Below are 72,089 nucleotides of genomic sequence, written 5' to 3' on the forward strand. Positions count from 1 at the left end.
ACCAACTTTGTTCAACTTACAATATGATCAATAATATCTCTCAGCTAGACAATGTTTTGATTCTCTCTTGAACTTGGAAATTGATGTACAATTAGTAAGTGCAAAAGTAATGAGTAAGAAGAATTCAATTCGATAACTAGTCAGCAAGTGGTTCGTCTGTTGTCCTTGAGCATCTATAAGTAGTAGAAGGACACCAACGGTCGAATCTTTTGCATGGACACGTGGCAAGCGCCCATAGGATGGTCACCTAAAGGACAATAGTACAGCAGACTCTGTGCTCATGGAACTTGGCCATACTGAACGGTAGTGCACCAGATATCCTTCTAGAACTGTCATGTACAGAACAAGTAGTGGGAAGAATATTCGCGTATGTGGCATTCATTAATTTGATGCAAATAGCTGGCGTATTGGACTACAAGAAAGAGTGGAGCAAGAGTAGCGTACAGTTAGTTGATCGTGGGTAGACGTATGCTAATTTCAAGCGGCTGCTGAAGTGAGGCATTAAATGTGCTCCATTAGACTGCCAATTTTAAGAGAGTCAGACGTCAACGTCTAACAGCGAGTTCCATTAGACCACCAAGTCTAATGGAGTTAGACTGCAAAGTCTAATGGAGTTAGACTGCAAAGTCTAACTTTGCATCCCATTAGACAACCACATCTAATGGAGTTAAATGCTAGCGTCTAACTACGTATCTTTTAGACTTGCACGTCTAACTACGTATCTATTAGACTGGCACGTCTAACTAGCAAAACGTCTAATTAGTCTGTTTAGACCACATCTAAGTTAGTCAAATCTGATGCACTTGCATAGAAACAATTAGACGACTTAGCTTCTTTCATATTTAAATTTTAATCATCGTTAAGTGTTACTCATATATCATCAAAATAATGTTAATCAAACTAATTTGACCCAACACATTGTTTTTCATAAGAACTTTTATAATAGTTTAAGAGTTGCGTTTAGTGGAATTTAAACATTGGTCTTTATTATGTACCATGTACAATTTAACCACTAGACCACTTAATATTATTGATTTATATTTATTATTTTATATATGATATATAATTTATATGACTATTAATTAAAAAATAAAAACCCAATAAATTCACATAAAAAATACCATTCTCTAACATTAAAAAAATATAAAATTACATGAATTAATAAAACAAATTAAAATATTGCAAGTTTATCTGCATAGGTATATAAAAATGTTTGGTTGAATTTAAAACATAATATTTATATAGCTTATAGTTCTACACTTATAAGGTATAAGATGCAAATTCAAGACTTACCTATGTCATTTTTAATCTTGGTTTTTTTAATAAACTATTTCAAGTTTATGTACGAGTGATCCCGTAACTTAACTCAAATATTCATTTACTCATATATATATATATATATCAAAATTAACCATATCTCTCGACCCCGATAAACGATGAAAACTTTGTTTAAACATTATTTATATATATATATATATATATATATATATATATATATATATATATATATATATATATATATATATATTTTGGTATATTGGGTTAAATGATTGTTACTTGAGTGGTTTCTAGTTAGTGAAAAAGATGAATTGAAAGAGGGTAACAAATGTTTTTCTATTAAAATTAGGAGGATATATATATATATATATATATATATATATATATATATATATATATATATATATATATATATTGTACATGTAAAAATATAAATAATGTTAATGACTATAGGATGTCATGTATTGTAAAATTCTTTTTTTTAGGGGGGGAAACGACTTAGCGTCATTTCATTAAAAATTCCCAAAAACAGAAAAAAAAAACCACGAGTTTAAGAGATCATTCTAGATAGGCCTAAAATGATTTTGAAGTCGTAACATTCTGAATAAAAGCTAAAAAGCTAAAAACGTAAATGAATTATCTGTTTACAATGCTTTCAATTCTAGTGAGTTTAAAAAACGGTAAATTCCAGTTCCTATAGATATTCCAGTTATGCTCCGTGCTTGGAATTCCTCTCCATGTTCCCGCGAGGGCGCTGCAATCCGATACAATATCTTTTCATAACTCGTCAATGCTCCTGTGGGTTCTATCATATACCCTTGCATTCCGTTCTTGCCAAATTTTATACACCACTACTCCAAAGCCGCACTTGAACACGCTTGTTGCAAATCTATTTCCCTTGGCTTTGAGTAGTGTTGCTTCTTTGATTTCATTACATTCGCTCGGGAAACTGATCAGCTCCAGGCTTTTATAGAATCTGTCCCAAAGCTCCGAAGCAATACAGCAGCTCCTGAATAGGTGATCTATGGTTTCTTCATTTCCTATGCATAGAAGACAGCTCGCGTCCGGGATGCTCATATACTTACTGATATGATCACGAGTGCTGAGTCTTTCCCAGAAGGCGAGCCATAGGATGAATTGGTGTCGAGGGATAATCTCCGTTGACCATACAAGAGAAGCCCATTCTACTTTCTGCGCTTTTTCCCGAATTACCTCCCATATTTTTTCTTCAATACCAGCTTCCCATTGTCCTCAGCTTTCCATTCATGAATATCCGGTCTGTCGTGTAGTTGTATGCTACTTATATGATCAAGTATCCTCTTTCCTTTTGGAATTCTTCTCAAGAGCAAGTTCCAATTCCCGTCTTTGATGTCTCTGATTTTCGCTTTTGCACAGTCCCTTCTGATACGAGTATTTTGAAACTCCTCCTTGTCGATGATAGGCTGGTTTTCAAACCAAGGGTCGTGCCAGAATAGAGTGCATTTTCCGTCCCCTAGTCGGATGTCATAAAGATCTGCAATATCGCTTCTTAGTTTAAGAATCTTTTTTAGAGACCAGCTCATACCTTCGTGAATTTTGTAGGTCCAGATGCTGGTTTCGTGTTTCATAAACCTCGTATGCACTCATTTGATCCATAGTGACTCCTGATTGCGCTACAAAGCCCATAGATGCTTGAAGGTTAGAGCCTTGTTCCACTCGATACAGTTCTTCAAGTCGATGCCTCCCTCATCCTTCGGTTTGCAAAGAGCGGTCCATTTGACTTTCTTTCCTCCTCTTCCACTACTACCCCAGATAAAGTTTCTCATTAGCGTGTCGAGTTTCTTCATTACCTTCTTCAGAATGTAAAATTCTTTGTAAATAATATGAATTCAAGAATAAAGAAGTATTGTACTAATTAAAGTTATGATATATATATATATATATATATATATATATATATATATATATATATATATATATATATATATATATATATATATATATATATATATATATATATATATATATATATATATATATATATATATATATATATATATATATATATATATTTTGAGTGTCAATCCAAATTATATGAATGTTTAGTGTTAAAGTAAATAAATTGATTGAATCAATTAAACTGTTTCAAAAGAATTTCAGTATTCTTAGCCCATAACTAGTATATAGTGCCGAAAGAAGTTTTCTCAAATTAGAATGAACCATCTACGTATAGGATCGAAATAGTAAAAATTCATACATATTATGGAAGGATGTGAAATATTAGTTTTAGTAACTATTTAGTGAAAAAAAACGAATTATAACTCATATACAATTATTTTGTCTCATTTGCGGTTAAAAGTGGGACAGACGAATTCGATAAATGCACAAACACAACTAGAATGTATGAGCATCAAACAACTCATCAATGTTTGAGAATATTATTTAAATTACAAAAAATTAAAATAAAAAATATGATTTGATTAAATAGATGTTGAATCGGAAAAAAAATACAAAAACCCAAATCTGATTAATAAAAATAAATACTTCCTATACTAATAAAAAGAAATATCAAAAATTAAGAAAAAAATAATGTTTAAACTTCTTTAAAATTTTGTTTAGAGAGAAGAAATAATATTTTAAATTAACCCTCAATTAACATTCTTTAATTTATCAAAATTAAGTATATGAATTGATGATTTCAAATTTAGATCAAGATACAATTCTAATTTTTCTAAGAAACTAATTTCCAAATGAAATCAATATTATTATATTCACTAATATCAAGGTTTAAAGTAACACTTAATTATAATTTATTCTTAATACCAACTCTTTATTAATACAAACCTTATTTTTATCTTAATTAATTAATTAATTAATTAAATAACAAAAGACTTAAACTAACCGGAAAATATTAATTATGTAATCTTAGGTTTGACTAAAACTCCATATTAAAATGAAATATAACACCTATTTATTTATTTTTTAAAGAGGATAATGAAATGAGAAGACTAATGGGGTTTTGGTGGTTTATGAGGATGCTGTAAGTTTTTCATTTTATTGCTGAATAGGATACTTTAACTTATATGTACAGCATCATGTTAAGATCTAATAATGAAATGAAATGACAATTGGAGTGGGACCAGCGGAGGAATGTGCTATTTTTGTCATATGGGATTGGGAACAAATTAAGGTGGGTCTTTGAACATGTTCACTACTAGTTTCTAGCTATGGCTGTTTCTTCATTATGTTTTTTATTATTACTGTATGTTTCTTCTTAACATACATGTAACATGGGGAAAGTTCCTCATTATATTAGTGTTGTTATTATTATTATGTTCTTTGTACTTTGGATAAGATAGTACACTTTTAACTTCAACCATGCACCACAATCATCCATGTCTAGTTTTGATAAACAAAAGAAGAGATAACTCATCATCCATGTCTAGTTTGATGGGCAAAAGAAAGATATTTAGCATTCTCATCGAGGTACCTCTTTTTATTATCGAGGATCTATATGTAAATTCAATCCTTTATTTTTGATATTGTGCTATCGTCTTCTAGTAAATGTTCCAAAGAATGTTACAAGTCAAGTTAATACAACTAATAGGTTTTTCACATTGCAGCCTTTTTTTTCTAGCCTTACATGTCATAATCAAATCCTAAAATATTAACCAAAGTCTAATGGTATGGTGTTGGAAAATCTGGGCTTGAATGTGTTTTGGTGGGTCACTTGCTTATATTCTTTTTATTTTTAGAAGTATGAATATTATGTACAAAATATATAAGGGAGAAAAGAATAAGTATTTTAATGCCCAAAAATGAGAATAGGTGAATTTTTTAGAAATCAATTTTATCATTTAAATTTTTGTAGTGAATTTTATATTATAAAATTACGACTGTACAATAATAATAATAATAATAATAATAATAATAATAATATAAATTGAAAACTTTTAAAAAATTAGTAAAAAATAATCATTAGATAGTGAATTTTATATTAAAAAATTATTACTGTACAATAATAATAAAATAATATCAATTAAAAAATTTTAAAAATTCATTGAAAATAATTATTTGATTCGATTATATTTGAGGTGTATTTCATATATTTGGCATTTTTTTATATGATTCATCTGTATGATATTTACATGTTTGAGATTTTAATAATATTTTAAGAAGTATAATTACAAAAAGTATATCAACATATTTAAAACAAGACGTAAGGTAATTTAGTAGTGAGGTTTATACAACAAGAATAAAACACAAATATATATGGCCAAATTATTTGGGCGGCCTCTCATTACTTTAATCGCTCAATTTTAGCCCTCAAATTAACATTTTAAACAAATCGCCCCTTCAATTTTTAAAAAAGTCACCCATCCCCTACGTCAACTTTTTAGTTAAATATAACGACTTAAACTTAAAATATTATTTTTTATATATATTATCTTTAATCTTATTTTTTATATTTATATATATAATTATTAAATCACTTATATATAAAATTATATATATATTATTAATTTTTATATTTATATAATTATTAAATATTTTATATAATATATAGATAATATATATATATTATTTATTTTTATCTATAACTATATAAAATAATTTTTTAAATAATTTATATAATATATATATATAATTTATATATATTATCTTTAATCATTAATTTATATATAATATATATTTTAAAAAATAATTTGAGAGTTAAAAATATATATTTACTCAATTATTTTTAACTCTCAAATTATTTTTTAACTATCAAATATATATAATTAATGGTTAAATATAATATATATAAATTATTTTTAAACTTTGTTTTATATATATATATATATATAAATAAATTTAATAATTATATAAACATAAAAATTAATTATAAAAAAATATATATATATATAATATATATATAAACGATTTAATAATTATATATTATATAAATTAATATAAAAAATAATATTAAAAATAATATTTTAAGTTTAAACCGTTATGTTTAACCAAAAAGTTGACGGAAGGATCATTGGCAGGGACGTACATACATGTGAGCTGAAGTGGGCTTAAGTCCACTCCCAAATAAAAAATTACAATATATTATATATCTATCCTATAATTTCCAACCAAACAAAATCTTTTAATTTTAATTCTAATACCTTGAATCTTCTATAACTTCATAAGTTGTTTCCATAGTTTACATTATTTCCAACCAAACATATTTCACTAATTCATTCTCAATTCACTCATTATTTCCATCCATATTATTTTATTTCAATTACTCTCATTTTATTAATTATTTACATTTCATATTAAATTTCAAAGACCTAAAATCTTCTACTATTTTATTTTTATTTTTTAATCCTCTTCCCTAATTTAACATTTACTTACTATCATTATCAACTTAATTATTTATATGATATTTAAAATTAATTATATACATGTTTGATTAATATACAACCAGCCACTTATCGTTAGTATTATTGAGTTATTTTTAAATTTTTCATCGCACTCTAATTGTTGGATGTAAATATTTACTTTTATTTTTCTTTAGTTTTGTAATCTTTACATTCTAATTATTCGATAAAATACTTATTTAATTTGAATAGTTGAGTTTATCTTAAAATTAATATAAACATAGTTTGAGAGTTAAACATTCAATTATTTATCAAAATAACATGATAAATTATGTATAGATAAATAAAATGAAACATCAATCTATTACAAATAAATGAAAAACATTAATATCTTCAATTTTTAAAAGAGAGATTGTCAAATTAGTGAAAATCCTCTGTCCATGGTCTCTAAAATTCAAAATCAATATAGCGAAACTTTTCTAATTATGTTTTCTAACAACGAAGATCATTAAACGACAAAATTGTTTCCACGTTATAAATTTGATATGATGCGGAAATAGAAGGTTTTCACACTTGTTGAGTTGTGTCAAATAATTGGTCGAGAATACGATCAAAAGGTGAAGACGAAACTTCGTAATAAAATGGAGGATAATTTTACTGTCGACTACTTACAATATATGTTAAACGAGATTTAACTAAGGATATTATATATATATATATATATATATATATATATATATATATATATATATATATATATATATATATATATATATATATATATATATATATATTAGATGAGTTTATGTTTTAAAATATCCTTAACCTCAACTTATTTAAATATTATACTATAACATCTCTCATATATAGATAATTTATTGTTTAAATTCAAGCCCACCCCAAGTCGAATTCCTAGATCCGTCCCTGACCATCAGTGAACTTTCTAAAAGTTGAAGAGGTGATTTGTTTCAAAAATTAGTTTGAGGGCTAATAAAAGTGAGCGATCGGAGTAATTAGAGGGCCGCTCAAATAATTTGCCCTATATATAATGATACTTAATTTTTAAAGTGTCCAAATTGTAGAGTTGTGGTTAATTTGAATATATATGTGAAAGTAAATTGATATTTGGGTCGGATTTTGGGTTGACCCGCCCATAAACTTAAAACGGTTAAAAATAAAATTAAAAATGTTATAAATATGTTTCAAACTTGCAACCTAACAAAACAAATACAACCCTTAAACCAACTAAGCTAATAAGACTTTATATTCTAAATTCAACATAAAATTTGATGAACGCGGGACGTTTTAACAATATAAGTTTAACTTTTAGACAATAATATATATATATAATGATGCTTAATTTTTAAAGTGTCTGAATTGTCATGTCGAGAGTTGTGGTTAATTTGAATATATATGTGAGAGTAAGTGGATATTTGAGTCGGATTGTGGATTGTCCCGCTCATAAACTTAAAACGGTTAAAATTAAAATTAAAAATGATATAATATTTTGAAATTGTAACTTAACATAAACAAGTACAACCCTTTGACCAATTAGACTAATAAGACTTTATATTCTAAATTCAATATCAAATTTAATAAACGCGGGACATTTTAACGATATAAGTTCAATTTTTTTAACTAACTAATATATATATATATAATGATACTTAATTTTCAAAGTGTCCAAATTGTTGAGTCGAGAGCCGTGATTAATTTGAATATATATGTGAAATTAATTAAAATTATTATTTAATCGTAATTTTTTTCTCAATTTTATATTATTATTGGTGTAAATGCACAGACTACGTCTTAATTTTATTTTAATATTTATATAATATATTTCATTAGTTAATTAATAGTTTAAAAGAAAAGAGAAAATATTAATTAATAATTTTCATTAGGAAGAATAACTCAACTTTTCTTGAAAATACTTTTCATGTTACAATTTACTTTCCAATTGAACACTTAACTTTTTTTTTTCATATTTACACTCAATAGACGGAATTTTTATACTCCGTTGATAAATATTTTGTTGTGATTCCACAAACTATAATTAATTTTGATATCTATCTTTTTTTTTTTTTTTTTTTAGTTTCTTCCACTCTCTAATAAAAACTCAAACCCTAAACCTCATCACCTCTCGTTTTCTCAAAATTTACATTCTCGTTTCTTGATGATGTGAATTGATTTTTCTTATTCTCGCAATATTCATTACCATTTTTACTCTAACTTCACATTTCTGTTTTCAGACATTTGTTGTTCTTTCTTTTATTTTGATGATCGATGATGATATTTTTAAATTAAAATTTATTTTTTATAGATAATAAATTAGAGAATACTTTCAAATGAGATTTCGTTTCATTGTTATTGTTGTCGTAACCCTAATCAAAGACCTCACCTCGTAGTCCAGTAGTCAATATGGACGGTGAAGAAAAAATGTTTATCTCTAATTTTTACAATTTTTTATTACATAATCATTAAGTTGAACTTCACATTCACATCATCGTGAAGTTTGAATAGAAATGGTAGCAGATGTGGCAAGGATAGGAAGAATCGGTTCACATCATCGATGATTAAGTAACGAAAAAATGGGTGAATTGAAGTGAGAAAAATTAGGGACAAAGAAGTTTTGGGAAGAAATATAGATGATAAAATAAATGGTTTTGTTAAAAAAAATGTGGATATTGACCCGCCAAATATAATTATAGTTTGTGGTATCCAAGTGGCAAAACATGAAATATATTAATTTCGTCCATTGGTTGTAAGTTAGATGGTAAATATGAAAAATATTTATAAAAAAAAGTTGTAAATATGGTATTCTTCTCCAATAAAAATTTAAGACAAATTCCACATCCTTAACTTATTTTTCTCTTACTTTTTACACGTGGCTTCTAATAGAGATTTGGGTTCATGATTTTTCAAACATCAATCAAATTGGGTTCATGATTTACAAACATACATCTAAGTTGTATTAGAAACCTTTGATTTAATCCAAAATATTGTATTAGTTTCGTTTAGTTGGTTCACAAACTGGCTCAACAGTTAACTGTTGAACAATGTTATATCAATTGTGTCTTGTCTTGGTTTTTAAAGACATCTACCAATCAATCTTCTGTATTAATGTTCTGATAAATACTTTGAATTATCAATCTTTCTTAAATCCCATAATGCAATTTCATCAACATACAACAATAACTTAGTGAAAATTCCATCTTGAGGTAGTTGGTGATAATAATAAACTGTCTTTTACCAATAGAGAAAAACTGTCATGAAAATACACTCCTTGTTGTAAGAACCTCACCATTAATGTGTTTGTTTTAAAGGCTCATTTACAAACAATGGCTTTTTGTAGAGTGCATCAATTTCAGTTTGCATAATAAACTTGAAATATTTGCCAAGAAAGACATGGGAACAACAAGTTATTTACAATGTTTGTAACTATTCTGACCATGATTATAACCGAGACAAACAAATTTGAGTGCTCTTGTTTCAAACTTTTCCTTATGGTGTTTTATGCAAAACAGAGGCAACCAAACACTATCAGATGATCATGGAGTTTTCCTATTTAAAAGTAACAGTAGGCAAAAAAAAATCTCATCACAAAAGCTAGATATGAGTTCTTCTATACATACAAAAATAATAACAGCTATCAACAAAAGAACTAAATAAAAATATAAATTATCCAGAGAAACACTAAAGGGTATGTTGATTGTCAAGTATATAGCAATTAGATCATTGTCTTATCATGGAAAAACACCAAATATGTTTTTTCTTATCGTAACGCACATGCAGAAAGAAATGTAAGAGCATGACTCAAGAATCCCTAGCAAGACTAGAAAGATCGACATCACCTGATTTTTAAGGAGTCTCTTCTTCTTCTTTCCCTATAGGTGGTGGTCTTTCAAGTATAGCAATTAGATCATTGTCTTATCATGGAAAAACACCAAATATGTTTTTTATTCTTATCGTAATGCACACGCAGAAAGAAATGTAAGAGCATGACTCAAACATCCCTAGCAAGACTAGAAAGATCGACATCACCTGATTTATAAGGAGTCTCTTCTTCTTCTTTCCCTATAGGTGGTGGTCTCTGCACAACAGGAGGATATGGCGACGATGATGAAGGCTTGTTGTTGTCTCCTTCTTTGTACATGGGAATAGAATCAAATGCATTGAAGAATTCGTTCTTCAGTTCTTCTGCTGCTTCAATGAAACCGCCAATTCCCCAAAAAAGTCCTCGCTGGATGGCTTCGATATCACTGCGTACGCCAGGGAAATCAAACGGTTTCATCTCAGATGAGTGGAAAGGGAAGCCCCTTCCTCCTTCTCCTTTTCTCATCTGTTCAGACACATCTTCTTCAGTGTACTCTTTGTTAGACTGTATCACTTCAGCTGGCCTGAATCAAAAGACATAAGAATTGAACTAGCAATTAATCCCACCAATCTTAAGGCAGGTTATGCAACAGTTATATAAGTTTGATAAAAAAATCTTGAACTCTTGACCTACGCCTATCAGTAATTAGGTCTGAGCAAGAAACTGATCCAGACTCGGAACAAAGGAAACACACAACAGAAGGAAATCCTTTGATCATATACATGGATTCATATCGATAGAACAATGTAACAATTTCCGAATAAGGATTAAGAACTAATTTCACGGACAACCTAGTAATGGAAGTCATGCGATTGGAAAAGAAATAACAATCTATTATACCTTCCAACGCAATCCCTGAGAATATCCTCAGTCTTCTCACACTTCCTAATGTATTTACCAGGCTCAACCTCTTCCGTTTTGCACTGAGATTTCACGATTTTTCTGGTACCGCATAAATCGCGGGACCTGGGAGTTCCAGCCACGAAATCATCAGCGGCAGAGGAGGTCTCATCTTTGTCTTCGTCCTTCCACACCCAACCCATGACAGAATCTCTTCTCCCTCTCTACTAATTCTTCGAATCGGATTCGCGAACAATCTAGTTTTCGGTTCCTTTTTCTGCAAGAAATGGTGAGAAGAAGATGACGCTGGTGTTTTAAAAGCTAATAATCTGAAAATTTTGAAGAAACGACCCTAAAAATGGGAAATTTGAGCAAAAGACCCTGCTAACAGGCCTAAATGCGTATGGTGCGCGTGCATAATTTAAATAGCGCTTCTGACCCTATTTTTTTTAATGACTATTATACCCATGCGTCACGTATCCTCTAGTTGAATGACGCATCCGAAACCCTATAAAATTATTTTTTTTTTTTCATTTTTGATCAATTTTCTCTCTCATCTAGGTCTTCTCTGCCCGTGAACCCTAATGGCGGAGAAGACTTTCACTTGGAGATGGCGTATTCATCGTCGATGAACAAATTGAAGAGGCACCGTGGACCATTCCACTATATTCAATGGCGTAGAGCGGCGAAGAACTACTTCAACGGCAAACTGCGGCTCCAACGGCGAACGACGACGGCCAAAAGATAAAATTTTCACTATATTTGTTGTATTCGTTTATATTTTGTGTTGATTTCGTTTACATATGATTGTTTGTGTTGATTTGTGAAGATTTTGTTTATAGAACGTCATCGATTCGTCCTGATTCGTTGAATGTAGGTTGGTTGTATAGCAACCTGCCTGCGCAGCAACGAACGGACCATAGAAAGAAAGCCGCAGTCAGCTATTTTTCACACATCTACAAAATCAATCCCTAAGTAATCTAAGTACCCTTCTTAAACGTTTCAAAACCTAGCTTTTCTTCTACTTCAATTGCAACTGCAAAAATCCCTCTTCAATCTTATTCGTTTGATCTGATTCCTTGCACCTTTTCCAATCTCATTCCAGTACATTACAATCAGATTGTAATCCTCAAACAAGTAAGGTATCTTTTTTAGTTTCCCCTTCTATCTGGGCTGTCGTAGGAAAAATTGAGCCGCAGTAAACTGGAGTTTTCTTTGAGGTATGCACTTACTTTTCCCCTTTACTCGAATTGGTTACTTAAGAAGACATAATTGACAAGATATTTGTTGGCCTGACATGACTTCTATAATGGCTTACAGGCTATTGGCTTGTTAATTGGGGTTGAAGATGTTTCACCGGAAAAACAAGCTGATTTTCTTTCGGCATTGCTTAATCCCCTTTGCCAGCAGGTTAATAAAATATTAATTGTCCTTTTGTATAGGCCCGAGTTAATGTTACACACTTGTATCTAGTGCCTTTCTTTTTCTGATATCTGTCAAATGATGTTGCTTGATATAAAATAATTAGGTGGAGGTGTTGCTGCAAAATGCCAAACTTCACGATTCTGAAGAATCTCCTGCAAAGATTGCTAACATTCAGCAAATCATCATGGCGATTAATGCCCTGAGCAAGGTGCACTTTTGTTCTTTCATCAAGTCTGAATATTTATAAAGCACATGCATGATTTTCTACCATTTTGCAACTTCTATCTATTTACCGTGCATTAGGGAATTATTACTACTTGATCAAAATAATAAATAAAGATAGAACACTTTCTTCTTTTATGGTTCCTTGTTTTCTGCTCTCTGTTATCTAAGTTGATTTTTGTGGACATAGAATTGTTATATAGGGTTTGATTGCAATATTTTATTTGATGATGGGCATAACTGCTGATTGCTTGAAACTCATTATGTAATGCAGGGATTCAGTGAGCGGCTTGTGAATTCTTGATCTCATCTGAGTTCCCTTCCTGCTCATTTTAATCGGCTTTAAATTACTGAAAAATGGTGATTGTATTAAAAATGAGATGGGCATAACTGCTGATTGCTTAAATCATCTTAAAAGAAATGAGAGTTAGATGTTGTGGGTACACATGAATATGGATTTCCTGCAAATTTGTATTGCCTCTCCTTTGTACAACTCATTTTGGATTTAGTTATTACTTTAAGTTGTGGGTATTTCATTGGTTTTGTTTGGATGCAGTATACGTCAAGACGTGAAGGGGATTTGGTGGCGAAATGTTACTTTGCAAAGCATAAGCTTGTATGGGAAGTTCTTGATGGTGGTTTGAAGAATAAGATTGAAATTCAGTGGTCAGATATAATGTCATTAAAGAGTAATTACCCAGATGATGGACCTGGGACTTTGGATTTAGTGGTAATTAACTTGCTTCTTTTGATTGTTGTTGTTGGTTCGGTTTAGTGTTTGAATGACTCTTGAACTAATGTTGGTGAACTTTTGATTCTTTTGAAGATTTCCACATTATGAGCCTTCTCATAGTTTATCAGGTAGAGTGCAACTAATTATAGTTTGTATAGTAATTATTTTGTTGTCTTTTCATTTCATCAATTGACAAATTCTGATCATAATGCAGTAATGGACAGTCATGCAATAGAAGAATATGACTCAATCTGCTCAAAAGATGTTGAGAATAGATTCACTTGGTGAGCTGCTGGCTAATCTTCCGAAAATTGCTTCTCTTCCACAGTTCTTGTTCAACATTCTAGAGGATTCCAAGATGAACCAAACTAGATAACCTTAAATCTGTTGTTGGGAAAGCTTGTTCTAGTAAATGAATGATTGTTAAGAGGATTCTGAAATCGACGTTAATAAGTTGTGTATAGATAATAGGTATAATGTTTCTGCTTTAGTCTTTCCTTTAAATGTACAATGAATATGTATAGTTTCAATTGTAAAAATATTAAGGGTGGCAATTTAAGTTGGCAGGGTTAATGATTCTAACCTGACTCGATTTTACCTATTTCGAACCAAACTCGACTTGATTTTTTCATGGTTCCGTCCGCGAAAACTTCGAAAATTCAGTATAAATCATCAAATTTCAAATATTTATAAAGTTCTCAAACATAGGGTGACCATTATTGAGTAATGCCTGATTTACAAACCAATGTAATTACATATTTACTTACCCATCTATGTGATAATATCATGAATTCTCTACAAAGAAAAAACAATTTATAAAAGACAGTATAAAGACACATATCATCTGATCTTTGTTGATCATAAAAGAGATCGATCAGATCTAGAAACTAGGGTTCTTCGTCGTCATTTTCCTGCACCAAACTGATTAACATGTCGATCTAGCTCTGCAATCTCACGTTCTCTCTTTCTACATGAGACATTTTATTTCTCTTCTCCAACAGATGAACTTGCAGGTGTTCAACACATTTTGCATCTTCTTCCAATTGCTCATTTAACTCATCAATCTCTCTATCCTGAGTTTTCAACAGACAATGGAGAAATATGTGACAAACTATGTCATCAAATTAAAAATAGAAGCTAATCAATCTACTATAATCCTAAACTACAAAATCTGGCTTTTATGGGCCATACAGCTTGGATTGACACCAAATAGCTATATAGATCCAATTTGAGAAAGATTTAATAATCAAGAATAAACTAACATGCTTCAAGCCTTCAACACTCTAAAATCAGTTGTCAGTTACCCTCATTTCTTCAAAGAATAAATTGGGTATTTCAACAGGGCATTTCATCAACCCAATATATTTGAACTGTTAACACAAAAAAGAAATAACATATTCAGATGGTTGCTACTATCAATCGAGAGACACCGTAACAATGAAATGCAAATACTAACTATAAATGGTTTGGGGTGCGTCACTCAGGTGCGTGACGCACCTGCGTGACGCACCCGGATTTCACCGCCGGTGACATTTACCTAATCAATCCCTAAACCCTAACAAACAATGCGTTCAAAAAAGAAATAAATGAGAAGTAAGCATACCAGTAGCAGAAAGAGACATCTCCTTCGTTGGGATTCCGCCGTCTTCGTTGGGATTCCTTCGTCGGTGGTTGTCCTTTTTAGAGAGAAGGAGGAGAAAGAGAAGTGAAGAAAGAGAAGAAGAAAGAAAGAAATGAAAACAAAGAGAAAAACTGGAATTTTTTTTATTATATAGTAAGGGCATTGTGGACTTTTCACAATGCCCTCGGGTGCGTCACGCAACTGGAGGGTGCGTGACGCAATAGGGGTATTTTCGGCAGAAAATATTTTGGGGGTCACCAGCGCTATAAAAAACATGGGCCCGCACCAAACATAATTTGACCCCTCTTTAGGGTCATTTCCTCAAATTCTGACCCAGCTTAATAAACTTTGCAAAAACGATTTTTGCGGCCTGCGAAATGTCTTCTTGCCTCCGTGAGTGCCCCGGTTACACATGAAGTGCATTATGTAATTACATTCACGCGTAATATATAATAACTTTCACGCGTATTACATATTGAGGAGCATTACAATACACGTGAGAAGCACTACGTATTACACGTGAAATGCGTTATGTAATTACATTCACGCGTAATATATAATAATTTTCACGCGTATTACATATTGAGGAGCATTACAATACGCGTGAGAAGCACTACGTATTACGCTTGAAGGTCATTACATAACTAATTTTTTTAGAAGGAACATACCATGTCATGACCCCTTAGTGTAACATCATTACCAATTTTCTGTATAAGTTTTATCAACATATATTTTTCCTAAGCCATACCAATGTTACATGGAGAAACAATTGAGAACTGATGCAGAATTCTTAGGACACCATTCCGTCTCCTTTGGCGAAGCAGAAGAAAATATGGTTTAATTTCATGATTAGATGTTCTTTTCTATATATATAATAACTTTTCAAAGTAGACTCATCATGCCATTGTTGAATCATTTTCAAAGAGGTCTTCAACAAAAGAAGCTCAGGGAAGTATGGAATCAACACAAATGAAATCAAATCTTAAGCAAAAAAGTTGCAGATGTTGTTGGCCCATTAGGTAACCCTCCTTCCTGATTGAGATTTCATCATTTGGGCGGGCTCTACTTTGATCTTAAAGTCAGCAAGGAAATGAGAAAAATGAAATTATATAGGAATAAGTCATTCTAATATTGTATTATCAATAGATACCATTTATTTAGGGAAATTTGACGAAATGACCCTAAAAATGGGTTAAATGTGCGGTTGACCATTTAAATTTTTTTTTTTTTTTTATGAAAATAGCTCCTTCGCGTAACGCAAAGGAGAGGATCATCACGCGAAGGGAAAGCCGATAAAAAGTCCTAAATTTCCTTACTATTTAATATAACTTTTCCTTTTTTTTCATTTCTTTTCTCCTCCTTGTCTCGGGCTCTTCTCCTCCTCTCTAAATGAATACCTAAACGGCGGCGATCGAGAAACAGCCATGGCGGCAATCTTCGACGGACACAACCATGAGCACAAGCACGAACACTATAACAACTGGTACTCTTCTTCCTCAATATGTTTATTTTTAAAAATGGTATGGTCGCGTCTCGCAAATGGTGAAGGGAACGATCGTCTCGCGAAGAGAACGATCGTCTCGCGAAGGGAATTATCGTCTCACAAAAGCACCATATTTAAAGAATAATTGAATGACTTCAATCAAATTATTAATCCATTAATGTTAATGTTTTCAATTGCAACTGAAGTATTCGTTTTGTATAATGGAGAGTCGAAATTTGTTGTTGATGATATAATGTCTTTTCATTCAACTTCAATCAAAACTTTGAATTTACCCCAAAATACTACGTTTGCCGAATTAGTTGATATCCATGATAACGTGCAAAAATCTACATATAATTTAGTTGTTCAAGTCAAGTATGAATTTAGTTGTTCAAGTCAAGTATGATGTTCCGCGTCATTGTCCAAACATATCCAAATTTTGTTTGATCCATGTAGCCAATAAAGGGAAATGGATAGAAATAGAAAGCAGTGTTTATATACCTTTGCATTTGAGAGAATTGCACAAGAAAATGCATGATTATTTTAAGACTGCAAAATATTATTAGATAGTTAACTGTATCAACCCAAAAGAAACTGTAAGTTAGTTAAATCACATTGTGTCGTTAATGTCCATTCCTGGTTACCACTCTGAACTCCGAAGCAGCAACATTCTCATGTTCCTTTTCAAACTTTTGTAAGCAGATCCAATTCTTTATTTTCTCTAGTCCAATCATATAAAACAGAACAGTCTCTCCCTGCAGATTGTTTTATTTTAAAAGAAAAAATAGTTAGATTTGAGCTCTATTTCTATATTTGTAGTTACAACAAGTAGATAAATTGAATGCAAAGGGAAAAAGAATTATATTTCACAAGGAAATTTAGAAAATGCATGACATTTGAGGGACTTTATTCCCCTTAATGATGAAAACATGATCAACCTATCATATAAAGGGCAAGGGATTAGACTATTGCAAAAGGAGACTTGTGTTATCTGTTTATAATATTATGCAATTGAATGATATTTTTTTCTATCTTCTCATGTTGATTTCTCTATTCGCTTTTCATCCCTCTTTCTTAGTGTATTAAATCCTAGTGTTTGCTAATACAATGGATTATACAGGATTTCTTTATTTTGGATAATAAAAATAGAGTACATAGGCCGACAATAAGCAGATAATAATTTTTGGCAATTCATTGATGGATTGGGATATGATCCTTGAGATTGGGTGCTTTGAAAGGACAATAAGCGGGAGTTTGCTTGACTTTCTTGCTTCTCTTTTTTGAAGTTTGTTCTTTATGTAATTTTACAAAAGTGTGTTTGTTTATTTCAATCTATTTAAAAATATATTATGCTACATAGGTAGCCTTATATACAAGTAGTTGTCTAGTCTAAAGGATAGCTTCACTCCTATAAAATAGAAACACTAGAGCTAATAATAAACTAACTTTACATCTAAGGATAAATGCATCAATTAAAATGTAGTTTTACTAGAGAATAACAAGATATTACAGAGTGAAAGAAGTTCTACAAGGCAATCATGAAGAAGCATATTATGGAGAAAAATATTTATGAACATATAATATAGAATAATGTTATAGAAAACAATAAACTATAAAAATGTTCTTTTGTTAAACCCTTTTAAATCGTAATCAGAGTTTGAATCTTTTATGTTCAAATCAAATTACAAGAAAGGTAGAAACTGTCTATGATCATCAATGCAAATACACATATAGTCTATGGGTAAATTTCACAAATAAAATGTGGATACCTGGTAATCTCCAAACCTCATTAAAAATATAGTAATAGTTGCAGCAGAGATAATTGAACCTCGAGGACCACAATGTTAACCATAACTTCTAATTTGATCCTACCACAAAGATTAAATGAGACACAATACGAGCTTATTTGGAAACTGTCGGGAATAAATAAATATATTAACGCTTACAATAATAAATCAATTCCCCACTTGAATGAAACTTTAGGAGCCATAAATTATAAATATAAGAGAAAAGAAAACGACACAGTAACGCATGATATTTTACGTGGAAAACCTCCTCAAATCAAAGAGTAAAAATCATGAGACTTCTCGCCCAAAACAAGCTCTACTATAATCAGATGTTGGGTATACAATTAAGGTATAACAATCTTTAATAGAATAAAAAGATAAGGACATAATAAAAAAGAACACAAACATTTTGGTACCAAAAGAGTATAATACAACTCAAATTGGACAAAAAAAATCAAACCACAGAAAATCAAACTTTGAGACGTCGAAATCAGAGTCTGACCGTTGAAAATGTAGAGTAACGAGTAGTTACAAACCTCCCAAAAAAATTTCAGCTTAATCTGATTTTGTTTGACGCTCAAATAGTGAATTTGATTAATGTTGTGAGGTTATAGGCGAAAACATTCTTCCTACTTCTCTTTCTTTTTAGTTGCTGCTCTATTAATACTATAGTTAATAGAGCTACAAAAACAAGCCTCTAAAATAACCATATTACCCTTAATGAAATTATAGTTAGTCTGATTCATTTTTTACTTTTCTCATAATTAGGAGCCCAAACAAAAAACTCAACAAAAATTAGAATTTTGTTACAATCACGATCCTATATAAATATCGCAAAGTTCAAATTCAAAGTGGTATTTTTTCGGTTTGGTATAAGAAAATAAAAAATTGGATCATGATCAAAATCGTAGTGTATATTTTCTTGCTTCATTTGGTATAAATTATTTTATAGATTATGAACTAAATTATTTTATAGATCATGATCTAAATTATTTTATAGATCATGATCTAAATTATTTTATAGATCAATCAGATTATTTTTGAACCATGATCCAAGTTATTTACTAGATCATCTGATTTTTAGCAAACATAACAAATATTTTTTCGGATCAGGATCAACATGAAAAATGTTGATAACAAAACAGTTCACTTGAGTATATGTACATGAATGATATGCAACATAGAATAATTCTAATTTCAGGAGGGATGAAAACATGTGAGAGAGAAAAGTATTCCAGGGACATTTTCTTGCAATAACCTTTTTTGTAAGGTTTAATAGTATTTAGTGATGTACTATTAAGACTTTTTCATAAGAGACATAAAATGAGGAGTTTTACTGTTAAATGATTTATAAAATACAATGAATGCTAGAGGAAACTAGTATAGGCTAGGAAAGCTCTCCAAGGCATTCTTTTTTATGTGGCTAAACAAGAAAAGTAGGTTTAGGAAAGAAAAAATTATTTGTCTTAGAAGATAAGAAATTGGATTTAAAGACATAAAATAGATGACATACCGATATCAAAGCTTTTTAAGAATCTCTTCATCTGCACGTTTATAATAAATCATTCTCTGGAGGCAAGTATAGGCTTCTTCAAAATTTTGCTTTCTAAATTCCTTGGAAAAATTTTCAGTCCAAATTTTCAGTTTCTCTTGTACCTATAAGAAAAGATGGTAAGTTTAGAATCTAGTGGAAATATTTTGAAAGGCAAGATACTCAGACATGTTACTAAAGTGTTTCTCTTTTCTGAAAGCAAATTGATATACTATAACATCTTAAGTACTATGCACAATAAAGTAATTTGCATACTTCAGTCTGGATCTGAATTAAACTCTGAGGGTCCAAAGCTTCCTCTACGGCCTCCCTGATCTCCATAATCTGCAATGTTAACTCAAAGAAGTTAAGCCAATGTCTGTGGGCAGTTATTCATACAAGAATCGAAGATCTGGGACCAACAGAAAAATATTCTACAAATGATTAAATGCTATGAAAAAATAATGTATATGGAGTATTTGCATCTAAGAAATTGTATATTCAGTACTATAAGGTTATCAAGCAAATAAATGGTATAAATGATAAAAATTGAGGCCTTAATTTCTCATTCCAGCATGTGAAGTCAACCGCTTGTTAATTAACAACAAATTATATCATCCCTCTACAGCTAAAGTTAGTGTACTGCGTATCTTTCATAGTTTGGAACCACCGCATGCGCCACAACCCACTTCTTGTGAGTATAGTCCACTCCTTTCAATGACATTTGCAACTGCCATTTTATTTCATAATCTGGGTTATACTAAATTCGTAACTAATTGTCATCCCATTTGGATGAGAAATTTGGAAGAAATGATCTTTCCAAATAACCGGATATATTCAATGACATCATATTTTTGCACATTGATCACTTGTTGAAGATTTCATATTGAGAGTGAATGGTGGAAAAGGTATTTCACCTATTACATCGGAAGATGACAAAATGAGCATTAGAATTAGTCAATGAAAAAGTGCACAGTATAAAAATCTTAAATCACTCACAGACTCACTATACCTCTGACCATGGGACAGTCCAACTTTCAACAGAACATAACACTAAATATTTTTAACCATGGAACACAGCTCCAAATATTGGAAAGAATTCACTAGCTACGAATGAATATGAATGCTGATTCTTACTCAAGATACAGAAAGAAACCTTGGACACAAAATAAAACTTATGTATGAAGCATTCTCAAAGGTACCTCGGCAAGCAATTCTGGGTCATAAATGGTTTTATCTTCATCCACATCCATACCTGCAGTCTTTAGCTGAAAATTCATGGAAAAGGTGAAGTTTTAGATCTTGGGTCAGTAAATAAGTTAGTAGAGCTTATAAAAACAAATAAGTGCAAAAGTCGCTTCAACTATTCACATGCAAGGTGACAAAAGACACAGAAATTACTCATGACTTGATCACCACCATTTCTAAATCCTAAGTACTGCAGTAAGTCCTTAAAATTTATTACTGTTACTTCATAGATGAACATAAACTGTATATTGCATATTCAAAGATGAGACAAGCTATGTGCCATAAACTGTAAACTCTTACACAAAAGTAATTTTATTACTGTTACATTCAACAAATTGTTGATCCCTTGGCATCGATTACTGAAAGCTCAGGTTGCACAGGTTTCTTAAATAATTTTACTTCAGTTTATCTTATGATTTCTGAATTTTATTCATGATCATATCCTAGAAAAGTAGGGAATAATTAATTTTGAATACCAAAATAGCAGCCCTTGCCTCCTATCACTTCTTAAGGATCCACAAGGCACATGATATCAAGTAAAATAAAAATTAAAAAACCTCCACAAAAACAGAAAGATGCGTATAGAAAGAGGATACATTTTTCTATTCATTTACCCTTAGTTAAACAGCAAATATTATAGTATCGTTCATTATTTATGTTACTCTAATACATGAAACTAAGATGTTTCAACAACTAGTGGGGTAATTATGTATATCCTGTGAATCTAAATTGAACTAGGAAAGATCATTTCTTGATTAATGTTGCACAAATTGGCCCATTTGGAAACACCTGGATACAAAAACATGGAGATTATTTTAGGAACTAAACTTAGTCATCTTATTCAAAAAATTACTAGCGTTTATCGTCCGGATCAGGATACAGAAAAAATAGAATTATAAGTGTTTCCAAATGAGGATTATACTCTTGACAAATTCCAATACAGTTGAATTTTGGTTCACAATGTCAATATGCATCGCCTTCACATGCAACTATCACAATTTCTTACTGAACTAATTAGTGTTCTCTTTCCCACTAGATAAAACATTCTACCTATCTTCACCTGCACTAAAGTTTACTCATTTACCATTCCATGTAAACACTCATTCATAACACTATCCTTCTAGTTTCCCTGCACAATCATCATTTATACACTCATTTTATTCACATATTTTCTTACCTCAACAGTCAATAACAATAGAGCAAGTATTACAGATTATTGGTATGATTGCTGGTTTAAAAAGGTCTTAAGGCAATTAGTTTATCTCACAAATGCATTGGAATTGCTTACTGTATTGCCCAACTCATTTTTATTCTATGATCTGCAATTTTGCACTCCTAAGTAATAGAAAATCAGTATTAGAAATGCACACTATTATCTCCTCATTAATCACACACTAAACTGATATATTTAACAAACTTCATTTTTTCAAACCATCATTTGTTCTCAATTCTGAAGCATATCACCAGTTTGTATATACTTTGATAAATACAACTAAATTGTCCCACATACTATCTTCCATAAATGAACAGCATGAGAAACATGAATATCTAATGAACGCGATGCATGGACATCTATGTATATATAAGAGCATTGCACCAGGAGCTGGCATCATCAATTAGTTACCTTATCCAATCTATGAAAAGATAGAGATAGAGCATGTGTTCACAATATCAATACTGCAAAAATGATTAACCAAATGACAAGGCAACAAATGCAATAGCGTCTTACAATGTATACTGCCCTGGACACTGGATTGGCAAGAATGCGATATGCTCCATTTACCAGAGAGGATTGTTCAGCAGCATAATTTCTTTCTCTCTGTAAAATGTAGAATGGTCAAGCTACATCACTTAGAGATAAAAGAAAAAATGATAGAGAAAATATGAGTTAGTCGTATACAAACCTCAGACTTGGAATGAACCAAATCAGGATGCAGACACTTCTGCCAATCTTTGTATCTCCCCTCAATGATGTCATTTTCAATGTCATAATCTTTCTCCCTGTTTTGATTTGAATTCAGCCGTCATCAATAACTTGTGGCCTTAATTTTACTTATTGAGTTTGCAATAACAAGAATGATGATTTAGTTTCTAAAAAAGGTTTTTAAATCCTCAGATCTCTTTGTCTCAAAGATTAAAGGTACAAGAACATAAATGCAAACACAAAATTAGCCTAAATCTAGTAACTTTATGTTCTTATAATCTACATTGTCTAGTCCAATCACTCAGACTAACATATTTACCCTTCTTCAGTATCCAGTAAAGACCTACTTGAGTTATAGTTATATACTGCAATAGTTCCCTAGAGTGTGACACACTTTTCAAGCTTCAAACTTAAAACATAAAATCAGTTTGTTTTCCTAACTACTATAAGAAAACTCTACCATCAAAAACTTAAGAAAATAGAAAACACAATGGCCGAGACGCAATTTCTTCAGTAATCATTCTAACCTAATGTTCATAGCTCGGACAAATTCTAAGTTCTTAAGCTTGACTATATTGTTGGTTTTACAGAAGCTAAAACTTCCAACTTTGTTCGAGCATTGAAGAATACTAAGTGAAAGGATGAACAAGATATGACCTAAATATAATTCTACCTAATTTAAGTTATTGCTATGGAAACACTTACAGTCTGAAAATCTGGAAATAATCTATCGACTGATCAACCGGCTGAACGCTTCTACATGAATCGCAGACCAGAAAGGCAAAATTCTGTGCAACATAACCGCAGTTCCAGCACACAGCGGCACCTTTTGCTCCAGATTCTGAACAGAATCCTTTCCCAGAATATTGGAAACGTCTAAACAAATGGAAATTAGGAGTTTCTGACGCAAGATATTCATTTTGTCCGCTTAAGCAGTACGAGGAAGAAGAATACGCGAAAATGGTGGAGACTCGAGGAGGAGACGAAGGAAGTAATCCTCGTCGGGAAACAAGGAGAAACATTCGTAGCTTCTGGATCGACATGTCAGGAAATCGAAGAAGGTACTTCTCCAGAGTCCAGACCAGAAGATAGATGAGAGAGGAAGGAGAAGAAATGGCGGGTGTATTTGTGTATTGTGGAATGGCCGGCAAAAGACTAAACGAGAAATTTAATAAATTTAATATAATGACCTAATAAAGCCTTTGTGTTACGTCACGCAATGGAGCTCGTTATGCGACGGAACACTCGTCCCAGGCATACTCGTTCCGAGACGACACACTACGAATTATGGTTCTGTCGCTCGGAGTAATTTCGTTCCGGAACGCACACTCAACGAATTAACATTCTGTCGCTCGGAGTAATTTCGTCCGAAAACTGAAAATTGGGTAGGAGTCATCTGCGCCCTTTTTTTTAGGGTTATTTCCAAATTTAGCATAAGCAATATAATTTTTTCAAATATAACCTTTTGCATATGAAAAAATATGTTTTTGCCCTCAAATAAAAAATCATACCTTTTCCCATTCAGTTTCTCCCATTTTCCCTTTTTTCCCTCCCTCTCCCCTTTACATATTTCCCCCGAAACGGCCGAAACCCACGACTCTCCCCCGACGACGATCCAAGTCCTCGTTCCAAGCCCCCGATCCAAGCCCCGATGACGATCCGAGCCCCCGACGACGATCCAAGCCGAATGAACGAAAGTTGAGGGCGAGTTTTCTCCGAGGCAGCGAACTCCCAAGGCGCCGCAACATTGAAGGTGAGTTTTCTCCGAGGCAACAAACTCCCGAGCCAACACCGCAACATTGAAGGTGAGTTTTTCCCATTTTCTGTCGTTTACCTTCCATGCATGCTGAAATGGAAGAATGGTTTAGGGTTTTAGTGTTTATAATTTAGGTTTAGGTTTAAGTTTAGGGTTTTATGGGTTGACTGAATCGTTTTGAGTTTAAAATGCATCTGTCGAAGGCGTTGCAGGCGACAATGCATCTGTCGCAGGCGATTAAGTATCATTCGCCTGCGATAAATGCATTGTCGTCTGCGACAGATGCATTGTCGCCTGTGACAAATGTCTTATTTGCTTTAAAGAAGTGGTATTTGCTTTCCTTAGTCTAACATAATTTTTTTTGCAGATGGCACCAACCAAAAATAAATCCAAAACGGTTATTGAGAACTTTCCTGGTCGTGTTTCATGAAAATCCACTTGTACTTGCTTGTTAAAGACGGAGGACAAGTTTAATCACTTTGGTCTTATGGGGGCTTTGAAGACTCAATTCCAGCATCTGTTGAAAGACCCGACTGTAATTTTCTCAGAAACAATAATCCATTAGATGTTGATGAGGAAAATCAGCTCCAATTCGAAGGGAATAACTTTCATGGTCAATGGTCAAGAGCTGTACTGGGGCATGAAGAAATATGCCTTGGTGACAAACCTAAATTTTGAAAGATTTCCTGTGATCGAAAACTGACACGTTGAAGAATGTCCACCCTAGTCCATAAATATTTTTGGGGGCAAAACAGTTGTTAGAGTGACAGAGGTTCAAACAGTTTTCCTCCGATGCTTTGAGAAGGAGGATGCATGGAAGCTTGGGCTCATCAACCTTATTTACCAGTGTCTTTTTGGATCTGATAATAGGAGGAGGGTAAGTTTGAAAATCTTCAGCATGGTGGAGGACATGGAGATGTTCCTTCAATTTCCATGAGGAAAGGTGTCCTTCAATTCAACTCTAAAAGGTATTGATAAAGACATGAAACATCTTCGGCAGCTATATCTGGAGAAGAAGAAAACCTGCAAGGGGAACTGTGATGTCGCTTATACTATTAGTGGGTTCGCAATAGCCTTCCAAGTTTTGACATATTTGTTTATGAAGACATTTGTCCCCAAATTTGCGGATATGACCGAGGAACAACCTATATGCCCAAGGATATTACTCTTTACAACCTCTAGAAGCAACACCAACACTGTCCAAGAGGTATTCACTACCCTCCTAAAATGCAATGTGTTTAACAAGATTGATGAGTCTAAGGAGGAGAAGAGGAACTACTGCGGGGAAGAATTTGAAGAAATGGGAGGCTACATTTATGATAAATTATTTGATGTGAATGGTAGGAAGAGAAAGAATGAAGATAGCAGTACTCCCAAATCGGCGCCCAAGAGGAGAAAACCACTTAAAATCACACTAGCCAAGAGGACCGAGAAGTCATTTAGTGATGAATCTAGCCAAGCCACTAAATCTCGCCCTCAACTTTCGTTCGTTCGGCTTGGGTTCTCCCTTTACATATTTCCCCCGAAACGGCCGAAACCCACGACTCTCCCCCGACGACGATCCAAGTCCTCGTTCCAAGCCCCCGATCCAAGCCCCGATGACGATCTGAGCCCCCGACGACGATCCAAGCCGAACGAACGAAAGTTGAGGGCGAGTTTTCTCCGAGGCAGCGAACTCCCAAGGCGCCGCAACATTGAAGGTGAGTTTTCTCCGAGGCAACAAACTCCCGAGCCAACACCGCAACATTGAAGGTGAGTTTTTCCCATTTTCTGTCGTTTACCTTCCATGCATGCTGAAATGGAAGAATGGTTTAGGGTTTTAGTGTTTATAATTTAGGTTTAGGTTTAAGTTTAGGGTTTTATGAGTTGACTGAATCGTTTTGAGTTTAAAATGTATCTGTCGAAGGCGTTGCAGGCGACAATGCATCTGTCGCAGGCGATTAAGTATCATTCGCCTGCGATAAATGCATTGTCGTCTACGACAGATGCATTGTCGCCTGTGACAAATGTCTTATTTGCTTTAAAGAAGTGGTATTTGCTTTCCTTAGTCTGACATAATTTTTTTTGCAGATGGCACCAACCAAAAATAAATCCAAAACGGTTATTGAGAACTTTCCTGGTCGTGTTTCATGAAAATCCACTTGTACTTGCTTGTTAAAGACGGAGGACAAGTTTAATCACTTTGGTCTTATGGGGCTTTGAAGACTCAATTCCAGCATCTGTTGAAAGACCCGACTGTAATTTTCTCAGAAACAATAATCCATTAGATGTTGATGAGGAAAATCAGCTCCAATTCGAAGGGAATAACTTTCATGGTCAATGGTCAAGAGCTGTACTGGGGCATGAAGAAATATGCCTTGGTGACAAACCTAAATTTTGAAAGATTTCCTGTGATCGAAAATTGACACGTTGAAGAATGTCCACCCTAGTCCATAAATATTTTTGGGGGCAAAACAGTTGTTAGAGTGACAGAGGTTCAAACAGTTTTCCTCCGATGCTTTGAGAAGGAGGATGCATGGAAGCTTGGGCTCATCAACCTTATTTACCAGTGTCTTTTTGGATCTGATAATAGGAGGAGGGTAAGTTTGAAAATCTTCAGCATGGTGGAGGACATGGAGATGTTCCTTCAATTTCCATGAGGAAAGGTGTCCTTCAATTCAACTCTAAAAGGTATTGATAAAGACATGAAACATCTTCGGCAGCTATATCTGGAGAAGAAGAAAACCTGCAAGGGGAACTGTGATGTCGCTTATACTATTAGTGGGTTCGCAATAGCCTTCCAAGTTTTGACATATTTGTTTATGAAGACATTTGTCCCCAAATTTGCGGATATGACCGAGGAACAACCTATATGCCCAAGGATATTACTCTTTACAACCTCTAGAAGCAACACCAACACTGTCCAAGAGGTATTCACTACCCTCCTAAAATGCAATGTGTTTAACAAGATTGATGAGTCTAAGGAGGAGAAGAGGAACTACTACGGGGAAGAATTTGAAGAAATGGGAGGCTACATTTATGATAAATTATTTGATGTGAATGGTAGGAAGAGAAAGAATGAAGATAGCAGTACTCCCAAATCGGCGCCCAAGAGGAGAAAACCACTTAAAATCACACTAGCCAAGAGGACCGAGAAGTCATTTAGTGATGAATCTAGCCAAGCACCTCTCGGTCTACTACTCATTAATCTAGCCATGTCCCTTCAGCAACGAGTCCTCAAAATAAAGAAGACAATTCTCCAACTAGCCAAGACAATCGGGTGACTCAAACCCAGCATGATGTCAAGTTTGATGAGCTGAGAAAGGATATGAAGGAGCTGACAAGGGATGTGAATGAGCTTAAAACTGAAATGAAGGTCATCAAAGAGAAACAATGTGCTATGTTCAATCACATAATTAAATTATTGGGTGAAATAAAACAACAAAAGAATGTTGATTCAGATTTAGTGGAGAAGGAGTTGGAGTTCAACAAAGATGTTGTTGCTGATGGGTTGGAGATGAACAAAGATGCTGATGATGATGTTGATGATGGGTTGGATAAGAAAAAAGATGTTGTTGTTGTTGATGTTGGGTTGGAGATGAAAAAAGATGTTGATGATGATGTTGATGATGGGTTGGATAAGAAAAAGATGTTGTTGCTGTTGATGTTGGGTTGGAGATGAACAAAGATGTTGATGAGAATGAAAACAAAGATGTTGATGATGTTGATGAGAATGAAAACAAAGATGTTGATGTTGTTGTTGAGAATGAAAACAAAGATGCTGATGTTGTTGATGGGTTGAATGAGAAAGAAGATATTGCTTCTGTTGATGTTGTTGATGGGTTGGATAAGAAAGAAGATATTGCTTCTGTTGATGTTGTTGTTGAGAATGAAAACAACAAAGTAGCTGATGATGATGTTGTTGAGAATGAAAACAACAAAGTAGCTAATGAGGCTGAGTTGGGAAAGAATGAGGTTGAGTTGAAGATGGACGACAATGAAGATTTAGCCACGGAGAAGAAGGAGTTCGCCACGAAAAAGAAGGAATTGGGCACGAAGAGGAAGGTGGAGTTGGCCAAGAAGAGGTTGGAGGAGTTGTCCAAGAAGAGGAAGGTGGAGTTGGAGAAAAAGAAGGATGATTATGTATTAAAAATGACTCTAACAAAATTTGAGGGACGGAAGTTTCGGAGAAAGAAGAAGTCCACAAAATTGGGGAACTACACAGACCCTAATGGAAAAACGTTTAAACTCAATGATCCAGTAACTGTCAATCCTCTTTTAGATTATGATATTGAACTGATGGATGAGTTGAAAAGGTGGATGAAGCTGGAGGATGAAGACAAGATAAATATGATTATTTTCTTTGTTGGTCGAGATTTATTTATCAGAATGTTGAGGCCTCAGAATTGGCTACATGATCCAGTAAGCTACATGATCCACCCTACACAGAATTGCATTTGCCGCCTGCGACTTTTTGTCTAACTCACTTCCTTTTTCTTTGTGAGTTTCGGGAATATCTCCATTCATAGGTCTGAGATCTACATCTATGAATTGAAAGGTCCGAATGATCAACTCTGCAATCAGTTGTTAGAATCAATAGGTCTTCAAATCCTTCATTTGAAAAAATGGAAACCCTTCTTATTGGATGATCATGATACCTCCCAAAAATCGAAATTCTTGATCAATGGAGGAACAATATCACCAGTTTTGTTCAATAAGATACCAAAGTCTGTCGTAGTCCAAAAATGCAATTATGTGCTTAATTTCTGTTCTGTGCTTAATTCAATTTATGTTCTGTGCTTAATTCATTTTCTTGATTCGCATGAGATAGATGCAGCATGTTACCTTCTTAGAAAAAGGGTTGTCAATTTCCCCAAGACTTATCATCCGATAAATTTCTCAATATGTGACTGTAATGTCGCTACGAGGTTGTCGTTACGTTATTCAAAGCTCTTCAAAAATCCAGAAAAATACAGCTTCGACAGTGATTTGATGGAATATTTCATGGGTGATGAAGAAAATTTCCTAACTTGTTGGAGCACTATAGATAATGTATATTTCCCCATGAATCTGAAGATGAAGCATTGGGTCCTGTGTGAGGTGCAACTATAAGATTAGTGCATCAATGTTTATGATTGCGAACAGGGATTTATCAAAAAGGATCATTATGACAAGTTCATGAAACCACTATATGAAATGATTCCATATTTATTTCTAAATGGAACGACCCATTTTGACAGGAACAGGTATCCTAACTTCAGTTTGGAAAGTATGTCATATGTTGTAATACCACACCCAAGAGTCCCCTAGTGCACCAAGAGTGGGGACTATGGTGTTTTTACAATCATGTATTTGGAGTACCTTATTGCCAAATTGGATATATCAGCTGTGATCACAGAAAACATGGATTTTTTGAGACAAAAATGGGCAGTAAGGTTATTCCACCATATAATAGACCCATAGAAAATGGACAATTTTGAATGTAAATGGACAGTTGTATTATTTTGCTAATGCTACAATGGTTGTATATTTTGAATGCAAATGGTTATATAATGTAGTATATATAATTTAGTCTATGTTTACTTTCGATTGAGTATATAATTTAGTATATATATATAATTTAGTATAATTAATAACAATTGCATCTGTTGTAGGAGATTGTTAAATACTGCATTCAAAAAACTACATTGTCGTCTACGAATATACATCTGTCGCAGGCGACAATGCATCTGTCGTAGACGATGATGCATCTATCGCAGGAAACAATGCATCTATCGCAGGCGAATAATACTTAATCGTTTGTGATAGATGCAATGTCGCCTGCGACAGATGCATCGTCGCATACGACAGATGCATTGTCGCCTGCAACAGATGCATTATCGCCTGCTATATCTTGTTGTCCTGCTATATCTCGTTGTCTTGCTGTTAATAAAATTGTTGACTGTGTAAATGACAACACACTTCAAATAACAACACTTAAAAGTATATCAATTTGATAAAAAAACAGCAGTTTGATCAACAAAAAGTTAGTACAACAGTGTTTGACAAAAACAGTAGTTTGTTAAAAAAAAGTTAGTACATCAGTTTGACCAAAAAACAACAGTTTGATCATGCCAAAGATTGGGCACTAGATTGTGAAGGTTGTGTACTAGTTTGTGTTGGTCTTGCAGTAGATGGTGCAGACATCACTGCTGAGCATGTTGTTCTATTATGACCTAAACCGCTACATGTGTTGGGAAAAACCCTGACAGAAATACAAAAGAAGAAAACAACCGAATGAATACACTAACAGGATTTGATAACGGAGTTCGGCCAAAATGTTGCCTACGTCTCCGAGCACTAAGGCTATTAATTAATAAGGAAGAAGAGATACAAATATTGGGTGCGATAAACCAAATAGAGGAGAGTTTCTTTTATACACTAAGAAACTTCCCCAACTCCCATCATCTTCCGATGTGGGATTTATTCTAATTGTGAATATAGTTTCTTTTATATACTAAGAAATTTCTTTCACTCCCATTATCTTCCGATGTGGGATTCTAATTGTGCCAAAAACAACAAATCTCCACCTTGGCACAATATCCAAATAATAATCTTCAATATTAAAAGTAGTTCTTCAATGCTTCCAATTGGCGCTCTTCAGCGCTGACTCAAACGCGGAAGATGTTTACCAAATCTAAACAATTAGATTTGGTTTTCCCCATGTCTTTCATCTCGATCTCTCTACCCAATTGAGCCTTCAATTTATCAACTTCATATTGACTCTTTGATGCTATCAACATATCATCAACGTACAAGAGTAGATAGATGTAAGACTCATCTTACAATTTGCACAAATACACACATGAATTGAATCTGCTTCTTGTGTACTTGTGCTCCATCATAAACTTGTCAAGTCGCTTGTACCATTGTCTCGACGATTGCTTCAACATGTACAATGATCTGTTCAACTTGCAAACCCAATTTTCTTTATCAGCAATTTTGAATTCATCTGGTTGATAAATGTAGATTTCCTCGTTCAAATTACCGTGTATGTCTGCGGTCTTCACATCTGGTTGAGCTAGCTCCAAATTCATCTGCGCTATCAAGACCAACAAAATTCCAATAGAAGAGTGTTTAACAATAGGAGAAATTACTTCATTATAATCACATCCTTCCTTCTGAGCGTAGTTTTTAGCTACCAATTTTTCCTTGTAGCGAACATCAATTTTTTTGGAAAATCCTTATTTCTTAGCAAAGATCCATTATCACCAATAGCCTTCTTCCCTTTTCATAGATGCGTCAACTTGCATGTCTCATTCTTCTGAATAGATTGCATCTCATCTTCCATAACACTCTCCTTTTTCCATTTTCAGTAATTCGACTGACATCTGAAAAAGTGGATAGAACATCATCTACGACTAGAAGTGCATAGGCCGCCATGTCAACAAACCGACCTGGTTTTTGAATAACTCGTCTTGGCTTATTCATAACAATTGATTCACGTTGTTCTGAAGGTTATTGGGTCGGAACCTCTTCTTCATTTAACTTTTCGTCTGTCGTCGGAGAGTCACTTATAGTTGGCTTATCTTTATCTGCTCAAACTCTACATGTTGCGGAGTACAATCAATCTTGTCTGGTGTTACCTTATTCAACACTGAATAATCATCAAAAGTAACATCTCTACTGATAATGGTTTTCTTTGCATCCAAACACCAGAAGCGATATTCTTTAACTCCAGTAGTAAATCCCATAAAAAGAGTATTCTTTTCTCGTGGATCCAAATTTGATTCAATTCCATGATAATATATAGTAGAACCAAAAATATGCAAAGAATCATAATCAGTTGCAGGTTTTCCAGACCATACGTCTAATGGAGTCTTGCCACCAAGTGCAGATGATGGTAGACGATTTACCAAATGTTGAACGTATGACACAGCCTTTGCCCCAAATTTTCTGTTTAACCCAGCATTAGACAACATACATCGAACTTTCTCCACCAATGTCCTGTTCATATGTTTCGATACTCCATTTTGATGTGGTGTTTTTCTGACTATGAAGTGTCGAGCTATGCCACACTCTTGGCATAACTTCTGGAATGGATCATTCTTGTATTCTCCACCGTTATCAGTCCAGAAAATTTTGATCTTTCTTTCTGTCTCGTCTTCAACTTGAGTTTTCCATTTAAGAAAAATCTCAAACACTTCACCTTTATTCTTCATAGTAAACACTCATACTCTTCTGGAAAATCATCAATAAAAGTAACAAAATAATGTCTACCTCCAAGAGAAGGAGTCTTGGCAAGTCCTCAGACATCTGAGTGCACATAATCCAAAATACCCTTGGTTTTATGGATAGTAGTGCCAAATTTTACTCTCCTTTGTTTTCCCAAAATACAATGTTCACAAAAAATTAACTTACAAACTTTTGTACCATTCAACAATCCTTGTTTGACAAGAGTTTTCATAGATTTCTCACCAACATGTCCCAATCGCATATGCCATAGTTTTGTTGCCTCTAATTCCTTACTGTTCCCGGAAGTTTATACAAATGTTGTCCCATTAACTGTACTACCTTGATAGTAATACAAATTATTACTCTTCGTAATAGCTTTCAACATCATTAGCGCTCTAGAGATTACCTTAAGAATTTCATTTTCCAATTTCACATTTAGGCCTTTTGACTCCAAGGCCCCCAAAGAAATGAGATTCTTTTTCATATTTGGTATGTACCGATCATCTCTGATAATTCTGGTGGATCCGTCATCATTTCTCAACTTGATTGAACCTATCCCTTTTATTTTACATGAACTAGCATCTCCCATGTAAACAACTCCACCATCCAGTTTCTTAAAGTCAAATAACCATTTTCGAACTAGTATCATATGATAAGTGAATGCTGAGTCCAATATCCACGCATCAGGATGTGATGTTGTGTGTGACATCGATAAAGAGTATTCTGAATCCGTATCACCTTTGTTTTCTGCAACATTCGCATCTTCAGAATCTTTCTCTTTTTCTTCTTTAACTTTGGGCAGTTAATCTTCCAATGTCCTTTCTCACGACAGAAAACACATTCATCTTTGGCAACTCTACTTTCAGATCTTCTTCCTTTCCCTTTTGATTTGCTTTGCTGACGGCCCATGACCATCAATGCTTCATCTGCTGTACCTGTTTTGCTTTTCCTTTTGTCCTGTTTTATCAATTCATGACTATATAAATCAGAACTTACAGCATCAAGAGAAACATTTCTTTTCCCATGATGTAACGTTGTTTCTAAGTGTTCAAATTCATCAGGAAGGGACGATAGCAACATCAAAGCAAGATCTTCATCCTCAAACTTAACATCAAGGTTTAACAGATCTGTTACTAATTTATTAAACTTAGTAATATGTTCATTCATAGTAGTACCTGGTTGGTAATCAAACCGGAACAACCGATTCTTCATAAGGAGCTTATTCTGACCACTCTTCATAGTATTTGTCCTCCAATGCTTGCCACAGTTTCTGTGCAGAAGTTTCATTTTTCACAGCATACTTCTGCTCTCTGGACATGTACGATCAAATTGTTCTGCACGCCAACCGATTCATGATACTCCATTCTTTTTCTTCTATACCATCTAGCTTTCCGATCTCAATAACAACATCTAAACTCTGCTGAAAAAGACAATCTAGAACCTCACCTTGCCACATGCCGAAATGCCAGTTCCATCAAAGATTTCCACCGCAAACTTCAAATTCGACATCGGTGTCCTCGTTCAGAATGAAGAAGGAGTTGATGCCCCTTTTGAAGACTACACCATGCCAAGGACGAACCTTCGGCTCTGATACCACTTGTTGGGAAAAAACCCTGATAGAAACACAAAAGAAAAAAACAACCGAAAGAACACACTAACAAAATTTGATAACGGAGTTCGGCCAAAATGTTGCCTACGTCTCCGAGCACTAAGACTATCAATTAATAAGGAAGAAGAGATACAAATATTGGGTGTGATAAACCAAAGAGGGGAGAGTTTCTTTTATACACTAAGAAACTTCCCCAACTCCCATCATCTTCCGATGTGTGATTTATTCTAATTGTGAATATAGTTTCTTTTATATACTAAGAAACTTCTTTCACTCCCATTATCTTCCGATGTGGGATTCTAATTGTGCCAAAAACAACAACATGAGCCGCACCGTCTCCGTTCCTTACGAGGCTCATCTTTTGATGATCTACGCTTTGTTGTTGGTTGTCCTTTCTTAATCTTCATAGGGGGTTTTAGGCAGACTCGTTTCTTGATATGTTCGGGAATGTCCCAAGTTTCATTATGATTAAAAACTGGATAACATGTCTCCGCATATGCCATGCACCACGATTCAGTTGAGTAAAACCTGAAAAATTATACATTGAACATAACATAAATTGAACATGCAATTGGTTAAATTTTCTAACCTTGCGCACAAATCATATAGAACCGATTTCCGGGAACGAGCAGCCGCCAGGGCATGTGTACAAGGAAGACCAAATACATCAAATACCCTACAAGTACAAGTCGGCCCTTGAAGTCAACTTGAAAATCAAATTCACCGTCATGCACATGGAACTGGAATCGATTAATTGGATAAATGCTGTAGAATCTAGCATTTTTGCCTTCCTCACGTAAGAACTTTTCATAATATGGAGATAAATGTTCGTTGTGGTTGGTTGATTTTTCTCTTCTATGATTAAACCAATCTTGTATTGTGAATCTTAAATAGTCAGTTAATGTTGTTATTAGATATTTCCTAGCTTTCCTGCTCTGACTATTAAAACTCTCCGCGTAAAACTCCAATTTGTTCCAAATATTCAGCAATCCTAGGGTCTTTAGTTCTGATCCTATCAAAATGATTCTGAAACGTGGATTCGATGTATGCGTGAGAAGCTAAATCAAACTCAACATGACAATTATCAGTTTTAAATTTGACCATAATATTCATTTTGATGTGGTATGTGGATGCACCGTGATGTGCTTCTGGAAAAATCGCGGACAAGGCGTTGGCAATACTTGGGTGTCTATCGGATACGAAGACGAGATCCAGGACTAATCCAATTGTCAACCTTAGTTGTTGCATGAAATATGTTCAAGAGTTATTATTCTCCGAATCAACGACACCAAAAACAACGGGATATAGTTGCTCATTCGCATCCAATGCTATCGCAACCAGTAGTTGACCTCCAACCTTGTGCTTAAGGAAGCTGACATCGACGCACAATACAAGACGACAATATCCTATGAAACCCCTAATTAAGACCCCTAGGGACATGAACATATATATGAAGTGGCCTTCCTCATCCGTCTGGATGTCAGTTATGGTACATGGGTTCTTCTTTTGCAACATGAACAGGTACGATGACAATTTACCATAGGAATCCTCCACAGTTCCTCGCACCGCCATTAAGGTCTTTTCCCTGGATCTCCAAGCCTTATTATATGTCAGAGTTAACTCATAGCTTGTATGCATGTCTTCCACTATTTTCTTATGCATGTGGTCATGATGATGGTCCATGTATTTACGTTTGGTACACTCCGCAATTACCCATGATGGTGCTTGTCTCACATTGTCTTGTCTAGTCAAAATTGAGCATGTGTGTTCTTTTACAAATTTTCTGATCTCAAACATCTCCAAGAATTTTCCTTTCTTAGCTCGCAATTTCCACATGCAGTTCTCAGCCATACATTTTACAAACCAAAGATTTTTTGTTGACTTCACCACTTTAAGGATAAAATGATTAGACATCGCATGTCTATGCAACCTCAATTGTATTTCTTTTTTGTTATAAAAAAACATACCCACTTCCAATCCATTTTCAATTAATGTAGTAGGTGTTTCGATCTTGAGTGGTTCATATGAGAAGTAGTGCTTGGTTCCCTCAGTATGGCTGAATGTTTTCCTAGCATGGGAAGTGCTTGGTTCCCGGGGTACTTCTTCTGCATGGTTTTGAGTTGGGAAGACATCTTGCTGCTCAAAAATATCTCGCTGCTCTATAACATTTCGCTGCTCAAAAACATCTTGCTGCTCAGATACATCTTGTTGTCTTTGGAAGACATCTTGCTGCTCACATACATCTCGTTGCCTTGGGAAGATATATTGCTGCTCAAATATGTCATTTTTTGGTCTTTCACTTTGTTGAGTTGAAGGTATTGACTTCTCTACTAAAGAGACACATAGTGGGGTGCGATGATTGTGTAGTGAAGATGAGAGTTCTTAAAAATAGAACGCCACATCGCTATCTCCAATGATTGTTGCAGGAGGAGAATTCATCACTAACATATTATACTTCACTTTGAACACTAAGTCATATCTTAATTTGTCCACACCAATATCATTATAGACAATTGCAACTAATTCGTCATATGTAGCATTTCGGGGTACATTCACACCACAACATGAACTTGAGACAAAAGAACTAACACCACCATCATCAGTTTTCCAGTCTCCGTCAAAGAGGAGAAAAACATTCACATAAATGTGATCTGCAATTGATAAAAATTCACAGAAGTCAGTGTTAATTGTGCAAAATGCATCTGTCGCAGGCGGAAAATGCAAGGCGGAAAATGTAAGGCGGAAAATGTAAGGCGGAAATGCATCTGTCGTAGGCGACGATGCATTTTCCGCATGCGACAGATGCATCGTCGCCTTCGTCAGATGTATATTCCACCGTAAAACCAATCAACCAAGCTCTAAAACCATTCAGTCACCACCTAACCTACACCATAGACTCTAAACGATGAAATCCTAAACATTCTTCCATTTCAGCATGAAACGACGGAAACGGAAACACGGAAAACTAACCTGAATGTTGAAGATATTCCGGCGTCGCCTTGGCTTTCCGGTTTCCTTGCTTTTGTTGGATCGTTCGCAGCGATGATGAAGGAACGTTGGTGGAGAAAAGGGAAAACTGAAACGAGGAGGTTAGGAGAGGGAGAGAAATGAGAGACAAGAAACTGAAAGTCCACTGACAATAGTTTTTGATTTTTTTAATTTGAAGATAAAAGAGTCTTTTTCAATAAGCAAAATGTTAAATTTAAAAAAATTATATGACTTAGGTTAAATTTAGAAATTTTTAACCGGTCATTATTAGGTCATTTTATCCAATTTCCCGTGGGATTTGTCGAAATAATATTTCCCTTTTAACTTTTTCTTTTTTTTTTTTTACCTCAAAATCTATCATCGTCACTGCAAGTCTGCAAGCTGAGTCCCATTGAAGCGCCTTCTGCTTCTACTTCATTTCCGTCTCTTCAATTCGCAGTCGTCTGTTTTTTCTTCTCTACTTTTTCATCCCTAGTTTCTTCTGCATGGAAGACACTCTTTTCATAAGCGATTATGATGTTAACGAACATGACCACGATTGGCAGCCTGTGGACCGGCGCCCATCTGAGCTCCACTCTTCTGCTGCTGAGCAGCTTTATTTCGTTCCCTACAGGTAAACGATTCTCACGAGCGTTAAATAATGCTTGGATATTCATATTGCGTGCTGAGGGGGGAGTACTGATTTTACTAGGGTTTTCTTCTTCAATTGGGAATTTTAGGTGGTGGAATGAGGCGCGGGAGTCTTTATTTTGTGAGGTGGAGGGAATTTTATATGCAGCCTTACCTTCTTGTAAGGAGAACAAAGAAATTGAAATTAGTATGAGGAGACAAGTGGGTACGAGGACTGCAGGCGCGGAAGAAGGTGTCTCGGACAATAGTTACGCTTTGCTTTCTGAATGGATGTTCTTGCGGGCGAATAAGTGGTTAGATGTTATTACAAGGCTTCACTTTATATTATTTGCAGTCGAACTTTATCATTCATCTTCAAGATATTCATGCTTTTGTTCAATCTTGAGAGTAAGCTATCCTTGTTAATGTATCTGGCAACATGAGATACTTGAGTGTGAATATATTTGCAATTTGTGCACCTTCAGCTCTCACTTATCCCTGGCAATTCTGGAATCTTGTAATTTTCTAGGTGATGTAGAAAATTGAACTGCCTATTTGTAGCGTGAGTTGCTGAAGTATGATAGATAGGTTTGATGAAACATAAGTAATATTAGAATTAATAAAGAGAAATATAGCAGATTTGAAATGATAAATGAGCTAATCATAACTTGCCCATCTGATTTCTTGTAGAATTTCACACTGAGCTGGGATTTAGACATGGTTTTATGTGACTACTTAATTTGAATTTGTGGAACAAAAATATTTGAAGGTGGTTCTAATTAACCTTTTGGCTTCATTTGTTACGAGACTGACCAGAATCTGAAATTTTAAATTAAATATCTTATATATGTCACCATCATCATCTATAGAAACTAAAATTTATATTGAAATAAGAACTCTCACACTTTAGCAACATTATCGTTTAGCTTCATCTGAACTCTACTCCATGCCAAACGGATCCAATTATCAATCATGTTATTTTTTTCAGTCACTTTCAATCTATTGAATTTCCAAATGATGACGAATAACTCATTGTCAAAAGTTACCATGGTGATATAAGTTTTCCTTATTACCTAATGGAATTGAAGTTCTTGGGAATTGGAACATGCGGTATCAAAAACATGTTTTGACAATAAGTGAGATTAATTCAAAATAGCAAATCACGCTAGAGAACATACAAAAAGGAGATGATGTCCGGAAAGGTTTTGATAGAGCGGATAATTTTAGTATTCTTTATGAGTTTTTCAAATTTGCAAATCCCTTATTATAATTTTATTTCTGCTTCTTGGATGTCCTTGTAGGCATAATGATGCGAAGAGTGTTGGAAGCTTTGGAGATTCCAAAGAGAAAATGCTGGATGATTTGTTCTCTTTAAAAATAAGGCTCTCTGTTTTGTGGGATACAAATTCCTTGCTTGTAAAGATTTGTCACAAGGTATAACAATGACATTTTTGGTTATTGTAATTGATTCACTAAACTATCTTATTGCAGGCACCTATGTTTTATTGCTTGTTAAATTAACTTTGAGCTTATAGATTTTATGAGTTACATATGCCAATCATTTATTTCAAACCAAATTGGTAGTAAACCCTCTTGTTATTTATATATTTTTCTCACTTTTTGAGCTTGAATAGCAAAAAATGTCAGGTTTGGTTTTTGGTGGAGAAGATCTGCATCAATGTGTATCTTATTAATACTTTCTTCCCTAAAGAGAGAATGAGAAGCATAGCTGCTGCATGTGAGATTAAACAACCAAACTAGTTTGAGGAGTTTCATATTTTAGAACTCAAACAGCTTCCAGAAAACCTTACATTCTGATGAAATGACAGTAATTTGGTCTCTATAGAGTTGCACTACTTATTTATTTACGGGTTATACTTATTAACATGTTGAACACTTCTAAATGTTCTGCTGCCCAAGAAACTATCAAGGCTAATGTATCTGTTGATGTTTAGAAATAGTATAGAGGAATACATCTCGAAATTGACTTTTGCTTTGAAGCTATTTGTTTGTTTCTTATGATACCCAATCAATAAAACAATGATACCGTCAATCATTTAATAAATTTCAAAACTTTTCTTGCTTCTCATAACTATTACATGAACTTTATATATATTTCTCAGTTCCTTAAACTTTATTTCTGTAAGTATTATCTTCTTACAACACGGATTGCTTACTGACCAAGAATTCTAGTGATCACATTATAATATGATGTACTTAATAAAACAGTGACAGTTTTTTGATTGCACACTCTAACCATTGACAGCTCTCTAATAGCTTATCTATTATCTTTGTCTTGCTTATGTCAATCTTGTATGAGACTATATTTTTGTCAATGGTCATGAGGAGATTTAACATGATTTTTTTCCTGCTCTTTGTATTTCTTAGGAAAATGAAGTTTCAACCTTTAATAAAGCCAGGAACATTTTTTGTGCCAGGAATAGCCAGGTAAATTTGAACTTTAATAATTATTGTGATATCTCAATAATTAGTCATATTTTATTTGAAATACTAATAGGATATTTGTTTGGTCGCAGTTATTCATTTGGGATTTCTCTGCGCGTACAACTCAGTTTTTCACAAATGGCACAGATAATTTCTCTGATTCTTATGTCTGGAAAGATGAAGAGGTAATCCTATTCCATGTTTTCACATTCTATATCCAACAAATTAATTGCATCTCCATACTGGCCACTGGGATTGGCTTTAGGTGTTTTTCCTGTTGTTAGGTAAGTAGAGGAATACATGGCTGCTTTGTTATTTGACCCCACAACAAGGAAATTTTGGATGTGTAACTTAATCCTGGATTTTTTTTATTTTAATAAAGAAGTGTTGGCTTCTTTATAGCTAATTACTTAAAAGTTGGTCTTAAAATTGAGCTGCAAGTTACACTAAGCTAGTAATCAAATTTTAGTAAAGACCAGGAGAGAGAAAGAGCACAGTTTGCTCTGTCCCGAAAGTTGAGCCAGAGCTAGGATTTCCTGTTTTGGCTTCTTTTAGTAGTGCGAGGTCCTTCTCCGATGGTGTCTGACCACACTGACTTCATTGCATCTCTGTTTCGTTGGAGCGCGATAGAGGCGTTGGTCTCCCTTTCCGAGATAGAGGTCGGGACCATTTGGAGAGGTTTGTCCTGTATGCCTATCTTATATTCTATTAATCAAAATGTGGATCTCCTACACCCAAAGTCAGACAACTTGGTACATTAAATGCCCTTAATCTCATACTTTATTAATATACCTCCTAACCGATTTCCACTAATGACAAAATAAAATAATTACATATTTGTCTTGTGTTCCAAAGAAACCAAACTAATATTGCATGTTTCTCATTTGTGAAATGCTGGCCAGAAATTTTATGAAAGATTTAAAGTGATTTGCATATGTTTCATTTATAGCTGTTATTTTATGACATTCTTGTGCATTGATCTCTTCTACCTATTGGTTTTCACTGTCCCTATAGTTAACACACTGCCCTTGTTTGGAACTTTTCATGTAATACAGCTTCATCTAGACCTGTTAGTTTATGGATATTCATATGTCACAAAACTGATTGAAGGAAGGAGTGAAGAGACAAGTGCAAAAGAGTCCATGATTGCGGATGCCCCACTTAATATGGACACTGCGTATTCTGTTAGCTCATATTGTGGAGTTAACTGTGGTGCCCCTTGCATCTTCAACTCAGAAGCTCACAATTTGGGGTTAGTTGGGTTGAATAATCTTGGTAATACTTGTTTTATGAACAGTGCTATCCAGTGCCTGGCACACACTCCTGAGCTTGTCGATTACTTCCTTGGTGACTTCAGAAAAGATATAAACACAACAAATCCATTGGGCATGAGTGTATGCACTTTCTGTATCAAAGTTTCTATTTATGAATACATGTTTAGAGAGTCTCCATTGTGTTCTTTTTGTCTAAGTTTTATCTCTCCATCTCTCACCCTGCTACATCTTTAACCAGGGTGAGCTTGCTTTTGCATTTGGGAATATGTTAAGGAAGCTTTGGTCTCCAGAAGCAGTGACAGTTGATCCAAAAACATTTAAATCTATACTAGGACAATTTGCACCACAATTCAATGGTTATAACCAACATGATTCACAAGTTAGTACTCCCTCTCTCCAGATTGTAGGTTGTCTGTTTACATATTCCAGGTATTAGATGCTTTAATGCAACTTTCTTAATGTAGGAGTTTCTTGCTTTTTTGTTGGATGGACTCCATGAAGATCTAAATCGCGTGAAGTGTAAGCCTTACATAGAAGTGAAGGATGAAGGCATCTGTACTGATGATGAAGTAGCAGACGAACATTGGCACAATCATTTAGCTCGCAATGATTCCATAATAGTTGCTGCCTGTCAAGTGAGCCTTAGATTTGGTTGTTGTGTTGCCTTCTCATAAATAAAAGTCCTGTTGGACAGTAAAGTTTCAACGAAGTATAACATAAAGAAGTGTGACTTGGCATAATCATTGTAGCAGGAAATATTATCTAAGAATGGAGGGTTGTCCTGCAAAATTGCCGTTGAACATATTAAGGGTTTCATATATAACATCAGTTACACTTGCTATTAAAATGCAGACTCATTGTTTTTAAGTATTAAAAACACATAATGGGATGTCCCTTCTTATCGATTTATTTCATGGTTTTGTGCTTCTATTGTTTTACATTGAACTCTTGCTGCTGCTTCTTTGATTGAATTGCTTTTAGTTCTTTATGATGTAGGGTCAATACCGATCAACATTGGTTTGTCCAGCTTGCAAAAAAAAGTCCATCACATTTGATCCCTTTATGTATCTTTCATTACCACTTCCTTCCACAACCACAAGAACAATGACCCTGACAGTTGTGAGTGAGGACCGTTTGCCATTTCCAGTCACTGTTGTAGTACCAAAATATGGAGTATTCAAGGATCTTATTCAAGTTGCTAAGGAAACTTGTCGATTGAGAGATGATGAAACACTATTATTTGCAGAGGTATGTTTTACAGTTGCAAGGTCTCGGGTAGTTCTGGTAATCATCTCATAATTAAGTGAACATAAATACATAATGTCTTATGGAATTCACATGCATCATTGTCTCTGTGTTAGTATAAGCATTAGTTTGTCACATTTACCCTTCGACATCATTATTGTACTTACTCCCTCCGTATACCATTTTGTGTTTGTAAATCCAGTCTAATACTAGGTAAAACACAATTAAATTTCTAACTGGAATTCTGTTGAGTATACTCATTATTTTTTATTGTGCCATGAGCCCATGTCACAATTCACGTCCTGCCATTGTACTAGTGGCTATTATGCTTTGAATAAAATAGGGTTTCCATAAAAGTTAACTTAAATTATTTCTATATTCTCTCCAAAACATTTATTTGTTGTTGAAATCCCAAAGTTATATGTTATAAATGCATGAAGGTGCAAACACTTTTGTTTATCTTGTGCACATTGTGTTTTTTGTGCTGCCTTGCAACCTTGAGTTTGACCTATTTGAATAATTTGCAGATATATAACAACAAAGTTCTTCAGTTTCTGGAAGACCCATTTCATTCATTAGAGCTCGTCAGAGATGAGGATCAGCTTGTTGCTTACATATTACCTAAGGATAACGATACATCCCCCTTGGTTGTATTTATGCATAAAAGGGTGAACACGTTACCATCGTGAGTGTCCATTTATGTTATTGCTCTGCTGCTTAGCTTAGCCCTGAAGGAATATCAATGTGTTTGGGTGACTTCTTTATGATATGTTGCTCAAGTCATTGCATGTCCAACAAAGAAGTCTCTTGAAAAGTTCTTTTATTTCAGTTTTTGTAACCTGTTTATCATCTAATCATAAATTTGGTGTTGGTAGTTTTGGGTAGGGTGACATACCTATTACCACAAAGGAACCTTTTCCACCCACATATCATATCAGTAGCATGCATTTGGTATAGTAATCAAATCAAGTGAACCTTCTCAATTAGTCAAACAACTAGTAATTAGGACTTTCTAACTATTGATTTCTATCAACTAGAAGCAGTCCCTTTTAGCTTGATTCTATTGTTGGCCATCCCTTAAACAAGAAGCTTTTAGATGAGTTGTATAACTTGAGCGATTAGTGTTAGTGACATTTTTAGGGGTGATATAGGGGAGTACCAGATGACTCTGGCCGAAAAAAATCTGTTATTGGTTTACTTCATTTACTTTAACAAATGAAATTGAAATGGATTTGATGAGAACTAACAACCAGAATACGCTTCTAGAGCTTTATATCTTGGGTTACTTACTTTGTGGTTGACATGCTGTAGAATTTGAAGAGAAATAGGATTTCAAATATTTTGAATGATCAATCTATTACAAAGTAGTCTTAGCAAAAAAAAGAACTATTACAAAGTAGACTTCAATTTTTAGGCTAAATTAGAAGACAACTACCTAGATAAACATAAGTGGACTTTTGTTGGGAACCATTTTCTTGGAAAGTCAAAGGATTCTTGGATGCTTCTATTTTTCAAGAGATTGCTCAACCAAGTATTGAATAGAAATAATTATATGTGGAATTCTCTATTTAAATAGTATTTAGATATGTAGAATTGTTATTGAATAACTTAAGATTCAAAAGTTTGTTTCTCATCTCTTTACTAGAACACACATCATTGGTATCAGAGTTGGTTTGCCACTCACAGGTGGAACTGGGTTGCGTGGGTGGTGATGCTAGAATTGCAATGTTTGCCTGGTGCTAAGAGGTTTAGCACACAACCAACCCATGTGGATGGAAGCGGTCAACAGCCGTTTGATTGCAAACCTTGAACAAGAAATGGAAATCGAATAAAGCAAGGCGGATAAGGTCTTCCATGGGAGGAGACGGGAATTCCTCTCTCACCATCTTTCGTTCAGAGATCTGAAGAAGGACGACCCTGTTACAATATTATTGTTTAGTTGGTAGGTTTAGAAGGCTCAAAGTAGTTAAGGGTAGTTATGTTAGTAGTTATAAGTGGTTATGTAGTCTTCCCTTTTTAAGCAGTATGTTGTAATTCTTTTAAATTCTTATTGAACAACTTATGGTTCAAGTGTTTGTTTTCTCATCTCTTTCTTAGAACACCATCACATTCCTTCAAGTCCTTAGATCCTACCAATACTGGAAATATATGTTGTTTATTCCTTCAAACTGTAAGCAATCTAAGAGCTAATTATCAGGTTCCTAGACTATAATTTGTTCAGGAACGCAAAGGCTACAGGGCATTCTGGCATGACAACTCAATCTGTTGGATCTCATAGGGTTGCATACTTTTATTTCTTTCCCTGTGAAAGGAAATAAGACGAGTCATAGCTGACGCAAATAGTGCCTGGACTTACATATGAAGTAATAATGTTGCTTGATTTTGATATCATATTAAATCAAGGCTTCACCCATCAGAGCTTAGCATAGTCATCTCAGCAACAATTTCCTTGTAACAGTAGAAGTATGATATATTAGTAATACATCATACTTAAACTGTTACATACCTCAGCATGTAACCAGCACAATATGTTAGCTGCAAGCACACTTTAGATACCTTTTTTGTTGCTTGTACATGTATGTGATTATACCTTCAGGCCGGCACTATGTTCTGTTCAACTTTGCATCCACTTCTATATTTGTGCTTCAATTTTTGTTTGATTCTTAGTTGGTAGCTTCTTGATCTGTAGTGAATAAGAATTTTACTTTGTTTGATCATGTGGTATCCATTAATGTTATCTCTTCCCTTTCTTTTATTTTTATTGCTGTTTGTATGGTAAGAAATTCGCTTCGCGAGAACTTTATTAGTGTTGTCTTCTTTTATGCCATTGAATCATGTTCTCAATGTTGCTGACTCATGGTGCTGATATTTATATTAGTTGAAGTTAGTATTGTTTTCCAATGAGCTTAATCTCTCATACTGTTTACCAGGTCCACTCTACCCTTGCAGGGGTTTGGCATCCCTCTTGTGGGAAGAGCTTCTGATCTTTCCAGGGGATCTGACATACATAAACTGTTTCTCAAATTGGTGAATCCCTTTCAAATGCCAATAGAAGACTTGTCTGATGTTGATGATGGTAATGAAGTCAATGCTAGTGGAGATGTTGAGATAGAAGATGTCATCACTCCCATAGAACCTGATAATGTCACTGAAGATAGTGAATGGATGAATGAGGAACATTCAGGGCATGATTTCCAATATTATTGGTCAGAAGAAAAGGGATTTGTAGCAAGAGGACCTGGAAAACTGATAAACAGGCAATTACCAATCTCAGATTTGCCCAAAACAATAAATGTGATAGTTTCTTGGCCAGATGCGATGACTGAACTGTATGACACCGTCATTCTTGACCATTTACCTCAAATCTGCAAACCTGGGATCCTGACACAACCACCGCCTCAGGAATCTATTACACTGTACGAATGTCTTGAAGCCTTTCTGATGGAGGAGCCTCTAGGTCTTGACGACATGTGGTTAGTGTACTTGTGGAAAATATCAACATATATATATATTATTTCCTAACTAGTATTTTTGTGTTTTCTTTATCAATGTTTCATAGTATTCTTGTCTGTGTTTTCTTAATTAGTCTTTCCTAATTAGTCCTTTGTGTCTATTTAGGCATAGTTTCATTGTGCAATACATCCAAGAAATACAACAAATCATTTTCACTAAATATCTATATGGTATTAGAAGTGTTTCTTTCTGTTCTTAGAAGTCCCACAACTTTAAGGGGTGTGTAAAAAATATTAACCATGATTAGTTAGACACTTAGACTATATTATTTCATAATTTTATTTTTATTTTTTGTGTTGACTTAATTATTACTATTTAAAGCAATGTTATTATGCTAATTTGTTTTATAACTACTGTATTGCATTGTTGCAATTAAATCAGTAACATAAATAATATCTTTCTATTATATTTATTCAACATCAGGGGAGAAGCATGAACTTTTGATACACTTAGTTATTTCGGTTGCTTACTCAACTTGCCTCCTCCTTTGCTTCTTCTGAAAATGTTGCTCATCTGCTAAATGTTCCATTCTGTTCCAGGTACTGCCCCAACTGTAAAAAACGTCAACAGGCTAACAAAAAATTGGACTTGTGGAGATTACCCACAATTTTAATTATCCATTTGAAGAGGTTTCATTTCACCCAGTATTTCAAGAATAAGTTAGAAACATTTGTGGACTTTCCCATTCATAATTTGGATCTCTCCCGCTTCACTGTTCATAAGAATGGAGATGGCTCCAATTGTTATGAGCTGTATGCAGTTAGCAATCACTATGGAAGCATGGGTGGTGGTCATTATACTGCATATGTTCAGGTAAGTACAGATATTTTTTTGTCGATCATGATTCAAATTATAGTGTAATTTTGTTGCTTAATACTAATTATTTTTTATCATGATCAAACTTATAGTCTAATTTTTTGCTTAATTTGGTACAGAGATATTATTCTAGATCATGATGAGAAAGATTTTAAATCATTTTGATTTTTGGTAAACACAACAAATATAAATTTCTCAGATCATGAAAATCATTGGTCAATACCGTCCATTCCCATTATTGTTCAAATAGCCTTGGACAATATAAATTATTAAAAGGATCCACATACTAAACTCAATAGTTCTCATATTTTAATTTGTTATTGAAGGTAGGCATGCATTTTGCTTCTGTAATATGATGTTAAGGGTTTCCCTGGAATCATAATAGGGCAAACTTCTTAATAATAGAAATCTTGTCTTGTTTCTGCATCCTCCCCCACGTAGTTCTTATTAACAGTGGTTAATTTTTCCATCATCATCAACCCATTATGTTGGGACATAACTGCTTTCATTTTCCTTTGGTAGCATGGGCGTGGTAGGTGGTATGACTTTGATGATAGATATGTGTCACCCATGACTGAGGATCAGACAAAGACGTCGTCTGCCTATGTTCTTTTCTACAGACGAGTATAGCTTTGACATGAATACACTGTAAAAAGGAGATATAAAAAAGCAGCAGGGCAAGTGTGCAATACCTTCTTCTACAGTTTCAAATGATAATTCAAAAAATCTTTCTAGCATCATTGTCTATGTAGACGGCAAAACACCATAGAGAAAACAAGGTGTTCTGTCTTAAATGTGATATTGGTTTTTTTTTTTTTAAAGACGGTTTGATTCGTCAAACTCATACTGAATGGAAAAAAAAACAAATTGTTTGAAGTGATCTCGAAGTTTTACCATGTTCAATTGCTGCTGCACCATTTTTCTTTTTGTAATAATTATTTTGCTTTAAAAACCCCCTAGAGCTACTAGAGACTTGTATATGCGGTTTACTATCACGTAGTCTGATATTTGACTCTCCATATTGACATCGAAGGTCACGGCAGTTGGTTATTGTGCTAGCCTTTGGTCTGAACACCCTGGTTAGAAAGAAAAAGAAAATTTGGCATAGTTTGGCTTGGGCTTCCAACCAGAAAGAAGACTGTATTTTTTGTAATTGATGTTAGTTGACTTATTTCCTTGGTCCCTGGTGTGAATCATACTAGAAAGTGATAGGGATTAGGGTCCCCACCTATCCTGGGTATTGTACTTACTAACAGTGCAATCTTAATGGGTAAAGATGTGTGATGGCCCACTTTTTTTCAGCTGATGAGCTTTTGGATGACCAGTTGTGGTTGATGATAGGACAAAAAGGGATTGGATTGGGTATGGGATCTGACTTATGTATGACTAGATATATGACTAAGTGTTATTAATAGGAAGTACTATGCTCAATTGTTTCAGTCTGGATGAATCTATTAACTTGTTACTGAACTGGGTTTTCTTTGTTTGATTTGGTAAGGGCTTGTTTGAGAAAGAGTTTTTTTGGTTTTACCTCGGTTTTCTCTTAAAAAAACTTGTTTGATAAGAAGTAGGAAAAAACTGGGTTTTTAAAATTTGAAGACTAATTTATCTTTTGAGTTTAGAGGATATATATGATTTAGGTGAGAGAAGGGTGACATAGAGATGATAAAATTAGAAGGTAATTTTGATATTTAAATAGATACAATTATTGATTAAATTGTTGATATAATATTTGAGTTTTGAGATAAAAACTAAGTTTTATCCCAATAATAAGCCTTAATTGTCCACATTATCACGTTATCGTAGCTTTGAGGTTTAAAGTTGGAATCTCGTTTAAAACACTTTGACTGGAATTAGGGTGGGATGATAGTCCTGCATTGTGTTAGCCTTTCTGAGGATTAAATTCAGGTTACAAATAATAATAATCTAACTCCTTGATTAATATTTTATCCTGAAACAAAATATTTAGCTATATTATATGATTATTATAGTGGTAAGAATTTATTGTGGTAGCCCATTTGGAAACACTTATTTTTGTGTAGCATTCACATACATATAAGTTTGAAGTGTTTATGCTTATGTATTCATATCTTAAGTTAAAATTTTGAGATAATTTTTAACTTTTTATAAAATTAGGTGCATTTAACGAGTTAAATTTAAAAAAACTAATAGATTCTTACTATTTAAAATTTACAATCTTAAAATTTTAGAAATTATTTTAATTTTACAATTTTTTAAAATAAAGTAAATTATTATTTATAAATTTTAAATAAGTTATTGTTTATTTAAATAAACTAAAATTTTTTAAAATAAATTTTTTATGACAATGATTTTGTTAAGCAATAATAATGTTTTTCATTTATATTAAATGATTATATGAATGTTAAATAATTTAACTAGTTATTAATTTTTAAATAACTATTTTTATATAAATTAATTTTATTTTAATTTTTAAGGAAGATTATTTGTTTAATAGTGTTTTATAAAAGTAAATTTGTTTTTAAATAAATTTATACAATTTTGCATATAATTTCAATTTTAAGAGTTAAATGAATAAAACAATATTTGTAAGAAAAATTATAACAGGGATGGTGTAATTTATGTATTATATTTTAAGTATAAATTTATATTATTATAAATTAAATTATAATTTACTAGGAAATTTTAAGTGACAGTTTTTCAATTAATACTAAACGTTACCTATCATTTTAATTTTTGTTTGTAATAACTTTTTAAATTTTGAAGAAGAAAAATTAAATTTTATTAACTACTATTTTATTTTTTGGTTAATTTCTTTAGTGACTGTTCTAATATGAGCTACTAAGGTTGTCTTATGAATTAATTATTTCATTTGAATATATTGATAATTAAAAACAGTTGTATGAAAGAAAATTATACGCCTGTCAGCCATGAAGTTTGTGGTCCAATTGATTTAAAAAAAAATGACATCTTATCCTTTGAATGCAAGAAAAAGACAAGATCACAAGACTAGAAAATGTTGCGTGATTACGTTAACTATCAACCAACAATATTCATTGCACTTTGTGGTGTTTATATTATTATAATTTATAATATCTACATCACAACAAGAACAAATAATATTCAAATGCCTCATTTATTCATACAATGTATGAATATTTAAGAATAAATTTCCAACTACAAGAAGTAAGAATTTAATACGCCAGCTTTCATCTTGATTTAGGACTACCTGACAAAATCAAACGAATACATACAAAGTCGATAAAATAATTTAAACTATGAGTTCCGTCCAGTTCTCCCTTTCAGTTTCCTTTTCTTTTCATTTTACAAATTTAAGAAAAAAAATATATTTAATTTTTTAGTGATTTAAGAACAATTTTAGTTTTTTTATAAAAAATTACTAAGAATTTTATTTAAACAAGATACATCATATAAAATTTGCATACTTGAAGTATATTTTTTTTAGAGTGACGATGAGGGAGCGACTGGGACAGCGACTCCCTCTTTGGCAGACAACGTTGAAAAAATAAGCCTTGTGAAAAAATAAAAAAATCAGCGCAAGCTCTTTTTCTCTTTTGATCAAATTATAGCCTTGACTATGATCAAATCATAGTCTTCTCTTCTCCGTGAAGAATAACTCACATCATCCATTGAGTTTTAGATTTTTCTCTCTATGAAACCCAAATCGAAGCAGCCGACGAACTCGAAGAAGACGACCTCGAAAAAGACGACGCGAAGAAAACGACCGTGAAAAAGACAACCTCGAAGAAGACGATTACCGTGAAGAAAACGGCTACTGCAAACAAGATAGAAGAGTTCCAAATTCTGAATACGTTAACTAGTAATATTTTTAAAACTGAAATGTAATATCTTATTCTTATAAACTCAAACTATAATATTATTTAAAACTAAATTATATTATCTTTATGTTTTCAATTAAATTGTAATATTATATAAATTAAATTGTAATATTTTTAAAACTGAACTGTAATGTTTTTTGATATACTGAACTGTAATGTTTGATAAATTGAAATTTAATATCATTTAAACTAAACTTTAATTTCATTTAAATTGAATTGTAATATCTTCTAAACTGAATTGTAGCATCTTATAAACTGAACAGTACTGTTATTTAAACTGAATTGTAATATTATTCAAACTAAAACATAATATTATTTAAACTGAGTTTTAATGTTTTATAAAACTGAACGGTAATTTCTTATAAACTGAACCGTAATATATTTTAAAACTGAAATGTAATTTCTTATAAATTGTAATATATTTTTCTTATAAACTGAATTATAAGATCTGATAAACTAAAATGTAATGTATAATAAATTAAATTGTAATGTTTGATAAACTTAACTTTAATATATGATAAACTTAACTGTAACGTTTTATAAAATTAAACTATAATATATTTTAAACTGAAATATAGTTGGTTATAAATTTAACTTTAATTTTATATAAACTGAAATGTAATTTTTTATAAATTGAATTATAATGTCTTATAAACTGAAATATAATTTTTATAACTGAATTGTAATATCTTATAAACTGAACTTTAATGTTATATAAATTGAACTATAATTTTATTTAAATTGAACTGTAATGTCTTATAAACAGAACTATAATATTTAATAAATTGAATTGTAATGTCTTATAAACTGAACTGTAATGTTTTATAAACTGAACTGTAATGTCTTATAAACTAAACTGTAATATTTGTTAACACATTTTCTCTCTTATTCTTTAGCTTCATGGATCAACCATGATCATCCCATCCCGATGTTCAAATCTTAACTATTGGATTGACTTTTTATTACGAAAATGAGATGTTTAATTTTTTTTTATGATTATGACATGGACGAGGAATCCTAGATTAGCAATGTGTTTTGAGTTGATGGAAGATGCATGGCTGCTTATTAGTACTTCTCGGATGTCATCACCTTTGACACAACATATTTAATAAACCGTTATGATATGTCATTTGCTTCTTTTGTCGGAGTTAATCATCATGGACAATCTATTTTTCTAGGATGTGGCTTATTATCTAGTGAGGATTCCGAGTCATTTATTTGACTTTTTAAAGTCTGGTGGATATGTATGCACATACGTGCTCCAAAGGCAATAATTATTGACCAATGTCGATCAATGGTCATTGCTATTGAAAAGGTATTTCAGAACATCAATCATTATTTTTGTCTTTGGCATATCATGAAGAAAGTCCCTACAAAATAGGTTGCTCATTCTCTGTATAAAAGTATACAAAAGACATTGAATAATATTGTTTAGTGTGAAGAGAATTTGATAAAACTAATAAAGGAGTTTGAGTTGGAAGACAATTATTGGTTGAAATCATTGTATGTAGAACGATCTAAATGGATTCATGTGTATATTAAATACCACTTTTGGACAAGCATGTCAACATCACAAAGAAGTGAAAGTATGAATGATTTTTTTGATTACTTTTTTCATTCTAAAACATTCCTAAAACAGTTTGTTGAGCATTATGACAGGGCAATGAAAAAGAACATAGAGAAGGAAAAGAAACTGGATTTTTCAGTCTTGTAATTCCACCATTCAAATTGTTAGTGATTATTCCTTAGAAATTCAATTTCAAAGTGTATGTACAAATGATATTTTTAAGTTGTTCCAGAATGAAGTGAAAGGTTGATGTTTTGCGACACCTCTATACTTGAAGACGATAAGACAACTACTATATTTGGAGTAGTGGAAACCATTCTGGGAACTGATGGAGAACATTTAAGAGATATTTCAATCAAGGTACACTCACCCCGGTGGAGACTTCTATAAACTATCAACGTCAAATGTTTGAGTTTAAAGGGCTTTTATGTAGGAATGTTTTGGAAGTTTTGAAAAGAATGAAAGTGAATAAGGTGCTCGTGAATTATATCTTGGACCGTTGGCGCAAAAATTTGAAAAGAGGTTATCAAAGTATCACCAACATTTATGATTCTAATATGTGTGACAGTGAAAGAAATTGGTAAAACTATCCTACTCTAATGATGCAAGAGCTCCAACAGATTATAACACAATTTGATCATAATACTTCTGTTTGACTGAAGTGGTGAAAGACATGAAGGAAAACTTCATTGCATATTCAACAACATCAACTTCTAGACTGAAAAATCCTACACCAACAGCTTCCGCACCACCAATTTATACACCAACACCTTCTGCACCAACAACTTCTACACCAGCACAATTGATCCACTCTCCCGTGAGAGTAAGGGTTCGAGATTGACCACCAATAAAATAGAAACAATATGCGATTGAAAAAGTTATGAACAAATCGGCTGCAAGTGGTCGAAATAAGGTTAGTTTTTGAGATGTGGTGTTATTTAGATGTTTATAAATTGTTTTAAATACTAAATTTTGGCAAATTCTATTGCTTTTTGTATTAGACAAATTTGGTGACAACAACCGCAATAGTGCATGATTCAATATCAACACAATAATAACAATGGAATGATCCACTCTCGACTCAACTTTTCTTCACATCACTTTTATCTCCTCAATTATTTCCCGAAGATAATACTTGCGGGGACAACATTCAACGAAGATATTAATTGTATGAACATGTTGTATATTATAATATATTTGGATATTTGTAAACTGTTGTAAATACTATATTTCAGTTTATAAAAAATTATAGTTTAATATATAAGACATTACAGTTCATTTTAAGTAACCTTACAATACAATTTATTAAATGACATTACATTTTAGTTTATCTTACAGTTCAATATATTAGACATTACAGTTCAGTTTATTAGACATTATAGTTTAGGTTATCAGACATTACATTTTGATTTATAAGAAATTACATTTTACTTGATAAGAAATTACATTTTGATTTATAAGAAATTACATTTTACTTGATAAGAAATTACATTTTAATTTAAAACATATTATAGTTTAGTATATAAAATGTTACAGTTCATTTTAAATAACATTACAGTACAGTTTAAATGACATTACAGTTCAGTTTATCAAACATTACAGTTCAGTTTATCAAACATTACAGTTCAGTTTATAAGACATTATAGTTTAGTTTATATAACATTACAATTTAATTTATAAGAAAGACGTTACCATTCAGTTTATAAGATATTATAGGTCAGTTTATAAGACATTATAGTTCAGTTTATATAACATTACTATAACCCCGAAAAAACCTTTTAGTTCCTTGCAAGCTCGAGGTTCGAGAATTTCAAACTCAGTTTGCGTGTAGGAAATCCTTTTAAAATAAAATATTATTTAAAAGATTATAAAAAATTCCTGACAATTTTTGAAATAAATTAAAAACAATTAATTTTGGTTAAAATTTAAATAATTTAGGTATTTGTAGTAATCAAATTACAATTTGATTTTTTAGAAATCTCTTGTTTAAATTAATTAAAAATAATTATTTTAGAAGATTATTCATTTTAAATAGAGTCGTCAATTGATTTTTAAAAATTAATAAAATGACATACGTGTACAAACGTATTTTTAACTAGAATTTCTTTCAGTTTGTAGTTTGGTGATACTCGAGAAAGAGCTTTCGCGCTTCATCCTCCGTACTCATTTTAAAAATGGTCTCTACTTATAAATTTGACTTTTGATTGTAATGATGTTGGAAAACTATTTGGATAATGTTTGATCCAGCCTGATCGTGTTTTCTCAAAATCAAAATCTTCGAATTTTAGTTCTTAATTTGGTTCAAACAAGCATCTATAATTAATGTTTTAGTACCAATTATGTATATGTAGTATAAGTAAGCTATTGGATAGCTCCTTACACTTTAAAAATAACTTTAAAATAAAAAACCTTATTTTTTTACCACAAACTGTTTTGAACAAATTGATCATCATCTAGGTCGATCCATACCTTGAAATGATGATCAACATGTTCTTGGAAGTTTTGTAAAGTTACCCAAACTCTTGGATCAAAGAATCAGAGCTAAAAAAATGAATTTAAAAACTTTCACTTTTGTGTTATTAAGGACTGAGGCTTGTTAGCCTATGACCGAGAATCCTTGGTTTGGACCGTAATATAGGATCGAGACCTAGGCCCGATGTTCTTGAGCTAGGACCGAGAGGTCCGACCAATGTTCTTGAGTTATGATCGAGAAATTTGACCGAGGATTCTCACCTAGGACTAAGAGGTCCGATCTAAGATCGAGAAGTCCAACCTTGGGACCGAGAATCCCAAAGCCTATGACCGAGAGGTTTGACCTTAGGACCAACAATCCAAACCCTATGACCGAGGGCTCCCGAACCTAGGACCGAGGGACATAGCCCAGAGGTAGCCCATTGTACACCTAGTCTGGTAAGATCAGCCAACAAGAGTCCTTAACACATAGACCGAGGAACTTCGTCACCTTGACCGAAGATCTCGATCCTCGACCTAGACCGAGGGTCTTTTGATCTCGACCGAATAAAACAAACATAAGGCTTAGGACTCTGGTCCTAAGGTCTGTTTGGTTCCACTTTTCAAAATCCAAAATTATTTTTTTAAATTTTTTATCACAAACCATTTTCTAAAAATCTCGAAAAAATTAGAAAATTCTTTTAAAATATTTTTTGGATATTTCCACAAATATATTTCAACGCTCATTTGGTATTTATTATTAAACCCTAATGCCTTTAAAAAATGACTAATATTCTTCAGATATTTCATCCCTAAGTAATCATCAACAACATGTACCAGCATTTAAATATTGTTGTTTCAATATTTTAAATAACGCACAAACTTTATGCATGTTTAGGACTGGGAAAATAATCGATTCAAACTCAAACGTTATATAACCGATTTTCAAAACCCAACTTTATAAGTAGAAAATGTTTTTAAAACGGGTACGAAAGATGAAGTGTGAAAGCCCTTTCATGAGTATCACCGAGCAACGAACGAAAAGAAAACTCTAGTGAATATGTTTGTATACGTATGCCATTTATTTTTATTGATTTTCAAAAATCAATGAACGACTCTGTTTAAAAATAAACAATCTAAATTAATTATGTTTAATTAATTTAAATTAAAGTATTTTAAAAAAAATCAAATTATAATTTGGTTATCATAAATTCTTGGATTATTTAAAATTGAACCCAAAATTAATTATTTTCAATTAATTTCAAAATCTGTCAAGAATCAATAAAATCTTTTAAAAACAATATTTTAATTTAAAAGAAAATTACTTACACACAAATCGAGGTTGAATTATCGAACCTCGAGCTTTTCTTTAAAATCAATACAAGGGGTTTTCTCGGGGTTATAGTGATCTAGCGACTCTATTGTGGATTAACTCAAAAACATAAACTTGGCTTTTGAAACGTTGGTATTAAATTTTCAACTTAATTGGATTGTTTTAAAAGGTATATCACATTAAAAGACACATAAATTGTATCTTATTTAAAGCCTTTATGTGTAAAGAGTATATCACCCTCTTCTTACTTGCATAGAAGTACTCAACTGAGATCGGTACTTCTACACTTATGTCCAAAGATTGTCAATGTAGAATGACAACTTGTTATAAATTGAGTGATGTTGTGAGAGAAAAAACTAGAATGCACAAGATCGACCCCACCCTTTGGCGATAAATCGTCCGATAGGACGCAGACATTGTCGAGGCGGGGGAAATTCTCAATTGAGTGGATATTCTCTGGTTTATGGCAGCGGTTTTATCCCCTCCACTATCGGTGAATGAAACTCTCTTAAGATTCCCCTTTGAATAAAAAATCTTGTTACTATCACCAAACTAGTTCTTTGTCGTGCCTAAACAACCAAAAGACCTCGTCATTATAACCCCTTATGTGACTACCATATATGTATTATGTGTATGCATGTATAGACTAAGTGGGAATCTTAAATCATGTTCCTTCTTTTCAAAACAAACGAATGTTTGTAAATGTTTTGAAATTCCAATCACCGACGATGTCCATGCTGATGTCGCGCTGGTTCCCTAGATTGATAACTTTCACGCAAATAAGTTGAACTATATCAATCTCATGGTCTCATTCCTATCAAAGTAAACTCCACTTTCATGATGAAAATGAAACTAAGGTGGAATCCTGTAAAACGAGTTTATTTCCACGGAAAAAGGTCTAATGTGCCCAACCATAGAGGAATTTTAAGATATCCTCATCATGAACAACAAGAATGTTTTACATTTGAGGTCATTTGTGGAATTAATGTCCCTAGGATAACTCTTACAAGAGGAATACAAATACTCCAAAGTCATATCCGATACCATCCTCGTAACGATGTACATCGATTTCTATACTTGGACTAAGATAAAAATAAGGAATGGAGAAATTCTTTTGACTACAGGATCATCCATGATAACGATGACTATCCTACTAGATCACTTCTTCCTAACACCAGCAAATGGTAAACCCTCCTCAAGAATCATCGAGGTACAAAGACCCCTCAGGTGTTATTATGGAGTAAACTTTGCTGGGCTTGAACAACTCATGCCTATCTTCCACCATGAGCAAAAGGGACTCACCCTTAATCCTCTATATTGGGCTACTCGACAAGCTTAAATGTTTGTCGCCAGTCCTTCCTGATGGCATCATGTCCCCTTCTAATCAGCATCGAAAGATGAAGGAAGCCTTGCATGGACATCATGTACAGAGAAATGACGAAATCTAGGAAATTCTCCTATAGTACCCATCAAAAAAATGACATTCATAATGGATTACAAGTCAATGATCATGCTTATGGGTCTGGAATGTGTTATTTACTATTAAACACATAGCCTATTTAAGCATTTCGGCTACAACTTCATAGAAGTTGCCTTCGATGTAGATAGGCCAATCGACCGCATGGTCTATGCAGGATACCTGGAAATATGGCATGACCCCTTCCAAATGAATATCCCATCGAAGCGTAGGAAGTACCTGGATGAGAATATGAATAGGTCTAGGAAAATGAAGCGGAGGAAAATTCTAGTATCGGAACAGGGTACAGCTAAACCTAAAGCATGTGACCTTTGTCAAATACTTTTTCCTTTCTAGACCCTCTCTATAAAATATATATAAGAGAGTCATGTCTGTAACAAACTAATAGAGTATGTGAATAAACAAACTCTATGTTTGTATATCGAATCACAAAAAGAGACGCTCACTATTTAGGATTCATTTATATGCATTGCATTTGTACTTTCTTACATCTGTAAACTATCATCTCTTTATCTTCACAAGAGTCCATGACTACAACAAGCCGACACGACCTATAGAAAAAGAGATCAAAAACCTGACGTTTTATAAGCCATCAAATTGTTGAATAACCTTTCGTACCTGAAACGGTCTCAACAATTGAGTTCAGGGAAATGAAGGAAACTTTGCAACATGTAATGGAGCAACATTGATCACAACCTCTTTAGCTAATCATTAAATTTCTTCCACATCCTAAAATATACCTTCTTCTCCTCGATTCCATAACTAGGCCATCCTGGTTATGTTCACTCCCATTAACCCCCGTCTTACTAATAAAAAACTCAAAAAGATGTCTCTCTCTACGAAGACTCCAAAAAGGATATCGATCTAACTACAAAGGTACAAAATGAGGAAGTAATCAACCCCATGTGATCACAAGAAAAACCAATTACAATGGATGACCAACCACCGCTAACGGAATATGAATGTCAAATAGCTCAAGTTCAAGCCATATAGATAGAAATGCAAGCCTAACTAAGCAAGTTAACTAAAGGGAAAAGCACTAAGGAATATCATGACTGGAAAGACGCTATGAAAGCTGCCGAACGAGTAGTTATTCCGGTAGACGTCAAGCTTCTTGCACTGTCTAAGTACATAGGAAAAGTGATCCGTCTGTCTTTTTCAAAATGTACGCCTCTGTAATGACTCAATTGTGACTTGGAAAACCAACTATTTTGCACCTATTCCCCTAGTACCTCGATGACGCTGCACTACGCTAGTATCACCAGCAAAAGATAGTCTATATACAGAGCATAGAGGAACTAGCTGCAACATTCATAGACCGATTTTCAATGCATCTCAACCTCAAATGATTAGAAAAGAGGTTGAAGAAAATCAAATAGGGAGAATGAGAAATTCTCCATGTTTATCGAAAGATGGAAATTTTTCGTTGATGAATTGATTCCCTTCCGAGCAAACAACGATAAATTGACATAATTTTGGAAAACGTTAACGGACGTTATTCTATTGGATTAGCCTTCAAAACCTTCTAAACCATGAAAAATTGCTAAAGAGTAGTATTAAACTCGATGACGCTATCAAGAAAGAAGGAAAAGAGGAAAAAGCAGTCAAAACTATTCCACCCCCATGTCATTTCCTGAGAAAGGAAAAGACAGAAGTATACCAGATAACCACTGCCTGGAAGGAGTAATCACCTCAAAAGACAAGCCCAAGTAAGTCTCCACAGCCCAAGGTAGGTACAACCACTCCTACCAAGGGAACACCTCCAAAGGCACATAAACATACCAGCGTGTTTGATGACTTCAGAATGCGTTTGAGCCAGGTGATGAAGATTCTTCAGGAAAAGAATCTTATCAAACCTCTCTCCCGAAGAACATATAGACCATTCTTGGGAAAGTATGAAAATGCTTGGTGCAACTACCAACAAGCCAAGGGCCACACTATTGAAAGTTGTAGTTCCCTCAAACACCTACTTCAGGACTTGATCGATCAGAACTTGATCGCCAATCCGAAAATAGAAAAGAATCCGCTATCGGATCACAAAGTTAGTATGTTTACCACTAACGAAGCATCCCTTGACTCTAATTTGTTACTAGACCTGATCCATAACACCGAACCAGAGATCAACATGATCGATCCCTAGCCTAAAGAAAATTCCAAAGACCACTCCGGCGAGACTTCTGAATGGTGGAAGGAAAAAAAGAATGGCGACATTTATGCCCTGGTTGAAATCGCGATAACACTTGGTTGAACAAATTTCCAACCTAGATTCATGAAAAACACACCGGCCAACGTGCCATCCACCTCCCAGCTTCTTGTAGGAACCAGAAGGGAAGATGAGCCAACATCTTTTAACCTAGGAGACAACCTCCTAAATCATCTTAAAAGGACAAATGCAAACATTTCCATCTAAGAAATCCTAATGTACTCTATCGAGCATAGGAAAGTAGTCCTTAATGAGTTAAGAAAGGACAATGTCCCTACCAACACCACCCATGAAGAACTAGTAGGGATCATCTAAGCTAGTTCACAACACAACATGATTGGCTTCGAAGATATGGATATTTCATCAACCAAACCAAATCATGACAAAGACCTCTATATTTTTGTGCAAATGGAGGGAAATACTATTCTATTGGTCTTAATAGAGAATGAATTTGCTCTCAACATATGTCCTTGGGTGACTCTTGAGAAGATAGGTGTATCCCAATACAAGATCATACCATCTGACCCATGTGTCAGAAGTTTTAACACCTCTTGTCGCGAGATAATGGGTTGCTTTAAGTGCACTATCCCAGTAGTCGACATCCCCTTCCAGGTTGACCTTTGTGTCATCAATATGTAGCATTCCTATTACTTGATCTTAGGAAGACCATGACTTCATCAAGATAGGGATTTAGCCTCTACCCTACACCAAAATCTCAGGTTCATTTCCAATGACCAAGTCATCACAGTCAACGACACAACAAACACCGTAGTTGTTATAAGGTCTACCTACATTGACACCCCTAAGGTTGAACTAAAAGGGTTCGTGATATGTCTAAACCTCTTAGAACGTAAAGACATCCAAATACCTTAAATTTAGTATGTTTAGTCACCCCTCCATCAGAATGATGCGTCAAATGGGATATTTCTCTAGCATGGGTCTAGGTCCAAATGCCGATGGCATGACGTCATTCCCACAACCATGTTGTAACATGGAGCGACACAGTCTAAGTTACATTCCTACAAGATTAGAAGAAATCTGCAAGGAAAGGATATCCAAACGACGCATAGCTGTTTCACCTACCTTGAATGGATAGTTCACCCGTGAAGGACAAAGCATCTTATGCTTTGACTTCCCCGAACCTTTTACCAATCCATATTCATAGAGACATTTTCCAAGTCTCAAAATCTTTTAAGATTGTCCTCAAAATCCTAAATCTTATGTTTACATGATTAGGTAAATAAAGGAATATTAGTGCGATACCCTAGAGAACTTGGCTCGGATTCCCAAGATAGTTGATCTAACTCAAGAATCTAGCCCTCTCGGTTCTCAAGACTCCCTTTCATCCATTGATATTGTGATCGATGAAAGCATAACTCTTTCTCCTCTCATTTGTAGAGATGTTAAATATTATACATTGTAAGAAACATAAGAATAATGATCTTGTTGAATCATCTTCTCTTACATGTAATAAATCTGTCAGTGTAACACAAGAAGTAGACTTCGAATCTATGAGTAAAAATGATCTTTTATTTTACTCTAACTTAATTTTTTTAAAACCAAACACTTCTTAGAAACCAAGGATGAGATTGTCTCCGCAACAGAAAAGACAATTGAAATCAATTTAAACACGACCGACGATCCTTAAATTGTATTGATTGGTCAAAGTTTAAACCCATGAGAACGTCTATAAATTGTTGAGCTATTGAAAGCCATTAAAAACGTCTTCTCCTGGTCATACTAGAACATGTTAGGCATTGATCCAAATATCACATGACATCACATTCCTCTATAACCTGACTATGAGCCAGTAAAGAAAAAACTCAGACAAATGAAAGAAGAATTCGTGAACAAAATCCGAGAAGAAGTCTGAAAGAAGCTCGAAGCTGGATTTCTTGAGATAGTGAAATATCTTACATGGATTGCCAATGTAGTCCCTGTCCTAAAGAAAGACGGGAAACTACGCATGTGTGTAGATTATCAGGATCTAAAAAAAGCCAACCCTAAATATCATTTCCCGCTACCACACATTGTCATACTTATCGATCATGCTACCAATCATGAATTGTTATCATTTATGGACGGATTTTCAGGATATAAACAAATCATTATGGCCCTACAAGACAAGGAAAAGACCATGTTTATAATAAAAGTAGGAACTAAATGTTATAGGATTATACCTTTCGGTCTTAAGAATGTAGGAGTCACCTATCAAAGAGCAGCCACCATGATCCTTCATGACATGATCCACAAGGAAGTGAAAGTATATGTCGACGACATGATTTTCAAATCGAAGAATCGAGAAGGACATGTCCTAAATTTAGAAAAAATCCTATAATGAATTAGGAAATATCAGGTACGACTCAACCCGAAGAAATGCACATTTGAAGTCACAACTAGTAAAATGCTCGGCTTCTTAATCACACAGAGTGGCATCGAAGACGATCCCTCTAATATTGAAGTAATCACGACCATGTTGGTCCCTCAAAATTAAATAGAGTTCTGCGTTTTTTGGGTAATATCCAATACATCAGCCTATTCATCTGTAAGTGAATCATTCGTACATGCAATTCATTATTTAAGCTACTAAAGAAAGATAAAAAATTCATATGGGATGAAGACTATCAACACGTATTTGACAGGATTAAGGATTATTTGCAATTCCCTCCCATACTCATTCCGCCCATACCCGACATTCCTCTCATCATATATCTTATTATAACAAACACATCCATGGGAAGCCTGTTGGCTCAAGAAAACAAGGACAAACTCGAAACGGTTATGTACTACATCATTAAAATTATGACTAGGTGTGAACTTAATTATACTATAGTTGAGAAAATCTCTTAGCCCTTAGCATGGGTCACCAAAATGTTGAGACACTACATCCAAGCACACCCAATCAAGTTGGTATCAAGATTGGACCCGATCCACTTCTTGTTCCAACGAACTCTTCTATCACCAAGGCTAGCCAAATGGATGATGATGTTATCCAAATATGATATAGCCTGCATGGTATAAAAGTCTGTCAAAGGAAACGTTGTTGTGGACTTTCTTGCTGAACAATCCATCATTGTCGAGTCAAAAGATGAACTCGAATTCCCTAACAAGGGAATTATGAGTATAAGATCAGACACATGGAAATTGATATTTGAAGGATCTTCTGGAAAGTAGTGTTATGGAACTGGAATTTTGTTCGTTGACCCGAAAGGGACATACAACCCAATATCCATAAAACTCGAATATCCTGTCATCAATAACGAGGCCGAATACGAGGCATGCCTCTCAGTCAAGTCTCAAATTGAAATATGAAAAAGGGGCAACCAAGCTAGAAGTCATCGACGACTCTAACTTGGTTATATCCTAAGTCAATGGTATGTGGAAAGTGAAAGGGGAAAACTTGAAACCCTACCACACCTACTTGACAAAACTCCTGAACAAATTCGATTAAGTATCATTTGTTTACACTCCAAGAAGTCAGAATCGCTTTGCGGATGCCCTGGATACTTTGGCATCCATGACTCAAATTCCCGACGGAATTAAAGTCAAACCTCAAAAAATCCGACAAAAGAAACAACCTTCTTTTGAATTAGGAATAGTAACTTCCTGTGAGAATGTTGTTAAATCCTGGTATGATACTCTTCATAAGTACATTGAGTATGGAGAATATATTTTCCACTTCTGATCTAAAGAATGACGGGCATTACGCTAGTATTCTACCAATTACGCTTGGATTTCCAATAGGCTTTACTATCGATCTTTCGATGGTCAAAACATGCTCTTCATAGATAATCCTAATTCTAAGAGGATAATGGAAGAAGTACATGAAGAACATGTGGCCCACACATGAATGAAATGGTTTTAGCCAAGAAAATACTTCGTTTAGGATATTATTGGCAAAACATCGAACAAGAATGTGTGAGTTATGTATGTAGATATCATCAGTGCCAAATCTATGCTAACTTGAAGCATACACTCGCTACTCTACAACATAACATCCTTGTGGCCATTATCTACATGGGTCATCGACGTAATTGGGAAAATCTATCCCCATGCATCAAATGGATACAAGTTCATACTCGTTGATATAGACTACTTCACTAAATGGGTTGAACAGCCTCCTACAAGGTTCTGAAATTATCTAAATTGGAAAAGTTTATCCGAACTAGCATCATCGCTAGATATGGAGTTCCTCACGCCCTAATTTTAGACAATGGTCGACACTTTCAAGGAAAAGCGTTACAACTGCTCGTCGAGTTCAGAATCGAGGATCATAAATAATCTCCCTATAGACCCCAAACTAATGGTGAGGTTGAATTAGAAAACAAAAATGTTATTAGGATCATTAAGAAGTTGCCATACGCCTTATAGGGATATCGTACAACCGCTCGAACTTCGACGGACGAAGCTCCCTACTCTTTGGTTTATAGAATGGACGATGTACAAACCATCAAAATCGATATTCCAACTCTAAGAATACTATATAAAGACATGTTATAAAATAAGACTAGCTAAAATTTCGATATGAAACAACTAACATTAATGGAGGATATGAGGTTAAACACTATGTGTAAAACCCAAGCCTACCAAAAACACATGTCGGATACCTTAAATAGGAAGGTAAAACCTAAAAACCTCAAAGAATGTGAACTAGTTCTCAAATAAACCCAGGAACTCCTAGACCCTAGGGTAAGTTTCAACCCTAATGGGAAGGACCCTTCCTACTTAAGAAATCCTCTCTAGAGGAGTTGTCCGCTTATATAACGTAGAAGGTGAAGAGTTCATTGCGCCAAGAAATCTCGATGCGCTTAAAATATATTTTGTATAATATCAAGCATCGCATAACGGTTTGAAACTCGACCTTAAAACAAGTTTATCTCAAAAAAATTCAATGCTAAGTTTTGTATAACTTGCAACATGGACAAATGATTCATGTCTGAACTATGGAAACCTTATTCTTCTCAATGCAAAACAATAAAGGAGAGGAGATACATATGCAACATGCATGTTTGCGGGCCCGGTCTCACTTATATAAATAAAATCCCTAGTCCCTTCCTCAAAAGAGAAAGAAAATATTTTGAGAAATAATTAAAAACTTAATTCCATCCTAGAGCCGATGTTTCGGATTTTAGGAAACAAGTAGCGGAAAATCCAAGAGCATCATTTCCTTTCGAGTGATATTCTTAGAAACAAAATCGAGGATTTCACAATAATGCCGATTCAAGAGATATAATTCATAAGATCTTTTTCGTTTATAGACGATTATCCTAAGACCAACCTTCGATCGAAGGTTTTTTTTTTTATAGAAAAGAACCTGAAAACCCCCATAAAAACGAGTCCTAGAGCCCCAAATTGTGAAAGGACACCTCATCATTACTTTTGTTAAAGAATGAGAGGTTTGAAACTCATGCTTTGGGAAGAAAAAAACCCAAAAAACGAAAATGCCAATAAGAAAACTAGAATAAATTCTAAAGATCTCTAAAAAATTGAAAAATGTTTTTGTGTTGGTTGAGATATTAAAATAACCATTCATGCTCACGCAGACTCTAGTTTTAATTGCTACGATAAGAGTAGAATGTACCGATTCTGATGCACTCTAGGAATGAAAAAAGAAAACGACTTAAGTGGTTGAGGTATTGAAATAACCATCCATTTCCTACCCAAGATCTGAATTATTATTGCCATGACAAGGGAAATTATGTATCGTATTTATGAGATACACCTACGAGCCAACAAAAGAAAAAAAATGAGAAATGGAAAAGAAAAGACCAAAGCATAAAATTGATCAAACCTCTCTCAAATGTTTTTGCGATGAGCTAGACTTTCCAGAAATGCGGTATAGAGCCGAGCAATGAAAAATAAGTTGGATAATCATTTGTACACGAGATTGAGTATATAGATGATATCTTGAAAATTGGGAAAAATTAAATCTTATTACTTGATAAAAGTAATCATCACAAAGGACGAAAAAGATGTTCAAAGCATAGCCCCGAATACATTTTGAATCCACAAACGTTATGATTAATTTTAAGGAATCAAGGTTCATTTCAATCTTAAAACAAAAGAGATAAACAAGGATACGAATTGGGGAAACAAAAAGATGTTTCCATATCTAAAAACATGAGTCATTTATTCATAAATAAATCTCGAAACCATCGACCGATAGATTTCAACTAGCTGCGAAGGACATTTTAGAAAGAAAAGGGAAAAAATTATTCTACAAAAATATTCTCTTAAAAGGCATAGAGCCACTACCGATACTGCAAAATCAAAATAAAAAAAATCGAGTCTCCAAAACTCTATATGTTGATAGGTATGTGAGTTCGTTCGTACACGATCCCATTTATACCCTAATTGTCATTTGGTATCTAAACCCTATATGTTGAAAGGTGCGATAGATCGTTTATATACGATTCCGCTAAAAACCCTAATTATAGTTCGACATCTAAACCCTATCTGTGGATAAGTACGTAAGATTGTTCGTTCAAAATCCCATTTAAACCCTAATTGTAGTTAGTTATCGAAAACCTATCTATGAATATGTACGTGAAATCGTTCATACACGATCCCATTTAAACCCTAATTGTCATTAGGTGTCTAAACCCTATCTTTTTATAGGTGCGATAGATCATTTTTATATGATTCCACTAAAAACCCTAATTATAGTTATGTATATAAACCCTATATGTGGATACGTACGTGAAATTGTTAGTACACAACCCCGTTTAAACCCTAATTGTAGGTAAGTATATAAACCCTATATGTGAATATGCATTTGATATCGTTTGTGCACGATCCCGTTTAAACCCTAATTGTCATAGGTATCTAAATCCTATTAGTTTATAGGTGCGATAGATCTTTTTATACAATTCCGCTAAAAACCCTAGTTGTAGTTAGGTATCTAAACCCTATATGTGGATAAGTACGTGAGATTGTTCGTACACAATCCCGATTAAACCCTAATTGTAGTTAAATATCTAAACCCTATATGTAGATAGCTACGTGAGATTGTTCGTACACAATCCCGTTTAAACCCTAATTATAGTTAGGTATTTAAACCCTATATATGGATAGGTACGTAAGATTGTTCGTACACAATCCCATTTAAACCCTAATTTTAGTTAGGTATCTAAACCCCATCTATGGATAGGTACATGAGATCATTCGTACATAATCCCATTCAAACCCTAATCGTCATTAGGTAACTAAACCCTACTTGTTGATAGGTGTGATAGATCATTTTATAAGATTCCGTTAAATACCCTAATTATAATTAGGTATCCGAATCCTATTTTTCAATAGGTCGAGACATCATTTGTATATGCTTCCGCTAGAAACCCTATCTATTTATAGGTGCGTTAATCATTCGTACAAGACTCTGTCTGAAAACCCTATTTGTCAATAGATCGAGACATTATTTATATATGATTTCGATAGAAACTCTATCTATTGATATATGCGATAATCATTCGTACAAGATTCTGTTTGAAAACCCTATTTGTCAATAGGTCGAAACATCATTTGTATATGATTCTAAAAGAAACTCTATATGTTGATAGGTGCGCTAATCATTCATACATGATTCCATCTAAAAACCTATTTTTTAATAGGTCGAGACATCATTTTTTATGGTTCTGTTAGAAACCCTATCTATTAATAGGTACGATAATCGTTCATACTTGATTCCATCTATAAATCATATTTGCCAATAGGTCGAGACATCATTTGTATATGATTCTGTTAGAAACCCTATATGTTGATAGATGTGTTAATCGTTCGTATACGATTCCGTTTGTAAACCCTATTTGTCAATAGGTCGAAATATCATTTTTATATGATTCCGTTAGAAACCATATCTGTTGATAGGTGTGTTAATCATTCATACACGATTCCGTCTAAAAACCTTATTTTTCAATAGGTCGAGAAATCATTGGTATATTATTCCATTAGAATTTATATATATTGATAAGTGTGCTAATCGTTCTATCACGATTCCATCTGAAAACCCTATTTGTTCATAGGTTGAGTTATCATTTGTATATGGTTTCGCTAGAAACCCTATCTATTGATAGGTGAGCTAATTGTTTGTACACGATTCCGTCTGTAAACCCTATTTGTCAATAGGTCGAGACATCATTTGTATATGATTCTATTAGAAACCATATCTGTTGATAGGTGTGCTAATCATTCATACAATATTTCATCTAAAAATCTTATTTGTCAATAGGTCGAGACATCATTTGTATATGATTCCGTTAGAAACCTATCTATTGATAGGTGCGCTAATCGTTCATACACGATTCCGTCTAAAATCCTATTCGTCAATAGGTCGAGACATCATTTGTATATGATTCCGTTAGAAACCCTATTTGGTTATAGGTGCGTTAATCGTTCGTACACGATTCCGTTTGAAAAACTTATTTGTAAATTGGTCGAGACATTATTTGTATATAATTACGTTAAAAACCCTATCTGTTGATAGGTGTGTTAATCGTTCGTACATGATTCCGTCTAAAAATTCTATTTGTCAATAGGTCGAGACATTATTTGTATATGGTTCTGATAGAAACCATATCTGTGGATAGGTGCGTTAATCATTCATACACGATTCCGTCTATAAACCCTATTTGTCAATAGGATCGAGACATAATTTGAATATGGTTCTACTGGAAACCTTATCCGTTGGTAGGTGTGTTAATCGTTCGTACATGATTCCTCTAGTAAACTCAATTTGTTAATTGTTCGAGACATTGTTTATATACGAGTCTGCAAAAACCCTATCTCTCGATAGGTATCACATCTCCCAACAACACTAAGTAAAAAATTATGTTCCTCGAATAAAACCCCTATCCCTTGATAGGTATTCAAGCCTTTGTCAACAAGCACAATGATCATTCATACATTATCCTGACCAACTCTATCATTCGAACATGTACCTCAAAAACCCTATCCATCAATAGTTCCTCAACCAAAACCCTATCACTCGATGGGTAACCAAATCCCATCTCTTGATAAGATACTCAAGAAAACCCTATCACTTGATAGTTATTTAAGCCTTGTTTGTTGACAAGCACAACGATTATTTGTATGTAATCCTTCTCAAATCCTATCTTTCGATAGGTAATTAAACAAAGTCATGTTCAAAATCCTACCTTCTAATAGGTACTCCAATAAAGTACCATTCTCTGATAAATGTTCTATTCCCGATTCCCGACACATGAAAACCTATATGTTGATAGCACCACGATCATTTATATATGATCATTCTCAACCTCACATGTAGGTGACCATCACAGAATGTTTACTCACTCCCACGATAAACATTGACGACACCATAATCATATTTACATGATCACACGATAGTAAGACCCAAATGAAAGTTTGTTGAGTTCCTTATCAAAGACTTATCTGTTGATAATCCCATAATCATATGTTTATGATTACCCAATAAATATTACATGTTAGTAACCTACATGAAAGTTTCTAGAACTTCCATGTTCCCTTTATACTCCTTGAAGAATAAATTTAGCAATTTATACATGACTAAAATATGAATAATCTGTTGATATTCATGCTAGATAGGAATTGATGTTTCAATACCTATGATTACCTTTCCCCATGAATTTTATAGGTACTTTGTTATTTTTTGTATAACAGGATTTCCCAAGAATTATCCTTGTTAGGATGCATCAAAGAAAGATCCCTACAACAACGCTTGAAAGCACCTCGACGAACTGCTACACAACATCACCAAGTCAGTCCAATAATCAACACGCTACAGGTTCCATCTTTCTAAACCCCCTTAGTATAAATTGGACTAGATAAATTAGTGTTAGATGTGATACTCGAATCAACATTTTCAAAAACCAGATTGTTATATTCAAACTCAATTCGAGAGGTTCACACTTTAAGCACTAAAAAACTAAATCCCAATTTAAACTATTAAAATAATTATTTTTAAATAAATAAAAACAAATTAATTAACCCCATGGCCAAAAACCATTTAAAATAATTAATTAGGCCAATTATTGTAACAATTAAAATGATCAAAATAATAAAAATAAAATTATTTGGGATAAATGTTGTACTCATTTATCTAAAAATAATTTTAGAAAAAATAAGGGGCAAAAATAAAATAATTTAGAATGAATTGTTTTATCCATTTCATCTAAAACAAATTTTATTTAACCAAAAAATAGTAAAATATTCGCCATATTTATTTTAATATTGTGTGTATTTAAAAAAGATCAAAATTAAACTAAAAGAGTGAAAGAAAAATCAATTTCAAATTAACCCTTAAGGATTTAATAAAAATAAATAATAGTAATCCAGTGTAGCCAAAACCCGAAGGATTCGCTGTAGCAGGACTACAACCATCAAATTAGCGCTAGATTTTCATCCAGCATCCAGGAAGAAGCCGTGTAGCCCAATGTAGTCGAGGTGAAGCGTGTGTGTGAGGCACCAGATTGGCTAACGCCCCGTTAGCTAGAACGCTAACGAACCGCTCAAACTCAACGACGCTTGATGGAACGCCTAAACGCGTCTTAAACAACGTCATTTTGGCCTCCAATCTTCTTCTTCATCGCGATGCCGCGATGATAAGGATGAAGATTTGTGGTTAATTTCTCCAACTTAGAACTCCTAGTTAGTCCATTATTTCAGATCATTTAAAGCCTGTAATCATCACTCTATGATGGTGATCATTTCTTCCTTTCAATATAGGGATGATTCATCCATATTTTGGTGACTTAAGCCAAGAACAACCAAAATTCATTAATGGCTTTTGGTCGATTCAAGACACAAGAAGCCTCCACCAATTTTGGGAAGCTATAAATAGAGCCTTGAGTCATTCCCAAACTAGAGAATCCAATCTCCACCCTCAAATCACGATTTACAGAAAATCTGCCATTAAAGCTCGAAAGCCTCTGGATTTTTCGAAAACCCGTTTGAAGCCTTAAAACTTGGATCTAAGCATCTAGAAAGTTTCTTTAAGGATGAAGGAGTGTGCACCAATCTTTTATAAGGTTCCAATCACCCTATAATTCATATTTACAGTTTAAATTAAAATATATATATATATATATATAATATTGCATAAGCTTGTATGCTTGTTGTTTATGATGTTTTATGGTTGAAATTCATCCTTAGATGATTTCAAAACTATCTGAATATGATAGAACCGATCTATCGATTTAAATAAAAAAACCCAAATTTGAATTTTAAAAATAAAAAAAGGGTTTGATGTTCTTGGGTTAATTATGTTGAATTACAGCCTAGAAAGCTTCCAAACATGATTGTAATGATGTTGGGAAACTATTTGGATCATGTTTGATCTACCCCGATAATGTTAGAGCCAAAATAAAATTTTCAAAATAATTAAAAATTTGAGTTCTTGATTTGGTTGAAACAAGCCGCTAGTGTTTTTGTAGTATTATGAAGCTATTGGATAACTCCTTACACTTCAAAACAACT

At 33.7% G+C, this 72,089-nt stretch overlaps 3 protein-coding genes and 1 long non-coding RNA gene across 8 annotated transcripts; 2 read left to right on the forward strand and 2 right to left on the reverse strand.

The window, feature by feature from the left end:
• Positions 1-10,269: 10,269 nt before the first annotated feature.
• Positions 10,270-11,606, reverse strand: LOC124935912 (fra a 1-associated protein). Its single transcript, XM_047476351.1, has 2 exons — positions 11,326-11,606; positions 10,270-11,008 (listed from the first exon to the last, which is right to left on the reverse strand). The coding sequence occupies exons 1-2, from the start codon at positions 11,526-11,528 to the stop codon at positions 10,615-10,617; spliced, it is 597 nt and encodes a 198-aa protein (XP_047332307.1). The 5' UTR covers positions 11,529-11,606; the 3' UTR covers positions 10,270-10,614.
• A 1,007-nt stretch (positions 11,607-12,613) lies between these two features.
• LOC124933637 lies at positions 12,614-13,300 on the forward strand. Its single transcript, XR_007099024.1, has 3 exons — positions 12,614-12,735; positions 12,854-12,958; positions 13,247-13,300. It is a non-coding gene; the product is annotated as an uncharacterized LOC124933637 (long non-coding RNA).
• A 3,986-nt stretch (positions 13,301-17,286) lies between these two features.
• On the reverse strand, positions 17,287-24,447 carry LOC124936993 (iron-sulfur cluster co-chaperone protein HscB homolog). Of its 5 annotated transcripts, none has more exons than XR_007099192.1 (8): positions 24,005-24,447; positions 23,280-23,376; positions 23,105-23,194; positions 21,330-21,395; positions 20,404-20,472; positions 20,110-20,252; positions 18,579-18,666; positions 17,287-17,564 (listed from the first exon to the last, which is right to left on the reverse strand). XR_007099192.1 is itself a non-coding variant. In XM_047477522.1 (7 exons), exons 1-6 carry the CDS (start codon positions 24,340-24,342, stop codon positions 20,115-20,117), a joined length of 798 nt encoding a protein of 265 aa, XP_047333478.1. In that variant the 5' UTR covers positions 24,343-24,447; the 3' UTR covers positions 17,287-17,564; positions 20,110-20,114. The 5 variants fall into 5 exon arrangements, 3 of the variants coding, with proteins under 3 accessions (XP_047333478.1, XP_047333477.1, XP_047333475.1); XR_007099191.1 differs by having other exon boundaries at positions 18,579-18,677; XM_047477522.1 differs by lacking the exon at positions 18,579-18,666.
• Positions 24,448-38,216: 13,769 nt separating this feature from the next.
• Positions 38,217-48,627, forward strand: LOC124934006 (ubiquitin carboxyl-terminal hydrolase 8-like). The gene is made up of 13 exons (XM_047474461.1): positions 38,217-38,458; positions 38,565-38,768; positions 39,756-39,888; positions 40,843-40,902; positions 40,992-41,084; positions 41,955-42,293; positions 42,412-42,552; positions 42,638-42,808; positions 43,170-43,421; positions 43,946-44,103; positions 46,349-46,891; positions 47,471-47,744; positions 48,270-48,627. The coding sequence occupies exons 1-13, from the start codon at positions 38,331-38,333 to the stop codon at positions 48,375-48,377; spliced, it is 2,604 nt and encodes an 867-aa protein (XP_047330417.1). The 5' UTR covers positions 38,217-38,330; the 3' UTR covers positions 48,378-48,627.
• Positions 48,628-72,089: the final 23,462 nt, after the last annotated feature.

Source organism: Impatiens glandulifera, chromosome 4, assembly GCF_907164915.1.
Source record: "Impatiens glandulifera chromosome 4, dImpGla2.1, whole genome shotgun sequence".
Classification (NCBI taxonomy): Eukaryota; Viridiplantae; Streptophyta; class Magnoliopsida; order Ericales; family Balsaminaceae; genus Impatiens; species Impatiens glandulifera.

Bases quoted from the DNA above. Each gene is read 5' to 3' on its own strand.
- LOC124935912 (XM_047476351.1), bottom strand. From the start codon at position 11,528: ATGGGTTGGGTGTGGAAGGACGAAGACAAAGATGAGACCTCCTCTGCC. The intron at 11,009-11,325 runs GTATAATAGATT...CTTTTGATTCAG, and splicing joins CTCAGGGATTGCGTTGGAAG to GCCAGCTGAAGTGATACAGT.
- LOC124936993 (XM_047477522.1), bottom strand. From the start codon at position 24,342: ATGTCGATCCAGAAGCTACGAATGTTTCTCCTTGTTTCCCGACGAGGA. The intron at 23,195-23,279 runs GTTTGTATACGA...TACATTTTACAG, and splicing joins TGGTTCATTCCAAGTCTGAG to AGAGAAAGAAATTATGCTGC. The intron at 21,396-23,104 runs GTAAGACGCTAT...ATGAATTTTCAG, and splicing joins TGTCCAGGGCAGTATACATT to CTAAAGACTGCAGGTATGGA.
- LOC124934006 (XM_047474461.1), top strand. From the start codon at position 38,331: ATGGAAGACACTCTTTTCATAAGCGATTATGATGTTAACGAACATGAC. The intron at 39,889-40,842 runs GTATAACAATGA...TGTATTTCTTAG, and splicing joins TTGTAAAGATTTGTCACAAG to GAAAATGAAGTTTCAACCTT. The intron at 46,892-47,470 runs GTTAGTGTACTT...ATTCTGTTCCAG, and splicing joins CTAGGTCTTGACGACATGTG to GTACTGCCCCAACTGTAAAA.